General features: G+C 40.1%; 3 protein-coding genes and 1 pseudogene across 4 annotated transcripts; 2 read left to right on the top strand and 2 right to left on the bottom strand.

Moving 5' to 3' along the window:
* Positions 1-802: 802 nt before the first annotated feature.
* cckb (cholecystokinin b) lies at positions 803-4,531 on the top strand. The gene is made up of 4 exons (XM_034125121.1): positions 803-863; positions 1,462-1,582; positions 1,678-1,833; positions 4,088-4,531. Exons 2-4 carry the CDS (start codon positions 1,462-1,464, stop codon positions 4,222-4,224), a joined length of 414 nt encoding a protein of 137 aa, XP_033981012.1. The 5' UTR covers positions 803-863; the 3' UTR covers positions 4,225-4,531.
* A 7,355-nt stretch (positions 4,532-11,886) lies between these two features.
* LOC117478357 (trafficking kinesin-binding protein 1-like) lies at positions 11,887-30,898 on the bottom strand. 2 transcript variants are annotated; one of them, XM_034125364.1, is made up of 18 exons: positions 30,743-30,898; positions 29,872-30,066; positions 25,892-25,968; positions 25,463-25,579; positions 24,044-24,141; positions 23,853-23,946; positions 23,689-23,767; positions 23,289-23,419; positions 22,385-22,459; positions 22,155-22,292; positions 21,997-22,073; positions 20,144-20,389; positions 18,255-18,532; positions 15,580-15,698; positions 15,242-15,458; positions 14,363-14,468; positions 13,406-13,531; positions 11,887-12,977 (listed from the first exon to the last, which is right to left on the bottom strand). In XM_034125364.1, the coding sequence occupies exons 3-18, from the start codon at positions 25,940-25,942 to the stop codon at positions 12,383-12,385; spliced, it is 2,547 nt and encodes an 848-aa protein (XP_033981255.1). In that variant the 5' UTR covers positions 25,943-25,968; positions 29,872-30,066; positions 30,743-30,898; the 3' UTR covers positions 11,887-12,382. The 2 variants fall into 2 exon arrangements, with proteins under 2 accessions (XP_033981255.1, XP_033981254.1); XM_034125363.1 differs by having other exon boundaries at positions 11,888-12,977; positions 18,255-18,535.
* Positions 30,899-37,942: 7,044 nt separating this feature from the next.
* LOC117478015 lies at positions 37,943-45,635 on the top strand (annotated as a pseudogene).
* A 280-nt stretch (positions 45,636-45,915) lies between these two features.
* Positions 45,916-58,402, bottom strand: zgc:110239 (uncharacterized protein LOC550326 homolog). Its single transcript, XM_034124868.1, has 11 exons — positions 58,238-58,402; positions 56,834-56,893; positions 56,652-56,744; positions 54,920-55,092; positions 53,375-53,636; positions 50,304-50,499; positions 49,659-49,852; positions 49,484-49,575; positions 47,354-47,515; positions 46,544-46,733; positions 45,916-46,462 (listed from the first exon to the last, which is right to left on the bottom strand). Exons 1-11 carry the CDS (start codon positions 58,278-58,280, stop codon positions 46,275-46,277), a joined length of 1,653 nt encoding a protein of 550 aa, XP_033980759.1. The 5' UTR covers positions 58,281-58,402; the 3' UTR covers positions 45,916-46,274.
* Between the last annotated feature and the right edge of the window lie 6,980 nt (positions 58,403-65,382).

Below are 65,382 nucleotides of genomic sequence, written 5' to 3'. Positions count from 1 at the left end.
GGGCACACTAGTGGTGGGGTTCCTGGCGGGATTTGAACTCACACTATTTCCTTCCGATCTTCAGCCCACCTCACTATCCATTATTAGACCACCACTATCCACTTATTTTAGCTGTGAATACCCACTGACATCTACTGCATGTGTGTGTGTGTGTGTATGCCCGACCACACAGCCACCCACCCACCCACACACCCACACACACACACACACACACACACACACACACACACACACACACACACACACACACACACACACACACACACACACACACACACACACACACACACACACACACACACACACACACACACTTTTCAAGACAGCAGTTGAAGTGTGCATCATTCTGTCAGTAATCAGTAACTCATTTAACATAAGAAATACATGTATGTCAAATAAAATAAGAAACATTTAGGGTATGCTTTTGATTCTGATGATTCACTGTTATGTGCACAACAAACATGTATCACACACAGATACACACACACACACACACACACACACACACACACACACACACACACACACACACACACACACACACACACACACACACACACACGCACACTTTGTTAATGCACATCAACCAAGCAGCTTTGATTTGTATGATTAGCAAACAGACAATAAAACTGAAGCACGATGTTGTTATGTTGAGGTTATAGAAAATATGCTCGAATTAGGCTTGCAAACACACCGAGGAATACACAGGATGTACGCTGAGGCACACAGATACACACACACACACATATACACACACATACACACACACACAGCTCTGAGCGTGGCGTATAAAAGGGGCATCCTTCCCACTCAACAGAGAAGTGCTCTCCTCACTCTCTGACACGCTGAACCTCTTTCTCAAGGTAAGCTGCTTTTTATTTCTTATATCATACAACCGGTCAGAGATTTTGGCATTTATGCAATGTTTTTTTTTATTGTGAACGCATTATTTCTACTTTATAATAGTTAAAGCAATGTTTATAGCTAACATATAGATGAAAGGAAAAGAAGAGAACATTTATACATTTAGTACAAATGTTTTGCCTTGAACTGTTAAGACTTAAATCTATATTTTAACACTACAATATGTCTATTTTGTTCTTACATTTAATGTGTTTTAAAAGATAATTTCCATTTTTCCTTTTTTTTCATGAATGTATTTCTAGAGATGTTCCCCGAAAGAAAGGTGGGAATAAGAGCTTATTTCCCTGCTGAAAATTGGGTCAATTTGACTTGTTAGAATTGTGCTCAGGATATCACGGTCCAGTGTGTTGCATGCTGTGCCCCTGGAAGATGTGTGAATTTTATTTTCTGTAATTCACATTTCTTTTTGCCATGCAGTCGTTCACTTGTCTGGCAAACGGTCGTAGTTGTAGTTTCTAAGTGTGGAAAAAGAGTCAGGAGACGCCTGCTGTCTGTCACTGCTTCTGAGTAATGACACTTTCCCTCTGTGTGTTTCAGATGACTGCAGGGCTATGTGTGTGTGTCGTGCTGGCGGTCTTATGTACGAGCTGTTTAGGGCTCCCCTTCTCCTCCCAGCCTCTAGACGAGGGCCACCGCTCCATGTCCGCTGCATCTGAAGGTACACGTTTATCCCCACTGGCTCGGAAAAGAGTGACACTTTTTCATTAAACGTTCCCATAACTGACATCTGCTCTTGTGTGTTTGTGTGAGCAGCTCTCCTGGAGGCGGACACCCACACCTTGGGAGAGCCTCACCTCCAACACAGCCGCTCTGCCCCCCAGCTGAAAGCTCTGCCTCTGGCCGAAGAGGACGCAGACTCCCGAGCAAACCTCGGAGAGCTGCTGGCAAGACTCATCTCCTCCAGGAAAGGTGTGTGAATGTGCCCGTATTATTAGTTTGCATGTCATTGCTGCCGTCTTTTGGTGTACCAGGAGGATAGGGGGTCACTGAAAAAACTAAATAAATGTATTATGTCAACAGATTTCACATAACTGTATTAGGTTAGTTGAAAGCAAAAGTTCAAATAAAAAATAATAGGTTCAACTTAATATTATTACTTTCAACTGACCTAATACAGTTATGGGACATTTTTTGACTTGATATATTTTAATTAAAGTCAACATTTCAGTTTTGTTCAGTGTAGATGTTTGTGGTTATTTAAAGAAAAAACATCTGGCAAAAAAAAAACACCTTCATTTGCAGAGACAAGTGCTTTTCACTGCCCTTCTCCTCCCCTTCGACTTGCTAATTACTGGAATCAGCGCACACGCAGCTTTGTAAAATGAATTAGTGGCTCTGAAAAGCTTTTGTGGTTTGAAAGAGCGAGTATTAGAGTGTGCAGCCTTCCGGCCATTCTCATTGCACCATCTTATTTCACTTATTCGCCCCAAGTGACTCCAAGTTGATATTTTTTCCCCATCAATGGTAAAAAAAAACAAGCCCTTTCATAGTTCTTCATGTTTAGTGCTCGTATCTCAGTGTCGCAGGACTGAGGCTCTGACCGTAAACACACACATTTATACTCACTGTGGAGAATCGTCATTCAAAACCTGACTTCTTGCGTGTCTCCGTCTCTTTCTGGAACGATCCCTGCATCTACAGTCAGTGAAATGCATTAGCATGTGATTAGTTGAAAAGTTTTCTACGTTTTCAGCCATTTAAAGTTTCTATGTGCCGTTGCATAATCTTCGGCACAAAAATGCAAATCAGAAACTGTTCAATCAGACAGAGAAGTCTAGAAACATGTCAAAGGGCAAATTGAATGTAATATGTAATACCCTAAGGGAATGTGTTGACTTGTGGGTGTCTTTCATCGTGTGCTCGCTGCTCACTTGCCTGCTTCGGTGTAGGAGGTGTCGTTGTCGAGCCTTCTGCAGCCAATCGTCTCAGCACACCAGGGAACTGAAACACTGTGTGTCTATGGATGTGTGTGTGTGCATATGTGTGTGTGTGTGTGTGTGTGTGTGTGTGTGTGTGTGTGTGTGTGTGTGTGTGTGTGTGTGTGTGTGTGTGTGTGTGTGTGTGTGTGTGTGTGTGTGTGTGTGTGTGTGTGTGTGTGTGTGTGTGTTGCGTAGGAGGATGTGGGTGGAGTGTAAGCAGCATCTCTGTGAGCGCTCTATCGATTACCAAACAGATAGTACTCTTGCTTCACTTGCTTGGAATAAAAAGTTGAAATTCTGAGATGTTTTACAAGATTTGAGGTCACAGTGCAGCGAAGAAAAAGAAGAAGAAGAAATAGGAACAAGATGAAAATGTAAAGGGAAAGGACACACACATTGCACATTAAAGCACACACTGATTACGCATGGACACGCACACAAGAAAGAGAGGGTAATGGTATGTTGTCACCCCTAAAGTCCAGCTGTTGTTGGACATCCCCTCCTCTGTGTTAGTGCATGAGAGGAAGAAATAATGAGAAAAAGACATTTAAGATTTGTAAAAGCAAACCAGCTTTACAGCAAAAAACTAATCAGAAAACCAAATCAAAACAATATACAACCCAAATGGAAATAAAACACTATGAGTCTCATTTGTGGAGTTTTAAATACACCCTATAAGGCATCAACACCAAATGATGCAACGTTGTGAAAGTGTAATTTGGTTATGAACTCCACTAACTGCTAAATTGTTGTTTAAGGACATGTAAAAGTGATGCAAATGTTTATATTAAAAGCATCAATCATTGAAAATACATTTTAGTTCATTAGACTATTATTGGCTTGGTTTGTGAGAGCTTCACTTGTATCCAATCTCACCTACAAAAATGGCCACATTACAATAGATATAAATTAAATTAAATTAATTTTACACACAGGTTTTATTTTACACACAGGTTTTATTTTACACACAGGTTTTAGTTATTACAATTCTGTCTCACACAATATCAAAATCAGATTTCAGTCAGTCTGTCATTGCACCACATTTGCTTGCTTCTTCTAGCTGTCTCCACGCAGCAATAACCAAAAGTAGGACTACTATGAGTGAAGATATCTGATGCTCCACTTACTCAGAGGAATACTAATTTCCCTCCTGCTCTCTTTCCCCTCCTCCTCCCACTCTTTCTATCACCTCCATCCCTCCTCTTCCTCCATCCCTCCTCTTCCTCCCCACTTTCTCCCCCCAGGCTCTGTGCGTAGAAACTCCTCGGCAAACAGTAGAAGCAACGGCCTGAGTGCCAACCACCGGATAGCAGACAGGGACTACATGGGGTGGATGGATTTCGGCCGCCGCAGTGCAGAGGAGTATGAATACTCCTCGTAAAGTCACGGCTCAAACCCCTGCGTACGAGCTCACTGGAAAAAGAAGAAGAAGAAAAAACAACCCACGCAAGCTGGCTCCTCACTGTCTCACAACAAGAGTCTATTTATGATGTATTTGTTGTACATTTGTTTGTAAAACTGTAATAATGCAATATATACATATGCCAAATTTTGCAGAAAAGCTCTCACTGTCCGAGGTTTGTTTGTTTCTGGTTTTCTCTGATTTCTTTATCATTTTGGGTGGAAAGGATTGGGATGGTGTGAAGGTCTGACGGGACTAACTGGACTGATTAAAGAATGGAAATGTCTCTCTCTGTATATGAATTCCTTCAATGCATGCTGCTTGAATTAGTGCCATTAAGATGCATTGGTTGCATTGGGTGTCAAAGACAGGATTCACTGTGGCACCTCATTACCGCTGCATACAGATCGAAATGCATTTCTTCTTTTTCTAATATATATAAAGCCCTAATACATCACAAGAGAGATTAGAGCGGACAGCCTGCGCATGCATTCATATTTATAACACATGGATAAGAAACACATACTCAAAATTCATTTTGAAGATAGCTTATCTTCTATCTATCTACCAAAAGCCTTCTGAATAAAAGAAGATATTAAATTATCCATAACAGTTAATTTTATCCTTGATTTGGTTTTAAATTTGCTAAAAAATAATGCAATACAATTCTAAACTCATTAAGACTTTTCTGGATGAAATGAATGGCTGTTGTACGTGCAAACAACCGATGGACACTGCTTGAAATAAGGTTTAAGGTGTGCAGAAATCTCAGAAAATAAGAAATCTTTTTTCATGTGTTGCTTTATGTGAGGGATAGCATTACTTGTAGGGAGATTGCACTTCCAGCTAATATTGAGTTTGATTGTGTTGGTGTGGAAATCACACTATCTGAGGAAATGTCCCTCACCATGATTTGCCTGTATCGACAACCCACCGCTAAGGTGGATTTCTATGACCAGGTAAAACTCATGCTGAATTCCTGTGACTCCAACAAAGAGCTAATCATTTTAGGAGACTTAACATTAACTGGAATGACAAACAAAATAGAAAGAACTTAAAACGGATCACGGATAAACACAACTTAATACAACTAATGGATCAACCGACTAGAATAACCAAAACTTCCAAGACTATTATAGATTGATTATTTACTAACAAAGCTGACAGAATAGTTCAAACCTACAATTTACTGACTGGTCTTTCTGAGCATAATCTTTTCTTTTTTTTTACCAGGAAACTCACAAAAAAAAAGGTTCATGGCCACACCTAAAACCCCTGCCTTGGGTTCTCGCTTCATCCCCAAAGATCTGCAACAACATTTTATGGATGCAGTGAAAAGGATTAATTGGGGGAATTGAGAGGGTGCCTTAGGGACAGGAAGGAACATCATCTTCCCTGGCTGAATCTACAGTGCAGGAATTTAATGAAATCTAGAGACCAACTATTAAAGCAGAGCTTGAAATCTGGACGATCCACTGACAGACATACATTTACTCATGCTCGTAACAAGGTAACTCAAACAATAAGACAGGCCAAAGCAAACCTTTTCATCAATATAATTGAAGGTGCGAAAGGTAACGGTAAAAAAGTTTGGCAAATCTTAAATAAACTATTAGGTAAACATACCAAACAGGAAAATAATGCTCTTGAATTAAAAATCAATGATGCCCTGATAAAATACCCTGCAGTGTTGGCCAGCTCTCTAAATTAGTATTTTATAAATAGTGCTTTGGACATTACAAAGCTCTTCCCGCCATCTGAGGTCTCACCCAGCCAGACTGTGGATACACACCCCGTTTTTGACCTGGAGGAAATCACAGAGGTGGAGGTAAAAAATATAATCTCAGGGTTAAGAGGTTCTAAGGCTACGGATGCAGATGATTTAGACACCAACTTCATAAAGACACATATCGACGGTCTAATAAAACCAATTTCTATGCTAGTGAATCAATCTATCAGCACGAGGGAAGTTCCATCATCCTGGAAGGTGGCCACGGTGACACCGATTTTTAAATCTGGGGATAAGGCAATGATGTCCAATTACAGACCAATCAGCATCCTCCCCTGTGTCTCTAAACTGAGAAATGGGTGTCAAAACTAATCACCAAACATTTAGACAAAGGCTTCGCTCCACTCCACCCAATGCAGTTTGGTTTCTGTGCTCACCACTCCACTGAGACAGCTAACTGTGCCTTTGTGGAAAAGGTTAAATGTTGGATACGAGCCCATATGTAGGTGCTGTCTTCCTTGATCTCAGGAAGGCACTTGACACTTGCCAGGTTGTGTTCTTTTTATATGAAGTGTTACATGTAATAAAAGAAAACATTTTCAATAAAAAAATCACAAACAAAATTATCTCACCACTTCTCAAGTGTCAAAAGGGAGGTCAGTTGCAAAACAATGAAAGCAGAATGGTGTATTTTGGGTAATGATGGTGGTAGGATGAATGTAAAGAGAGAGATGTCTGATGCTGAGAAAAAGGGTCAACTAGCAGCAGCACAAAGGAGATGAAAGTCAGTGAACGCATCACTCGGGAAGCAGGCCGGGGAATGTTGGAGAACATCTTCAAAAGGCCGACGCCATCATTATGAGCTTTAACGTCTGCGCTAAATATTGAAGCGGTTTGAAGCGTTTGGAGAAACTGATATCGATTGAATTATTAACGAAGCTCAAAATAAATCCAGATAATTGCTTTAGGCTCCAATAACAGCTTGCTTTGGAGTTATGAAGACTTAGAAGAACACTAGAAACTTTTCAGGCAGAGGCAGCGGAAGAGGGTTTCGATGACATCGGTATTGACTTGACATTTTATTTCTTTTGGTTACGACTTTCTGACAAAAGCCGCAGCACTGAGGCTCTGTTTGGACCTGTAGAAGGTTCTCGTACGGGAGAGAGGTGGTGGTGAATTGTGATGAAGCGTCCCATTTCGCCTCTCCTTAAGTGAGAGACGTCTTTGCGTGAGGTGCAGACAGAGAGGGATCGATGGACAAAGTTGACTCTCTGAATTATTCAGACAGTGGTTATGGATGCCTTGGGGAATAGAGAGGACTTTGCCCTGTGTGTTTATGTTTGTTTGTGTGTGATGGGCATTGAAGATGGCCCTTTGCTGAAGGCGCACTTGAATCGGAAACTTGATATTCTTAGAGGGCCGTGGGAATTGACTCAAACTTTTAAAGATCTGACTTTGACTTGAGAGTTAAAGGCTCTGTAAAGGTTTAAAGGCTTCAGAGGGACTGCCAGTAAATGTCTCGGGCTCTCTCGGCTGTGTGTGTGTGTGTGTGTGTGTGTGTGTGTGTGTGTGTGTGTGTGTGTGTGTGTGTGTGTGTGCGTGTGTGTGTGTGTGTGTGTGTGTGTGTGTGTGTGTGTGTGTGTGTGTGTGTGTGTGTGTGTGTGTGTGTGCCAGCAGATGTGAGGATGTGGATAGGTGTGCCAGTGATGCAAAAAAAAGGTCCAAAGGCGAATGCATGTGCAGCCTAAAACGTGGAGTGATTTGAACACTCAAACATGTATACAAGTGCTCCGGTGATGTGTGCTAATGGAAAAAGCCACACACTCATGAAAGGAACATGAGCTCCAAGAGTGTGTCTGTAATGAAGATCCAGCAACGGTGACGAGCAGATGGTCCGAGCTCTTCCTGGATCGTCTATGAAACTGGCTCGATGTACTGTTCTCTTTCTGAATACTGTTTGTCTCCAACTTTCCATTCTTTAACTTCAGATACGCTTCAGTCAATTCAAAGGCAGTTCACTGGCATCTGAACAAGGATAACTTATGGTAAAAGCAGCACAGTTTCTGTGTTTGATGCTCTGGACTCTGCTCAAATAATATAGTTTCTTCTTGCATCCATCAACACATAACATAGCAGCAAAAGTTTCAAAGCTTATAATGTAGGAAACTGCACATTTAAGAGACAGTTTTCAACATTTTTAGTACACTTAGTCCATTCTGTGTGACAAATATGAAGCTGAAACCAGCAACCGGTTTACGTTTTTGGTTGCGTTTCCACTTGGCGTAGTACCGGCTAGCGGGTACTATTTCACAGTTTTTCTGGCCCCATAAAATCGAGGTTCTTAGCGGGCCAACAACCAGGCTGAGTCGGGCTGAGTATGCTAAACTAGAGAGAGAATCGCTGGCAAGGGGGCTACAACTACAATAAAATGAACATATTTTACCGTGATTTAATTGTAATACACGTTTCAAAATGATGCCGAAGTAACAACATACTGATAGCGGTTAGTAAAAACCATGAATTAATGCTTTGACAAGTCTGCAGACAGACGGCAGGCGAAAAACCTTTTAAAATGCGTGTTTTCTAAATGGAGATTGGCTAAGCTAACGCAGTATATGCTCCGACCGTCCACACTCACAACAACGACCTACAGACATAAATAAACCAGCGACTGTATTCGCCATGACACAGACAGTCTGTGGTTTGTACTTGTTTAACTTTTGTCTAGTTTCTGAACAGATATGAGGAGCTGTGAGCTCTGAGTGCTAACAGCTAACGGCTGATGTTGTTTTTCTGGGGTTCGCATTGAAGATGACGTCACGGCTCCGCCTACACTGCGTTACTATAGTTACTGCCCCAGCTACTAAACTGTGAGCCAGTCCTAACAAGGCCTAACAAGGCCTAACTATACTGTACTAATTAGCGAGGCCCTGCAATGGAAATGCGCCATTAGACACAAAGACTGAAAACAGGGGGAAAACAGCTATCCAAATCAGCACCTGTATACCCTGTTAGAAGGAGAACAAGACCCTTAATTTATTCAGTTGAAATTCAGTTGTTATTAAACCGGCGACCCTTCGGTTCCCAAGCCAATTCCTTACAGATTGAGCTACTGCCACCCCTAATTTACAATGAACTTATTACTTATTACTTGTTAAATGGTGGCTAAAAAGGAATTTTGCAAATAGTGCGCTGGACTATGTCTTGGTAGTTTATGTTTTGGATGCCTGGCAAACTCACAGTGACAACAAGACTCTAAGTTGCTGAAACAGTCAAGAAAAAGCTTTGCCCAAAAGGAAAATGAACCCCTAGATAGAATGACAAATGGATGTCGTGCCATTTGTTAATCAAGGGGCCTCATGGTCTTAAAAGTGCTTCCTGTTCTCGGCTTCCTATACTGTCAAGATGGAGACAAACAAACATGTTGCATCTGGTCTTACTTTAGTAAATGATTAAATATCTGGTATGCAATTAATCTCCAAATGTTCCGGTTCAACATGAGATCAATATTTGACACAGGACTAAATGTGGCCTGTAACAGACTATGCAAGGTGTATTTTTATCCTGGCCGAATGCCTGGAATTTGGACATTAAAGGTAGTATTCGTGAGGGTAATTAATATCAGACAGGGCTCTGAGGGTACATCACACAGCGCCTTACAGTCTGACCATCTGTGCCCAGAAGAGGATTTGATTTGCACCTGAGGGTGGATGTTGATTTGATCTTGTGATAAATAAGATTAGCTAAATGTTAAGCTAAGAGGACAAATATCCACGGTACAAGACGTCTGTGGCATTCACAAACAAAGCTAATTTCTTCTAATTGGACTCCCCAGCGGCCTCAAGTGGAATTTTTTTTCATTATTGCTCACCTCTCGTTCACCTTGTAACAAATAGAGGTTTAATAAGCAGCCGTCATCCTATCCCTCATAGCACAAGAGATACAGATGGTGAAAGAGTAATGGATTATGACTGCGCCAATGTGGAGAGATGGAAAAACTCAACATATATTTCACAAAATGTTTGCCTTTCTGTTTTCTGAGTTATTCATGAGCACCATCTGCTGGATGAGGCTAAATAAGGACTTCCTGTCTGGGACTGTCGTGTCTTGAATGAGTCACAATAACATGTGGAGGGTAAAAAACACACAGAATCATGCTATTAAGTTAAATTTGATAACTATATTTGTATTTGGAAAAAAAATTCTCATTCCATGTACACCGCCTTAGTGATGTGTGGTTCATGTTTATGCACTGCACATATCTTTATGAGTGTGTCAGTACCGACAGTTTAGTGACAATGAACAGTATTTACAGTGAGCACACGAGAGAAAACACTTTTAAAAATGAAAATAGGTTATATTCATAGGATATTTTTAAATAAATAAACAATGGCTGTGACAGCGCTTTCACACCCTCATGAGGAACATACATGATCAAAAACAGATGGTCGAGGCACTATATTGCTTCATTTGTCCGATAGCTTTTCACCCAGACTTCTGATTGGCCACTTCCCTCGTCCCTCTCTTTCTGTCCTCTTTGAGATCTGCGGCTTCACGTATCGACCCGTCCCCTTCAGTGGAAGCACCATCAACTTCCCTTGTCTAATGGCCAATTAGGAAACTAAAGCAAAGTATCTTCATACTGACATATAATCTATTTAATGATTGGTTGAAAGTGACTTGTCAGACTCACGCTTAATCACTTCAGAAGGGATTTAGGAGGGGAGGGAATAGAGCCAGTGGTGGCAAAAAGTATCCAGATCCTTCACTCAAGTAAGGGTACCAATACTACACTTAAAAATGGTACTTAAGTATTTAAAGGGCTCCTATTCTGCTGATTTTCAGGTTCATATTTGTATTTTGTGTCTCTACTATGACATGTTTCCATGCTTAAATGTTCAAAAAGGTCTTTATTTTTCTCATTCTCACACCTCTTTTCACCCTCTGTCTGAAACCAGAGCCCAGTCTGCTCTGATTGGTTAGCTGGTTGGCTCTGTTGTGATTGGTCAACCGCTTAGAGATGTCCCAAGCCCCTAACCTATCACATACAATGTGTTGGAGCGCTAGCCAATAGAAGTGCAAGTGTTACATAGTGATGTCACTATCTCCCAGAAGTAAATTGAGGAGTCCCATGGAGGTGTTTCAGGCGGGGGGTGGGGTTCCTCTGGAGGGAACGCAGGGATTTGAGCCTTTGCAGACCATTTACATGCACACAAACCTATATAACACACTACAGGAAAGGGAAATCCCCAAAAAGCATAATAGGACCTCTTTAAATAAAAGCAGGAAAATGTACTTAAAGTGTTGAGAGTAAAAGTGCTAATTGCAGAAGATCTCCATATCAAAAATAAATTAAAATAATTAAAAGGAAAAGCAGCAACTCTTCAAATTTGCAAAGCCAGAACCATTAAATGTATTTAAGCATAAAATGATTGATCTGAATCAGCCAGTTGTTTTTTTGGTCAACCCACTAATTGTTTCAGGCAATACGATATGTTGTTCAATATTTTGTTCTCCATATGTTCCGTACGTAAAATTCTTAGCTTAAAAATAAAGTGAAGAGTCATAAGATATCAAGTAAAGTCAAGAGGTACCTCAAATTAGTACTTAATTACAGTACTTGAGTAAATGTTCTTAGATACAGTCCACCACTGGAAAGAATAAGGGTGACATTTTCATGTGTTTTGGTGTAAAGTTTTGAATCATTTATAAATTATTGATCTCAATCCAACAGTAGAGAACAGGAAAGAGATGGTTTAGTGCTACAGAGATGACAACGAGCCAACTAGTGTGATGGCAGATTTAACAGAGTGCACCTCAGTGTGTGTGTGTGTGTGTGTGTGTGTGTGTGTGTGTGTGTGTGTGTGTGTGTGTGTGTGTGTGTGTGTGTGTGTGTGTGTGTGTGTGTGTGTGTGTGTGTGTGTGTGTGTGTGTGTGTGTGTGTGGATATGTTTCAGAAAAAAGGCGAGAGTGGGAGTACTACATCTAGCCAGCAGAGTCAGTATCCAAAGCAGGGATGTGAGCTGAAAGCAGTGGGAGATATCTCAATAGAAATCAGATTTTGAAGGGTCATTTCACCCAATTACATAACATTTAGTTTCATACAATTAATTCATATGCCCACATTTGTATATATCTGTGTCCAAATGTACAAATATCTGTACAAATATCTGTAGTTTCTGGGATGATAACCGAAAACTTTTTTCTTTGCAATAATATTGTTTGGGGAATTTTGGTTTTTTGGTTTTAATTAATGCATGAGTCACCACCTTAAAGCATTTTAAGAGTGGAAAGTGTCAGTGTGGAACCAGAAGTGATTAAAAACAGTTTTTGTTGTCGAACAGTATGAACAGTGTCAGTCATTTTCAGTCAGTTTCCGGCCACCCTAAAGCCCAGCAGCAGTCCAGACTACTCCTGAGGTCCCGGGCCTTTCATAGCCATGCCGGCCCCCACCATGGCTGGATAACTGCGGTTCCTCCTCATCCCATCGGGTCCAAAGGGGGAGCCGGACCGCCGCAGCCCGCCCAGAGGCCCCAGGATGGGCCCGGGACTCATGGTTCTCCCCCCTGGAGCTCCGGCCACACCCAACCTCTTCACTTTGTCCAGCAGGTTGAGGTTGTGTACGGTCACGCTAACGTCCGTCTGGCTCTCGCAGTCCCTCCCTCTCTGCCGGCCCCTCATCCTCCCCGTCACCTCCTTCAGGATGGAGCGGGCCGGTCTGGAGGTGAGGAAGTTGTCGTAGGAAGGGCTTTTGAAGTCGAAGCCAGCGGACGTCGACACGGCTGAAGCTCCCGGTCCCGTGGGGGAGTTTGGAAGCGTGGAGGGGCGCAGGGGGTCGGGGTTGGGGGCTCTGTTAGGGGTGATGGAGGTGCTGAATAGGACCCCCCCGTTGCCCTGGCCATACTCCAGGCCCTGGCTCTGGTGATACATGGCTGCTGAGATCCCTCGCTCCTGCAGGAGGCGCACCAGCCCCAGGGAGGTGCTGGTGGTGCGTGTCGCATCTCTGCACAGACAAATGAGAGTTAATAATACTGACTGTTAGGTGCTGAATTATTGAGAAAAAAGTGAAATAAAAAAAAGGTATGTTGAATGCATAAAAATAATACATTTTATTTACTAAAGTTTGTACTTTTAAAAAGGTACTCAGAGACTTCATCATATACAGGGTAAAACTAATTAAACGGTTCAGAGAAAATACATTTTGTTTAGTTATTTATACATATGCAGTTTTTTTTACAAAAACAAGTCTTGTTTTAAGGAAACTAAGACCAAGCGAATTGTGATATGCAGTAAAGTGATTTTAAAAATGTACTTTAAGTTTCTTGAATTTACAATTCATCATAAACAAAGCAAATACAGTTTCGCTTTTTACAGTAGCAGCAAGAAAACATATACAAAATGAAGTTATTTTCTGTTGTTTTTAAACCGTACCTGAGGTTGGTGGAGGATTCGGACGGCATGAGGCTGAGCCTGCGGGGGGTGCAGGGCGTCACAGCAGGGGTCCCCAACAGAGAGCTGGTCATCACACAGGAGGACGACGAGGGGACGGGGTTCAGACTGGAAGTAAAGCAAGCAAAGAGATTTAGAAACATTAAGAAAGGATACTTCTTGCTGATTTGAGCAATAGAAGTTCCACCTTTATTATATCTCATCATTGTACCTCCACAATTGGGATGTTGTTTCTTCGAACCACAAGCACCTGCATGTATTATTTAGCACTTTACTGTATTGAGGAAGCGAATAGTGTTACTTTTTTACGATCCTATCTAAGTGACTGTGGTTCAGATATTTATTTGTCCTGTTGGATAAAGTCCAATTCAGACTGAGTGCACACTTAGCGCTCTGCAGGAACATTTACACATAAGATGCATTATATAATTAAACTGTTTATCACTATATATGAAATGTAATATAAAACACATTTTGGTTGCTTTTTAAAAGCTCAAAACAGAGGAGAGTTTGCATTCATTACATTACATGTCACTTGTTAGACGCTAATATCCAAAGCGACTTACATACTCAATACTGTGGGCAATCCCCACAGGAGCAATTTGGGGTGAAGTGTCTTGCCCAGGGACACAACGACATGCTGACTGCAGTGGGGTTCGAACCTGTGACCTCCTGATCCGAACACCAACCCTCAACCCACTGCACCACACGCATTCTTAAGAGGCAAATACTTGACAGCTCTTATAAAAACACATTATTTTATTTGAGGACTTCTGCAATAATGCTTATGTTTGTAAATAGTTGCTTTTAGCGGTATAGCTTACTTTCCCAGTAAAGAAGGAAAACTGGCAAATCTAAGAGAAACTTTAAGAAGGGGAAGTGCTACAAAAGGTTAGCTTTTGTCATGCATTTTAAAGCAGCATTACTTCTGTTTCTTACCTGGGTGTGACCCGGGTCAGCTCATCCGTCGGGTGGAGGATCCGACAGGTAGTGAAGGTGTAGGTGGAGCTGGTGTGGGCCATGCATTTACCTGGGTAGTATGCAGCTGCAAATCACACAGACACAGACAGTAGTATTTTAAATTCACTGTACAGTATTTCATTTTACATTCTGTTCTTGTTTATCTTATTCTATTTACATGTAGACTCCTGCATTTACTTGGTTGGTCTCTTCTAAAAGTGATTTTCAACCACTGTGTGCCGTGGGAAACTGTCCAAATTAACTTAATTGGTCAACAAATACAATGATTTAGTTGCTGCAAATAAAACCCAACAGTGTCACAGTGCCAAGCTAGCTTAAACGTCATCTCCAAACGAAACACCCGTCACTTCAAAACAAGAACACAGACCATTTGGTTCGCCTGCGTTAACAGGTTACTGTTAGGAGACAAAACACAAAGACAGAGCTTTAAAATCTAGCTACTGTACTTAGGAGCTGAACTCGTAGCCAAATTGAGAGACTTGTCATTAAATAATCAATATATAAATTCTGCATTATGCTACGATGGGTCATTTAGTAACTCATTTGGTTTTTGCAGTGCCGTGGGATTTTTTTCATGTGGAAAATGTACTGCTGCTCAAAAAAGGTTGAAAAACACTGTCGTACAAAATTCTACTCTACTCTGTTTCTTCTTGCACAATTGATATTGTTTTTAAAATGTGTCTTATATATATTTATATTGAATTGCTGGTAGTCTGGGATTTAGGATTTTCATCACCATTAACAACAGTGTAGGTCCTTTGCATTAACAACAAAGACTTTGAAAATAAAATAAAAAGACCCATCTTAAATCGTGATAAATATCCAGTATGTCCTCACCCAAGGCATCTAAGTTGCTGAGGTGTGGAGACGGTGATGGGGGTGAAGGTGGAGTGAGGATGGGGGTGGGAGGCTGCCCGATGCTGGTGACCGCGGTGATGAAGGTGGAGGTAGAGGTGGGGGGCACGGCGAGCGAGGCAGAGGAGGTGGAGGTGGGAAGATTCTGGAAGTACTGCTCTCCTGGCTCTTCCTCCTCAAAGCCCCCCCACGGATAAACCTGGAGATACACAGCACGGCACAGAGAGGAAATCAATACAGAGGCATGCATGCAAGATATTAAGTCATGAATACTGTATATGACTCAGAAATGTAGTACACACACACACACACACACAGACCTGCTCCAGGTCCAGCTCCAGGGGTCTGTATCCCTTCGGCACGACCCCCGGCCGGGCGTCCAGGATCACCCCGAGGTGAGGCTGCGCTAACTGCTGCCAGTGGTGCAGCGTGGCCGAGCCTGGAGGAGAGACACAAACACAGCTGTGTGTTTGCAATGTCTTTATACACACACACACACACACACACACACACACACACACACACACACACACACACACACACACACACACACACACACACACACACACACACACACACACACACACACACACACACACACACACACAACTTATCAAAAACTTCACAAAGTAGAAATAGGAAACTGAATATTAGCATAATAGGGCCCCTTTAATACTTGATGTGCAATTATTTTACCGTCAGGCATATAATACTATTGATATAATGAAAAGTCACAATAGCTTACTGCGGCCTATAGGATTAAGTATATATAATGAGTGTGTGAAAAATATATATATGTATATCCTTTATTTAACCAGGTAAAAGTCTCATTGAGATTAAACTCTCTTTTTCAAGAGCAACCTGGCCAAGAGGACAGCATGAACAAAGTTACAACAAATGAACACAAAACAACACAGGCAGACGAATACAGCTGTCGTAAAACACAAATGAAATGGCACATTAACCAGTCAATATGCAAATAAAATGTGTTTTGTGATATTGGTGCAAGGACAAATTGATAATTATTCTGCAGTTTAAAGTAGATATCTAAAACATATCACAATAAGCACTAGGATAAGGGCTTTTTGAGAGAGACTGCGTATTATATGCATGACACATATCTAATAACGGTATACATTTTATGCTAATAACAACTTTACCTTTTTCTAATAAGCGTATCAATGGAGAAAAATGTCATAGATCAGAATGACAAACAAAGATGGTAAGAAAACTCAAATATGATGAAAAGGAGAGGAATAAAATGTAAATGAAATGGAGGAGAAATGAGATGAGAGAAGGTTTTTATTAGTCAGCCATGTGAATTTGAAACAGAGAGAGGAAGCAGTGACAGAATGAGCAAAGGAAGTTGTAAATAAATATTAAATGGAAAAGAAACACAAAGAAAGAGAAATACATAAAGAATAAATGGGATGATGTGAACACAAATAACAAATGGATGTAAACAGAAGCAAACGACAAAGTTGAAATACATGTATGATGGATTGTTTGCTAGGTTAACAGCAGAGAGTATGCTTATAAAATGAAGTTTGAATTATCACCAGCAGAGGGCAGCAAAGGCAAACAGACTGAATCACACGGGGATAATAAAACGCTGCTGAGACTCTGGATTTAAACTTGAGCGTTACACTTGGGGCTTTTCAATGATGTTACATATGGCACTCTCCAAAATAAAGAAAAAGTTGTACCTTAATACTAAAGTCCATTTAAAACCCTTAAATGGTTATAGTATCCTGGGGGGATACAGTCATTTCATAGGCTACGTGTGCAATGTAATACTGGTGTTACATGGGTGCAATATGGGTCTAATAACAATGTCATTTAGGTCTAATAAAAGTGTAACATGGGTGTAATAACAGTGTAATAACAGTGTAACTATAGTGTAACATGGGTGTAATATGGGTGTAATAACAGTGTAACATGGGTAAAAGAAGGGTGAAATATGGGTGCAATGTGGATAATATTTACATGTGATCGAACCTAAGGGTAAACACATATTGACTTATACCCAATTGCGCCTAGGCACGTGCAGAGGATGTTTGAGGGGCAGGGGCCCAAATTCATAGAAGCGAAGTACCTGTCATATTATTTTAATGTTGTAGTTGGTCGATGTGGAGCCAATTAAAACATGTTTTTTTTAATAATGGGTAGATTAGTACAGTAGTTTAAAAACTAAACTATTTTAACCGAGGGCCACATCCAGAAAAATATACGAATATGCTTTAAGAAAAGGCTTACATCACAGCTCTCAAAAGGGGTTTCATTTATTTTGTTAGCAGCTCATTCCTTAAAGCAGGAGCCTCAGATTGCTTATCATAAGAGGAAATAGAAAGGGTTTATTTCAAGCGTGTTGTGAAAATAAGTTATCAGGCTTTTTTATTATTAACTTAGATTTGATAGAAAATGTTTTCAACTTTAATTGACTGAATTTGTTTGAAGAGGGCTTCTTAACACATGAATACTGTGTCATATCTGTTTTCATCTATATTTAAGAAGTACAAGACAAGCACAAGTTTCATTTTTGGGCCATACTCCATTGTACTTTTTTTTATTTGCTGAGGGCCGATTCAAAATGGCCCGCGGGCCGCATTTGGCCCCAGGGCCGTAGTTTGGACACCCCTGGTCTACAACCATCCCCTGGGCTGCGTGTCTTTGTAGTAACTGTGTGGAGACGCGAAGCTGCCGGACTTGTGACGGTGCATCAGAGACCAGAAAGAGTTGAAGAGCATGAGCGGCAGAGGCCTCTCCTTCGCTGCCTTCCCCTTCCTGCTGCCGGCTCGGTCTTTGGCCCACCTCCTCCCTCTCTCCCTCTCTATCCCAGCTCTGGTCTTCCTGACCCACCCCCATCCTCTCTCCCTCTCCCCCTCCGTCCCCAAACTTCTCTTGCTGCCTTTCTTTGGCCCGATCACTTTCTGTTTGTCTCCTTCCCGCTTCCTCCCCGCCTTGCAGCTCGGCTGATTCTCCCTCTCTCCCTCACCTTCGAGCGGTTTGACGATCTGGAGTTTGTCGGGGAGGTAGGGCCCCCGAGAGGCCCAAAGGTGGAGGTTCCCGAGGGACATGATGCTTTCCGAGGGGGTCATCCCACTCTCCTGGCCCATGGCGTCATGTAGACCTTCGTTTCCTCCTCGTTTCCGAACCCTCTCCTCTTCAAAGAAGCGCCTCTCGCTCAGGTTGTTTTGTCGACGCAGAGAAAGGCGGCGCAGGGCGAGACGAAGGTCCTCCGCTCCGGCTGCCTTCTTCTCTCGACCCTCTGAGCTGCTGCCAGAGAGAAACAGAAACCAATGTTACTCAATTACATCATTAGAGACTCTTCCCACCCCAACCATGCATTGTTCAGGGTTCATACACTTTTTCACCAATGATTTTCAATGACTTCTCCATGACCTTTACCTAAGTTTCCATGACCAAAAAAATTACTCTTTCTCAGCGGTACCACTGAAAATGTTAACATGGAACAGGAAAATAAGGTCTGCATATGAAACATGTTGTGCCTATCTAAAACAAATCAATAGGCTTACTAGCTTCTACACACTAAAGCAACTAAAATCTCTCACCAGCAAAATACCTCGTCAGTTAAATACTATTTTATGTTTCATTACTATACCATACAGTATTTATTATCATTATAGCATTACTATTTCGGCGATTAGATCAAATATAAATTATATTTGATGCAACTTTAGTTACATTTCCATGACTTTTCCAAAACTTTGGGAAAAATATTATTTTCCATAACCTTTCCAGGGCCTGGAATCTGCATTTAGAATTTCCATGACTTTTCCAGGTTTTTAATGACCGTAAGAACCCTGATTGTTTATCCCCCTACTGTACGTGGCACTCGCTCTGGGACACGCTACCGCAGCCTCCCGGGTAGAACCAACAGGACCACGCACAGCTTCTTCCCTTCAGCAGTCAGACTGCTGTCAATGAACTCCACGCTGTCCCACACTGCCTAGTGTTGTTGTGTGCTGTGCTGAAGCGCATTGATCCTTGCACATATACTGTATTTACGCTCAGTGTACTTATTCTTATTTATACATTTTACATCTATTTACCTTTATTTGTATCATTTATTTTGTTCAGACTGCTGATTGATGTGTATATAACTGACTGTTTGCACTCTGGTTAGACCCTCCTAATTACATTACACTCTGCTTGCATTATGTAAGATTAGATTAGACACTCTGCTTGCATTAGATTAGACACTCTGCTTGCATTATGTAAGATTAGATTAGATTAAAGTAATCAATTAATGAGGATACATTTCATGTGTCATTCTGTTGAGGCACATCTAGTTTTCCACAAATAGAGCAGAGCCTGCGAGCTAGTTCATGCAATCAACTCGGGCTCAAATGATGCATACACACGTGGATATAACTCTCATACAACCAACCAAACACATCCTGCTATACGTGGGATGCGTATAGGCTATACAGTATGTGAGTTGTCTGAGTGAACCAACATTTGAATAATCCTCAATCCTCATTTTAAGGATCCCTGAGAGGAAAGTCAGGGAAACAGGTGAATATCTTTGGTTAGTGCCGACCATTTAAAAAAGCGTTGTTATTGTTGTAATACTAATTTGCACTACTAACCCATGTTCTGAATTGGACAAAATGCATTCATCTTGTCTTTTAAATTCAAATGCACTCAGACTCTTTCATGGCTTGAAATGAGTATTACAAAGAAAGACAAAGAAAACATCTCCAAAAACAACAAAAAGAAACCAAGAAAAATGTGATTGCAAGTCTCGTTTTTTAACCTGGCAAAAAAAGAAAAGTTAATTTGTTGCCCAGATACTGTAAATGTCCTCAAAATCATCTTCCTCTCTAATGTATTAACTGCATGAGCCCTGCTCCCCCTCACCTGTCCTGATTGGCTGCCTTCTCCATCAGGATGCTCTGCGTTCGGTTGTCGAGGGCGACGCTGTCTCCGCTGACGTCTCCTCCGTACATGCTACTGTACGGCGTGGAGAGGCCGCTGGACTGTGGAGACGTGCGGGCCGACAGAGACTGGTTGGACCCCGGGATGTTGCTGGTCGGAGTCAGAGAGCGCTGACGGACCGTCTGGTTCACGTTCTTCACCGTCTCAAACACACGCCTCCGGTGGACTCTGAGCACAACCCAACACACGAGAATTAGCCAATACTGGGTGCATTTAGTGAAGTGTTGGTGTTTGTATGTGTGCAAGCTTTTACTCTTATGCTGCATTCATGTGATATGAGAGTAATCCAGAAAATGTACTTCTCCAATGGGAAAATGTACATTAAAGGTCTCCTATCATGCTATTTTTAGGCATATATTATGGGTCTCAGATATATTACAAATATATAAAAAACATGTCTATGATGTGTGGAGAATAAGCCAATACTGGGGGCACTAAGATAAGATAAGATAAGATAGGACTTTATTGATCCCGAAGGAAATTGTTGTGCCAGAGTTACAAAAATACAATAAACACAGCAGCATAGTAATAAAACTGTACCTTAAAGGTGGGGTAGGTAAGTTTGAGAAACCAGCTCGAGTGCGCTAGAATTTGAAAATACACAGCTGGAAAAAATCTGCCACTTCCTTACAGAGCCCCTCCTCCAACACACACGAACGCGCACATGACCAATGAGGGCACGAGATAAGTTTGTGCACAGATGGAAGGCTGACAGGCAAGTAGGCCATCCAGTTATTTTAGCCGGGCCGGCTCAAATGATTGGTCGTACTTTTTACAGCACTACGGCTTCCACAGATGACATTTTTTTTATGGATTTTTTGTCAAAGCACTTAAGATATTCATTGCTATCGGGATGTTAAGAGCATTCCATGGAATATAACAAAAAGTGTATCTCGAGCCGGTTTCTCAAACTTACCTACCCCACCTTTAACTCATGTAAAGCATATACAGTTTGTGCTCATATGTTTGTATGTTTCTGTCCATGTACTGTAGAGAGACTTTTATTAGTTAGAAATTCATTTTATTAGCATTAACCACGAAAACAAGCCAGGTTAGGCAATATTTGAGTGGTTTTAGAGAATATTCTGATGCAGCAACAGGAGCGAGACACAATCACTAATATAAACAATATGAACAGCTACCAACATGTTGTTTAAACACTCTGTGCAATATAATACAACACATCTTCTTTGAGGCGTCCATGTTGTTTCCATATTACAGCTTAAAGCTCACATGACTTCCTAATTATTTTTATGTAACGCTTGTTTTAAATTAATAAATGTGCTTGCTCCGCTGTCTAAAATACATCCAGATGTTACAGAGCTGCAGCAGATTACCCACAGACTGTTTAAATTGCAATTTTAATACTCCAAAACATATTTTTGAAAGGTTTCAAATCCTGGAAAAGGCTACCTGATCACTTGAAATCTTCACCACTTTTAAGAGAGCTACCAAACCCTGGTTGATTCAGCAAGGAACCTGTACTCAGATCTGGCTTTTAAATGTAATGTTCAAAATGTGTTTGTGATTGGATCGCAATCTAGTCTGTAAAACGTCACTATTTAAATCTTCTTGCTTCATAAAACTCCTTTTAGTTAGTGACAGCGGTTGCAAACTAGCATTAGCTATACACACAATGATAGCAGATCAAATTGCCTATGTTTATGTATGTACGTTGCAGTTGTCCATACCAAGTTCACGATGAATACAATTAAATTAAATAACAAATGGGACCATCTGAGGAGCTCATGAATGCAGCATTAGTCCATACGTACTTCTGTTCCTCGCACTCGGGGTCATCCATACTCAACTCCTTCCTCATCGTTCCCTCGATCTCTGCTGCCAGAGAATCCTGAAACACAAACGGTCCACGTGAACAATTGGATAACAATCATGGACACACCTGCACACACACCCTCACACACTCGCTCACCATCGGGTAGAGTCCCAGAGGATGGCAGCGGCGAGGCGTTCCTGCAGGGAAGTTCCTGTTCCTCAGGTTCTTCAGCTCCTCCTGAGCTTCATGCAGCATCTCGATACACTCCAGGTACTTCTCATCCAACTCCTGGAGCTGTTAGCAACAGACGTTCAAATGATCTTATTGATGTGAATTTGTGTTGTTTGACCTTGGCAAGCGAGAAATTGTATTTTTGTGGAAGTTACCTCCAGTGTGAGCTGCCTTTGGGCATCTTTAGCTGCCACCAGGTGCTGAGAAAGCTCCTCATTCTCCACCGCAAACTAGAAACACACAGGTAGGTTTAAATAAGCTAAATAGCCATCATATTAGATTAGATTAGATTAGATTAGATTAGATTAGATTAGATTAGATTAGATTAGATTCCTTTATTGTCACTACACAGAGTACAACAAAATTCCAAGCATTCCCGATGGTGCAATCACACATACCAGACAGTATAAGTATGATTTTGACAATACAAGCTAAAACTTTTAATATATAAAGTGACTATAAATTGGACCTATGATACATTCAACAGTATGCTTAAAAAACAATACAACATTACCATACACATACAAGAACAATACGGTCAAGGCACATGATGTACAGTACAAAATGTAAACAAGTCAATAAGTAAGTTATTGCACATGTATTTATCAGTGCAGTTGATAATTACAAAACTAGAAATTACATTACATGTTACTTGTTAGACGCTTTTATCCAAAGCGACTTACATACTCAATACTGTGGACAATCCCCACAGGAGCCATTTGGGGTGAAGTGTCTTTCCCAGGGACACAACGACATGCTGACTGCAGTGGGGTTTGAACCCTGATCCGAACACCAACGCACTACTCCACTACGCCTCCCGGTATGAGGTAGAATAAGGTGCATAAAAACATCATACAGTATAATCATCGTAAAAATGATATGCGACTACCACGATGATCAGATACATTAATGATGAGCATTTCTTTCTTAGCCTTTGCATATACAGTATGTTTTGAGTAATGGCTTCCATATTTGTGGACGGATTTAGCTACTTTCTTAAAGTGTTGTGTTGTGTATCCCCCTCCATGGTTTTATGTGAAATCTTGATAGAGTACTCACAGTTTTGGTTTTCTTTTGCAGGTCTACTAGCTGAGAGAGCAGGTGTGTGATATCTTCCTGTTGGCGGGAAGCATCTTCAGTCTTACGAGCCAACTCCTCCGCTATGGTGTTGATTTGGAGACTGGACATCCCTGTAGGGCATAACACGAGAGAATTTAGGAATCCAGTGAAGTTTTTTGAAGTTTCGACACTAGAGATAGGACGGTAAATGAGGATGTAAGCGTTGATTGTCATAAAAACCCATTTTCATAATCTGTAAAATGATCAATAACTTCATATAAGTGACTGTAAAATGTGTCGAGCTCCATTATATCGTATAACAATGTAAGATAGAGCCCGATTTGGAAAAGAACGAACAGGAATAATCCAGATGAAAAGAGAGAAGTCAGTCAACACTCACGGAGCTCTTTCACACAGTCGTTGACAAGCTGCTGCTCCTTTTCTTCATATGTTTCTGTCTCCGATTTCAGATGGTTTGCCTGTGTGCAAAAACATATTAGGTAAATATAAATATACTCTCTAAAATCCCATACTTCTTAAAACTGTGTTGATGTGTGGAGATACCTCTGAGCGCAGAGAGAGGTTCTCCTCTTCCAGCTCTTTGAGTTTCCTCTGCAGCGTGCCCCCCGGAGCGATTTCCACTTGACTTCTTTTACCCCTTCGGACAGAAGAGTAAATATTAGACTTACACTTTCCCATCGCTAGTATTGACAGATGGGAGGAATAAAAGAAAGCAAAAAAGAAAGGGTGCTCACGTTGGGGAGCTGCTGGACTCGTCCTCGCTCTCGATGGCGTTGGTGTAAAACTGCAGCAGCTCGTCCTTCAGGTTCAGCTCATGGTGCAGCTGAGCCACCTGGAGAGGAGTCATAATGTTCAACACTCGAGTATATCTCCAGAGATGGCAAAAGTACACACATCCTTTACTCAAGTGGAAGTACAGATACTCGTGTTTAAAAATACTCTGGTAAAAGTAGAAGTACTGACTAAACTTCTTTACTCAAGTAAAAGTAAAGAAGTAAGGGCAAGTAAAAAGTACCCATAACTAGCAGCTGTTTTAAAGAGTACCTGACCTCCCTTTATATTAATAGAACAATAATGTCATTGTTAGCTAATGAATGTTTCCATGCTGAACAACGGCAACATGACAACGTTTTCATTGGTCCCTCTTCTTTAGAGAAGACCAGGAAATGATGGATACACGGATCGTGTTCAAATCAATAGGCACCCAATGACTCTAAATAATAATGATCACGCCACCAAACACACATTCAAACTAAAGGAACCAGCCTGTTTTGAAAATGTAAGAAGTAGAAAGTACAGGTATTTGTGTTCAAAATGTAAGAAGTCAAAGTAAAAAGTCGTGGAGTAAAGTACTGATACCAGGAAAATGTACTTAAGTATGAAGTATTTGTACTCCACTACTTCCCACCTCCCAACTGTATCGTACTTTAATGTTCTGTATTCATGCATGCATGTGCTGTGGGTTCATCTTACTGTATTTCATATGTAATCTCACATTCAAATCATTGTTCTTCTTAAAGAGATACAGTAGTTCAGATGTGAAATAGAAGTCAGAAATCAAAAAACACATTTTAGCAAATAAAAAAGAGGGGCTAAAATTAAAAAAATTAAATATCAGTTTAAGTGTGCCCTATATTTCCAGCCCCTTTAGACAAGTAACTGAAGCTGTGAAATGAATATGTTCTTTTCAAAGCCGACAGATATTTTTGATAAAAAAAGTGATTTTGGCTTGCAGAACAAGGTATCTACTGATCTACGCTGCCTCCATGGTTTCAATAGTTTGTATAATAGTGAACATTTGGTTGATACAAACCACTCTTTAAAAAAACAGAATAACACAAACCAACACAGACCAGCAACAGATCAGAAATCAGGTCAAAAAGGGCTGAATGAATGCAGTGTGAAACATTTTCAAAATATAGCGTACACTTGAATTATTTATTTTTTGGGGGAGTGGGTAAAAAAAAGTGCCTTATTTCAGTGATTGCTTTTTGAAACTTGGGCCTTAGCACCCACCATACACTCATAAATACAGGTGAGTAGCTTTCAGTGTATGTGGGTGTGGGTGTGCGTGTGCGTGTGCGTGTGTGCGTGTGCGTGTGCGTGTGCGTGTGCGTGTGTGCGTGTGCGTGTGCGTGTGCGTGTGAGCAGACCTCTTCTGTGATTTGTCCCACTCGCTCCTCCAGATAGTCATTCTGCTCGGTCAGAGTTCTGTTTTTCTTAAGAAGCGATTGACCGATTCTTGCAGCCAGCTCCATGTCTCTCTCTTTCTGTTGGTTGAAGATAAATCATTATTATAGCATCAATACCCCAAATTCCTACAATACAACATTATGAAACTACATGTGTTCTTGTTAGTGTCCTGTGGGGGTGGAGAGTCAGCCACTGTTGGTACTTTTAGAGCAGAATTAACTCACTGCTTTCTGTATTTTACATATTATTCGATCACAGTTATCTACAACTGTTTATATACAATTTGGGTAAACTACGGTGCAAAACCTCTCCGTTGTTTAGGCTTATTATAAATCCCCGGCGCAGCTTTGAATTACACTTATAAATTGTGCAATAACAGGCCGTCTCACCTCCTCCAACAGACGTGTGACAGCATCGATGTCATTGTAGGTCTTCGTCATCTGGCCCACTCTGTCTGCACATAGTACTGTGGAAAGACAACAAGTTGAAGAGATAAACGGTCAGAATAACACTCAAAACTTCAGGAATATAAGTGAGGAATTCTTCCAAAAATCTCTTATATAATTTACTTATACTTATAATATACTATACTTAATCCTCCCAAGTTCTGAAGACTGACAGAAAAGTAGAAATTGCCCTCATTATAGTTGAACAAATATAATTTAAATGGGGAGTGTTGATACTATATACAGTATGCGTCACTTCCTGCACCAAAAAATAGACAACCAGAAGGAAATATAGACAGATATTTTTAAATACAGTTACCATATTTTATCACAAAATGTCAAATGTTGTATTATCCCTACTAACCTCTCTTTGTATCGATATAATGCCTGCATTTGTTCACGTTTGTCTTAGTAACATCGAAATATTTTATTTATTGAATTTACTTCTTTCATTATATATTGAATTATATAAACTTACATTTTATTATAAACTGCCTTTGTTAAATGTAATCATTGCCCCTTTTTAAAATCGTCACTGATTGTAAAATGTATTGCTAATAAAGCCTTTTTAATTACATTTAATTACACCAGTGATAATATGCAGAGCTACATTCAGTCTGAGAGAAAACGCTGAGTCATGCTTTGTTTCTGGGTAAAAGAAGTGGGACGTTTGTGTTGATATCACCTTTCATGTTATCTCTTCTGGTGTGGGGGGCATGGACAATAGCATGCAAACACATTACATACAAAATAAATAAATAGTCATCCTTTCGGGGAGGGGGTCATGGTCAGGATGTAACACCTCCATCACCATTGACGTTATGTATGAGAGAGCAGGGCAGAGGATTTGCCTCTGAGCTCTTATCGACTTCAGAGCTCAAATCAATGACATGCGTTGACAAAGTTATTGAATATACTGTGACGCTTCTGAGTCCTCCAGTTAGTATTACAACCAGAGCAAAAAAATGTAATTGTCGTTTTATTAAAGTACAAATGAGTTTATTGTATGTTCAAAAACTATCTACTCTGTCTCAGTCAGGCACATTAGTGGACTGTAGGGATATGTGAGTGCGCTCGAGGCCTGATATGTCAAAACAGAGCAAATTCAAAGTCAGTGGCTTCAGGAAGATTCCTCTTAATGAGAAGAAGAGAAAAGAAGAGACAAGCTGCAGTGTAAAGTTAAGCGGGAATACACAAAATTGTTACTAAATGGTTTTATTTGTTGCTAGAGATCCGGAAAATCCTGAAATATTCTAATGTTTTAATGCAATTTGTTTCTGTCTTCAAACTAACTTTAACGGACATCTTGCACTCCAGTCTACTGTGCATTCAAATGAAATCAAAGTACTAGAAATAACATCAAATGCCACCATTCACCAGAAGTACTCAGATTTTAGTTGAATTTAAGTCAAAGCATTACTACACTGTAAATATACTCATTAAAAGTACTGCATTCAAAGTTGTACTTAAGTCAAAGTAAAAAAGTATTAGCATTAAAAAATACTTAAAGTACCAAAAGTAAAAGTACTCTTTTTGCAAAAATAGCGATTATTAATTATTATTATAATAATGAATCATTATTATCAATTTTGCACTTGGTAAAGGTGAGGTTTATTTGAACGACTTTATACTGTACACTACTGGGTATCATAACTTATAATATAATGAGTGCAGATTTTGTATTAATAACCTAAACACCCCAAATCTGCAATTTAACTAATAACTAAATATATAAAATAAATGTAGTGAAGTAAAAAGTACAACATTTGCCTGCAAAATGTAATGAAGTAAAAGAATAAAGTAGCTTATATTATGTGAAAATACTCAAGTAAAGTACAAATAACTACATTTATCACTCAAGTCCAGTACTTGAGTAAATGTACTTACATTACACCACTGCCATTCACCAATCTACTTAACCCTGTCGCTAATTTCTCATATTTTCGACATGTACTTCACCTTTCTGCTCCTCCTTATAGTACCAGTCACAGCATTTATCCCTGGGCAATCTCTCCATCCTGCTCTTGTTGTCCATCTCTTCCCTGACCTCCACGATGAAAGAGGAACAACAAGCGGTGATGCATTCACTGTCCTCTCCTACTCTCTCTGCTGCTCAGCTGCTCACCCTCCACCCACATGGAGGCATTGGAGGCGGAGATATGAGAAAGTGTGGTTGTGTGTGTGAGTGTGTGTGTGTGTGAGTGTGAGTGTGTGAGTGTGAGTGTGAGTGTGAGTGTGAGTGTGAGTGTGAGTGTGAGTGTGAGTGTGAGTGTGAGTGTGAGTGTGTGTGTGTGTGTGTGTGTGTGTGTGTGTGAGAGTGTGCTCTCCAGCCACTGAGTTGGAGGTGAAACGGAAGTAGAAGGGTATAATTAGAGAGGATGAAGGACGGGAGAAACAGCCAATCAGAGATGGCGATGTTGCCGTGCAGACAGAAACTCCCACAATTATTTTCCTACTTCCCTTCATCCCCTCGCTTCCTCTCTCTTCTGCTCTGGTACATCTATCTGCCTCCAGTGACTGTTACTATGGTGACCCTCATGCAATAACAAACCCCTGACACGCACGCACGCACGCACGCACGCACGCACGCACGCACGCACGCACGCACGCACGCACGCACGCACGCACGCACGCACGCACGCACGCACGCACGCACGCACGCACGCACGCACGCACGCACGCACACACACACACACCACACACACACACACACACACACACACACACACACACACACACACACACACACACACACACACACACACCACACACACACACACACACCACACACACACACACACACACACACACACACACACACACACACACACACACACACACACACACACACACACACACACACACACACACACACACACACACACACACACACACACACACACACAATGGTCTGTAAAGGATCAAATATCCCTGTGATTTTCCTCTGAAAATGAGCGTAATAGGGCCCCTTTAAAATAATCACAGAGCACATACTGTACTCAACATTGTTTTTCCTATGAAGCATGGCACCACCTTGTGGCGGGAGGGTATATTATCAGGTGTATTAAAATAAACCTGCACTATGTATTTGTATTACTATTTTGCTTACATTTGATTTTCCTGCGAATCTCTTGGAAAATCAGCCAAGTATACTGTCACTATTGAGACACATTTAAAATCCCCTTTTTGAAATATAAAAACCCTCTAACTTCATCCTTAAGTGCTGTAGAAGCATTCAGAACACATAAACAATAATAAACAAACAACAAGTATCAATATTAATGGCAAACCTTTTAAAACGGTTTGTTTGAGAAAGCCTCTGAGTGATCTGCTCTCTGAGACAAAGGACCAGAGGATGTATTGATCGTCCTGAGCCAATAAGCAGAATCATTATCTGTTTTACAAGAATGAAAATTAAACCAAAAATAGAAAGGAGGTATGGCATTAACAAGCCTGTGAGATTACTTCCAAGCAACTCATTTCCTTGGAGAAGTAGAGGGTGGAAACTTTAAAACAAGCTGTAATGACAAGAAAGATGATGAAAATGTAGTAATATTACTGTAAACCTATACCATAATAACCCTACCATATAGCCCTTATTTAACTTAATGTTAAACGTATAATAGCATATGCCCTTACATTCTTGGTCATTCAAATTAAAAGTCAACTAACCCTAAAGTAGATCATTTTTTCCAAGAAGCGATTGAAGGATTAAATACCCAGGTGGTTTAATCCTTCACTTTAAAGCCATATATTCCACCATTAACCCCAGAGATGAAAATCCACCAGGTTTAATCTCCAGGTTCTGTCATTTATTACTTTTCTGCATTTCCAACGCCTGGATTTTACTACTAAAAGCTTCACTTCATCGGGAGCACGGGCAGCACAGCAAATAGATATTTTAAGATGATGTCAAGACTCACAGAAGTATTTGAGGGTCTCTTCGATCTGCTCGGTGGTCAGGTCGATCCTGGTGTCCGGGGCGACCAGCGGCGTGTGCAGCCAGTCATCGTGGTCGTAGCCATAGACGGTGTCGGCCCTCAGCCGGTACACCGGCAGCTGCTCCTCCAGCAGGCTGATGATCTCGAACTCTGGCAGGTCGGTGCTGTTACACACATCTGCACAGAGAGGACAGGGGGGACAGACCTCAATATACTGCTGCCTGCAGGCCTTTTTAATGTCCTATCTATTAATATTATGTATTAAAGAACCATATAACTACTTTCAAAATGCACAGACTTATTGTAAAACATTTTTTACAGACAATTGTCATAGTCCTAGCCTATTTCCATCTCCTAATGTTTTGTATGTCTCCTATTGTTTGTATTTCTCAATTTTTTTTGTACGTCTCCAATTTTTTACAACAAACATAGTTTTCACAATAGTCTTTATAATATTTCTATGTGAAAAAAAAGGTTATGCTCAAATAATAACCAATACAACTGCAGACAATGTGTTGATGGATAGAGGTAATACAAATGTTGCTTCAAGCTGCATTATTTAGTATGCCTTTAACAAAGTACAAAACATTGTCAAATATGTTCATTTAAAATCATGGTTTGCATGTCATTAAAAACATCAAACTTTAGCGGGAAAACAAACTCAGAAAGAGACGTCATAGTATAGCATAAATAGTATAAAATGTCTTTCCAGATACTCCATACTCCATAATATAAGCAAAAATCAAGTCTCTGTTTCCTAAACCATAGCACACACTCTCTCATTCGAACACACACACACACACACACACACACACACACACACACACACACACACACACACACACACACACACCTGTGATGGTCTCGGCATCCCTGCAGGCGGGGGGCTCCGGCTGCGTGGGGAGCAGGCTGGCCTCGGCCTCGCTCACATACTGCTCCTCGTGTGGGTGCAGCCCGTCAGGATCGGGGTCTGGGTCGGGGTCCAGGTCGGGGGCCGGGGGCAGGGAGGGGGCCGGGGAGGCCAGCTTGGCTCACCTCTCACTGGAGGAGAGAAACAGGGGCCATGGGCCTCAGGAGCAGCAGCTCTAGCAGGTCCACCTGACTGACAGGTACATCAAACCTGGAGGAAGGAGGGATGGAGAGAGGTTTTGAACAGAGACATACATATTGGTGTCGCTGAAACACAAAGTCTGCACTAATCAATGCGCCTCTCTCTTTGCTAGAGTCTTTAACTTCAAGTGCTGAGTCTGCACCTCGCTGAGGAACCACAGCCAATGCACTGCAGACAGAGAGCACTCTTCATCTGTCGGGAAAGAAGGCACATGGGGTTTAAGAGCAACTCCTGATGAGAGCATGATAAAATGAGTGTACTACTTAACTGATCCATGAACGTTTAGGACTAATGGGAGTTCAGCGACAAGTAAAAGCACAGAACAGTGGCTTTTTTGCTGCGAGGGGTTTCTGTGTAAGCAGCCAGAATGCAGGCTAACATGGGTATAAATAAGTCCTGATACTGTACATTGTTGAAATTAAGGTACAATTCTCAATTTGTTTGGTAAAATAGCTTGACAAGTTTGTTTGAAAGACGTGACCTGATAATGTATACCAGCTCACAACGACCGTTAAATATTATACATGTCTATTAACTTAATATCGATGTATTTACGTCCTTTATTTTAGGATAATTACTATTATTTTGAGCATTTTGTATTTGGTTTACTAAAGAATGTTTCTGTTGGCTTTGTTATTGCCATTATTAGCAATAACACTCCCCCCCTGCCTGAAACAACTTCATTGGATTCCTTTGTTTCCTTCCATAACAGTGACATCACTATGTAACACTTGCGCTCCAACACATTGTACGTGATAGGCTGAGGGTTCGGACATCTCTAAGCGGTTGACCAATCACAACAGAGCGGGCCAGCTAACCAATCAGAGCAGACTGGGTGCTGCAGCACAGGCAGTATGAGAAAAATAGAGACTTTTTTGAACATTAAAGCATGGACACATGTCAGCACACAATACATATAAGCCTTAAATGAGCATTATAGAGCCCCCCCTAAATATAACTCTGGAACCAGTAGCTATCCCTGCTGCGCAATCTCCTGAGTCTCTCAGTCTCAAAGGGAGGCCCTCCTCATAACACAGACTACAGTTTTACTTCTTAAGTGCCCTATCTGAAGTAGATGCAGAAGTGTTCGTGCATAGCGACCTTACAGTTTTGATTGTGCAGGGCTCACTGTTCAGCAGACTTCAGTCAGTAAACACACCACACATCGGATCATGAAATTCACCTGCCTGTCACATCAAACAGCGAGCGATGCGGAGCGGAATAAAAATAGAGACGAAAGAGAAAAGGTGTGTGTGAGTGTTTGTGTGTGTTTGTGTGTCCTCTGTAGCCAGATGCATGAATAGGTTCCTTTCTCTGTACTAGCACAGGATGAAAGACAGGTGGAGATGGATGAGTGCACCTGACATCAAATGCTTCAAGCACATGCGTGACACACCATCATAAAATAATGACCAGAGGCTTTTGCACATGCTTCTGTTCTCTGTTCAGCAGCATCACAACCTTGGGACGTCTTTCTCATTGCGGCAGCTGTTTTTTTACTCTCTGTTGTACTCTCTGAACCTTCTTAGTGGGCACTTCCTGTCTTACATAATATGTGGATATGAGAGGATTGTCAGTTTTAAAACTGCCAACACGCACATGCGGATTTGGGATTATACATTATGCATTTTGAACACTCCTAAATCACTGCCCTTATTCAACTAAATTATAATATGTCAATTTGGAAAAACTCCACCTTTCTCAGGTCCTAAAAAAGGACAAAAAGATGAACTCTTGGCATCTAAACGCTATTGAATGTATCTTCAGTAAAAAAAACATTGATTAGACACAACAGACATTAGGATTGATGAAATATCTCATGTTTTTTCATTGTTAGGGAAACAATTACTTAACCATAATTGGAAATCTAACAGTGAAGAGAGATAAACGTACATTGAAAGGTTTTTTTTCTGTTAAATAATGCAAAATGAAAGCAATTTATTGAGATATATCTTCGAAAGCACATGTCTGAGGCTTATTTGGTGTCCTCTAGTAGTAAACAAATATGCTACTGTCCTGCAGTGAATGCTGCAAGCTGCTAATGCTGCTGATGGTGCTGCTGGATGAATCCCTGTAAATAGGCCAGGGTTCATTCATGCATGTGGCTTAAACATATTATTTGAATGCTGTCTGAGGGCGTGGCTTCATCTCCATCAGGATCTGTCAGCACGGATGTGGTCTGTATGGTTTTGTTTTAAATTGTGTCCTTACAGTAACACAATAAGTGTGTAAGAACATGATCAGCTGACCTTATGATGCATGACATCGCCATTACAAATCTGAAGAAACATACTCACACTCAGCAGGGACTGATCCAAAGCGTTTTCTTTATCAGAAATCCAAAAAGGGATGAGTTCGGTAATCCTTCAGGGAGGAATTAGCGGATACTGATGATTGGAGATGTGTCCTGTCAGCAGTGTGTGCGGATCGCTGTTATTTGTATTTGTTTCTCTGGACTCTGAACACTGCTCTGCAGGATCAAGGTCACCTTAGGCTGTTTTCCAAAGTCGTTCTTGACCCGGTCCACTGTCCCTTCCCTTCAGCCATCTCCCTCTGTCTCTGGCTCTGGTGTCTCACTCTCTCCGGAGCCTCCCTCACCTTGAAGCTACACAGGAGGAGAGCTGTAACACTTCTGGTCTCCGCCTTCAAAATAAAATCCTAATCAGAGGATAGATTTTTTAAAACACACAAAAAATAAACAAAGAGGACATTTTTTTAATTGTGGGATTCTCAATATTGCATTAAAAAATACGTAATATGCAAAAAAACAATTTGTAATATAATTGTGTGATTAAAAAGTAACATTGTTTTGTGTCATAATACTCATAGTGTAGTGTGGCACAAAAACTCATAACTAGTTGAGTTTTCAAAGACACATGTAAAAGTCATACATACATTGTTTAAGAAAAAGTCGGATTATAGTATGGCAGAAAAATCATTAAAAAAAATCAAAGTATTTACACACTTACTAACCTACTGTAATTCTAACAATAGTTTTCATTAAAAAAAAAAAACTTCAAATGAAACCAGTTTTGATTCAGATTGAATTATATGTTATACGTATCAGCTTTATTTTACCTTAATTTCCTTATTCTAGGACACTGTATATAACTATACAAGTCAAAGAAGGCCTATACAAATTCAAATCAATGAATCTCCTGAGTATTTGTGTATTGTAGGCCTATGTGTTAATGTAATGTTTCGTTATGAACACCTCAATTTATCATCATAATTCTTTCAATTTTATATCATTTTTACTGGACATTTAAATGCCATTTTTGTGCTTTTATTTTCCTAAGAAACACATTGTTTTTAATCACTTCCGGTTGAAATATATCTGACTTTACAGTTTCTCTCCCTGCTGCCACCCAGACACCGAAACCAGCATCAGTGACGTCAGGAGCACCCACAACAGGAAGGGGCTATAAAATGCACAAAACATTTGTAAAATGTAAAACATAAACACCTAATACCTAATTCTGAGTCATCCAATAATACATTTTATGAGATTGAGTATTTCAATCTTTCAATTGTTTTACTCGTTTAGCTTAATATCATTTTTGTTGGACTATATTTTACAACATAGAGACATTATACCCCAGCAAGGTTAGGTTATCTTTCAACTGACATACTGTATGTACATTTCTTTTTTTCTTTTTTTAATGAACATTGACTTGAATCTGCAGTGATTGCCTCCCACTTGCCAAACTGGACTGTAGAGAGGAGCCATTGTTTTCCAGATAACATGCTGAGTCGGCCATTCCTCCATCAGACTGCTGTGGACCTGACCATGTTATCACTGGCTGCATCATTATTTATAAAAACTACAAGCCCAAGAAAAGACATGCCTAATTGTAATATATTATAATACATTACGTTTTGCATAGTGAATTTACAGTAACCTTGTACATTTGGTCCTTCTTCTTTCATTATTCTTTTGTCTTGGTATTGAGTTCTAGACATAACACAGACAATCTGTTAAACACATCATAAAACTATATTGCAACATGTCCAAATCAAAGGCATTCAAAACACAAATAAGAAAAGATAAGAGCAGAAATTATAAAAAGCCAAAATCAGTAAAATAGAATACTTAAGATTTGAAGCAAATGAATCAATTAAAACCAGAGCAACTGGAAATGAAATAGGATGAAATAGCAATTTAAAATTGCCCTAAAAGGATACAAATAAGGTAAGAGAGTAGAGTAGATAATTATCAAAATTGGGAAAACAATAAACTATGTCAATCATTATTTTAAGTTACTGATCAGTGCATGCAGGTTTTTAGATCAAATGTTCTTGAATTAGCTTAGGGGGATTGTATTTGTCAGCTCATTACGATGCACATTGACTTATTCTACATTAACATTGCATTTTATGAGTTTCTGTTGTGCATATCAAGCTTTCTAAAAGGTTTTTAATGTTTTGGTTGACTTTTTAGTGCAAGCTATTTTGCAGAATATCTTGTGATGCTTTGAAATACTCACGGGGACAAACTCAGCCTTTTCAAAAAGTGGTGGTGACATGTCCACAGTATAAATGACACCAGTTGATCTAATTAATTCACAGTGTTGTTCATTTATCAGGTCCGCTCTGTGTGAAAGGTACTGCCTTCATCCTGCTGCTTTTTAACCATATTATGTTGGCACTGTGAAGTAAAAAAAGATACCTTTATAATTTAGGACCACATAAATTACATGTACATCTTTCATTATAAGTGAATGACAGACTGGCTGAGGTTGAGGATATCCCCACACATTGTTTCTTACAGATTTCTGGTGAAGATGTGTTGTGTTTACCCCAAATGAACAATCGGTATTTTATTTCAAAATTGTGAATGGCAAGTGCAACTGATGCTTCAATCGTTTGCATGAAGAAAAGGCATTATAATAGCCAGTGCTTCAGTGGTGTTATGTTACATTGGAGCGTGTTTTAGGAGATTTTGTAACCAGGCTATAGCCCTGCCCTCCCGTTACATACGCGCTCCTGATTGCTCCTTACAAAACCTGTTTCCATTTCTCCAGGTTTTGCACGGTGTTAAGTGCATGGGCGGCGCCAGGATTTTTTTGCTGCAGTAGCTTAGCAGTTGCTATATGACAGCACGGCGTTGCTAGTTAATTTTCAAAATAAATAAACAAACAATACCAGTGGGCCAAGCACGAGCCTGTTCATATTGTAGCGTTCACCGCTATTCAAGATCACAGATCACGAGCCTTCAATGTCGAAAACGTTCTCTTTATTTTATGGTATTGACGGCCACGCCTTACAGAACCAATCAATAGTATAACCATAGACTGTAACACTCATTATGACTTTTCAATCCCCACACTCGAACACAACTCCTTCCGTCTCGTACTCCCTACACACACACCAGAAAACGCACACACACACCTGGAAGGGGCGGTCTATGGAGCTAATTTCCTGCCATAACTCCACAAACAAACTAAACAGGTTTTTACAAATGCCTCATGATTCACTAACAAACACAATGTGGTTTGCAAATACAAAACACCATATACAAACTAATGCATTTAGTTTTGCAAAGAAAAAACGTATCTATCAAATAAACACATACCATTTTTCTAATAAATCATGTTTCAGAGACAAATTCAGCATAGGTTTTACAAGTACACACATTTTTTTTACAACTACAAAACTTGTTTTTACAACTACAACACTTTTTTCTACAAGTACAAAACTTTTTCTTCTCACGGCGGAATATTACTGCCAAAAGTCACGTGACTCACTCACGTGACTTTTGGCAGTAATATTCCGCAATAAACTATGTCAATCATTATTTTAAGTTACTGATCAGTGCATGCAGGTTTTTAGATAAAATGTTCTTGAATTAGCTTAGGGGGATTGTATTTGTCAGCTAATTACGATGCACATTGACTTATTCTACATTAACATTGCATTTATGAGTTTCTGTTGTGCATATCAAGCTTTCTAAAAGGGTTTTAATGTTTTAGTTGACTTTATAGTGCAAGCTATTTTGCAGAATATCTTGTTATGCTTTGAAATACTAACGGGGACAAACTCAGCCTTTTCAAAAAGTGGTGGTGACATGTCCACAGTATAAATGACACCAGTTTATCTCATTAATTCACAGTGGTAGTAGTTGTTCATTTATGCAAACTCAGGTCCGCTCCTCTCTATGTGAAAGGTACTGCCTTCATCCTGCTGCTTTTTAACCATATTATTTTGGCACTGTGAAGCAAAAAAAGATACCTTTATAATTTATGACCACATAAATTACATGTGCATACATCTTTCAGTATAAGTGAATGACAGACTGGTTGAGGGGTCTCACTGTAATGCAATCTTCCAGCAGAAGATGGCAGCAGAGGGCCAAGGAAGATATCCCCACACATTGTTTCTTACAGATGTCTGGTGAAGATGTGTTGTGTTTACCCCAAATGAACAATCGGTATTTTATTTCAAAATTGTGAATGGCAAGTGCAACTGATGCTTCAATCGTTTGCATGAAGAAAAGGCATTATAATAGCCAGTGCTTCAGTGGTGTTATGTTACATTGGAGCGTGTTTTAGGAGATTTTGTAACCAACTTTATAGCCCTGCCCTCCGCGCTCCTCATTGCTCCTTACAAAACCTGTTTCCACTTCTCCAGGTTTTGCACCGTGTTAATTGTCTTATTTTCCCATCTTCCCACTTAATAGACCTACGGTATGTGCAGTGCACCCTCGATTGGAGAAACTATTTGTCAGCTTTGGGGCAGGAAGTTTCTGCATTTCAGGTCATTTCAGGACTGCTCAAGATGGGTCATGTTGGAAGAGCTGGACTAGCAGCACATGGGAATTGATGTCCTTGTTGTTTACATCCTGAGGAACCAGCCACAGCTCATCCACTCTGATACGGGTCTGCTTGGTGTCAACACTCAGATTTCCACTCCCTTCTCCAAATTGTCCTACATTTCCCCAAAATGAATTTCGACCAGATCCTCTCTGCAGTCGGAGGCTTCGGGAGGTATCAGAAAACTCTGTACGTATGGATTTGTTTACCCCAGATCCTCCTTGCTTTCCACATGATGGTGAGCATCTTCACCGGATCCACGCCGCCCCACCACTGCCGAGAGAGCTCCAGCTCAGTACCCGGGAATCAGTCCTCATTCCCGGGTACACTCAGTGGGAACTTCAGCCTCTCGGATTCCTCCTGTTTCTCTTCAGATGTCAACCTGACTGAGCGTGTGCCATGTGGACAGGGCTGGGTGTACAGCAAGGAGACTTTCCAGAGTACCACAGTCACCGAGGTATATAATATAACATGCTGATGTTGTTGCTTTTTTAGTCATTTGCACAAGGAAATCAAACTACATGACTTAGAGTTGAAACATGATACTATTATACTGAAAATGTAAGTTATCACAAGAAAAATAAAAGCAAGGTGAGCACAAAAAAGCAAGGTAAGACAATAACATAGCAATGACTGGTATATATTTATGGTTTAAGGCTTTACTTTTCATTTTGACACAAGAAACAACACTGCCTTTCTTTTTCTTTTGACCAGCTGCAATGCAACAACACTTGATAGCACAATTTGATTGGAACTGACACACAAGTGATTCAGCTTTAACACTTGCCCCAGTCTATTAATGGAAAAATAAAAAATAAATGTTTTGTCCTGCAATCTCTTCTGTGTTTTCTTCCCTTCTGACAGTGGGACCTGGTGTGTGACAGAGCGGGACTGAACAGTCTCGGGTCGTCTGTCTACATGTTCGGCCTGCTGGTGGGCTCTGTGCTGTTTGGAGCCATGGCTGACAGGTAGGCTTTGTTTCTCCTTCTTAATCTTGAAGCCCTGAAGCCGAAACAAACAGCCACACTGTCAGCTTCAGAGACAGGCTGATACTTGCACTACTAAGCATTTTGCACAAGTGGCCCATATGTCAAAGGTCATGCTAATGAGTTGTATCGCAGTGGGGTTTAACTGATAATGTTTATTTAATATATCATAAAAGATTTCGTTTTTCTGTCAAGATGGAAAAATATAGGAAATAGATTTTATTTAATTAATTAATGTATCCTTTATTTGAACTCATAAACACATCAAGGTAGAGACCTCATTTTCAATATGGCTGACAAGTAATACAAATAAGAAATATATACAGTATAGCAGAAATTATAAAAAGCCAAATTAGAATAATAATAAAACTATAAATCTATATTTGCTTTGACTTTTTAGCATTTTTCTGTATTACTTTTGGTACCTGAAACACATCCTGTCGCTAACAATTGTTGAGGTCTTTGTGAAAACACAATTTCGATTGTTTTGCATATTATTCCAGCAGGTGCACAATGAGAAAAACCCGCACCAGTACCTGCAACTTAATCCAATATATGATATGAGCATGTTCGATAGGGGCCCATATTAAAAGACAACAACGCAGTAAAGAAAGTGACTCGTAAATAAATAAAACCCAGTGTCTATAATGCCTATCAGATATAGAGAGAGAGGACCAACCAAACTTAGCTTGATGTTCACAATGCTGAGCATCCTAAATATCTCCAGTATATCAATATCTCCATCATTTTAGTTAAAGAGACAGCATTCAAATCTCTAGGGGCACTAACACTCACATCTTGTTGACATTCCTGCAGGTTTTGCATTTTCTCACAGTATCACTTGTCTGTATAGGTCACCCTGTCACAGTCAAGTTTGATCATTTATTTTATGCAAACTAATTTCCGCTCCTCTCTCTGTGTAAGGTACGGCCGACGCTTCGTCCTGCTGCTGTCCATCGCTCTTCAGACCTTGTTTGGAGTCGCCGTGGCCTTTGCACCAAACTTCCCCATCTATGTGACTCTCCGCTTTCTAGTTGGCACCACGATATCGGGAGTCATCATCAACGCCTTTGTACTTGGTATTTACAAAGCACTCAACAGACTTCTCATGTGTGAATTGTGAATTATTCATTTTCAATGACAATTAAAGGGGCCCTTGTATGCTCTTTGGGATTTTCCATTTCCTGCAGTGTCTTACATAGGTTTTTGTGCATGTAAATGGTCTGCAAAGGCTAAAACTGTGGATAATCCGTAACACAATGACATCACTACGTAATACTCGCACTTCTATTGGCCAGTGCTCCAACACATTGTATGTGATAGGCTAAGGGGCAGGATATCTACAAGCAGTTGACCAATCACAACAGAGCCGGCCAGCTAACCAATCAGAGCAGACTGAGCTCTGGTTTCAGACAGAGGGTGAAAAGAGGTGCTGCAGCACAGGCAGTATGAGAAAGAGCTTTTTAAAACATGTCAACATGTCACAGTAGAGGTGCAAAATACAAATATGAAACCTGAAAATGACCATTATATGTCCTGTGTAATGTTACTAGCAGGCATAATTCTTAACTGTCAGTGGCTAGTCATCTCATTTGTCAAACCTTCACATATCGTACTTAAAGTGTTAATTGCTCATGCTTTCTTTGTCCAATTCCACAACACAAACCCTTGCCACTCTTTCCAAAACCTTAAAGCTCCACACCACAACCCTAGCTTAACCCTCTCCTCATGAATCCTCCTCTCCTCTCCTCTCCTCTGCTCTCGTTCCAAACCCTGCACTGTTTTTCTAAAGGCACAGAGTGGACGTGCACCAAAAGACGCATGCTGGCTGGTATAATCACCGACTACGCCTTTGGTCTGGGCTACATGCTGCTAGCGGGCGTAGCATACTTGATACGAGACTGGAGAAAGTTGCAACTGGCCATATCGGCCCCCGGTTTCCTGCTCATCTTCTATATATGGTGGGAAATTCAACAAGCACCTGAACATTAAACCCACTGTTTATTCATACAGTTCTTCACAAGAGTAAATGAATGCCCTCTTTGTAATTATCATTTCCTGTCCTACTCCTCGTTGTGGCATTTTCTCCTCTCCCTTCTCCCCCTGTCGCCTCTCTCTCTCTCTTTATCTCTGTCAGGGTGGTTCCTCAGTCGGCCCGATGGTTGTTGGCCAATGACAGAAGGGAGGAAGCCATCGCACTCCTCCGCAAAGCAGCACTTGTGAACGGCCGTGTCTTACCTCCTGCTGTACAAGTGTGTCTCTCTGCATTTCATAACTGCCTTCTATCTGAACTATTTCAATGTGTCTTTTGCCTGCAGCAAGACCTGTTACAGACTCATTTCATTTAAAACCTTTATTTATCCAGGTGTATCCCATTGAGATCATTGATCTCTTTTTCAAGGGAGACCTGCTCAAGTAGGTTCCACATGAAACATTAAAACATAAACAGAACAACAAAAAGGACATCATACAGCATCATTACAGGGATTACAATTTACATAACTATCCACATGCACAGGTACCAACAGCTTCCGATTCAGTAGCATCCAACCGAGCTTTAAAAACATTTAGTGGCACCAGATTGCTCAGTTTCCATTTCAATTGCAGACTATTCCAAGACAGTGGAGCTGCGCATCTAAATGCTATCTTCCCTAAGACAGTCCTAGCAGTTGGCACATTTAATAAAACCACAGCATGCGATCTCAGGCCGTAGCCACTTACAATTTGCCGTGAGATCAGGGAGCAGATGTAGGATGGAAGTTTCCCTAACATGGCTTTGTATATAAAAATGTACCAGTGACTGAGCCTCCGTACAGTTAGCGAAGGCAAACCAGCCCTTGCATACAGGGTACAGTGATGGGTTAATGCTTTACAGTTTGTCACAAATCTCAGTGCACTGTGATACGCAGTTTCTTTTTTAGAATGGAAAAGAAACAACAAACCCATCACTTTGTTTGTCCATTTCCTGATACTTTTCCCTACACTGCATAATTCCTTTATCTCACAGCGGATTTAAAATCCTGCCAAGATGAGATGTTACACAATGTCTACATTGTGTCAAGATTGCTCACTAATTTCCTTAAACAAATGTGAACTGTAGTTTTGTTTAATATGTCCCCTTTAAAACAAGAGTAGAAGTGAATTTGCTGGGGAAATCTTTTCCAGCTGTGGGTGATACACAATGCACTTTTGGCATTCTAGTGAGTATTAATAGCAGGATAGGTATGTAAGTGGGATTTTCTCAAAATAACCCACAGTACCCAAGGTCATAGCAACAAAGGAACACTCACTGCAACAGTTGGGCAAATGTATGTGTTTTTAATTGTTTAAATAGCTATGCGGCTATATAACACAGAGCTCATGCTTTGGCTACTGGGTTAATACTTGGATATATTTGAAATAATAAAAAAGTAGAATATCACCAGCGTTGTCTTTTAAATGCTTTTGTTTTCCTGTCCAGATTGAGAAGTTAGGTGGAGGGAAGCAAAATTATTCAGCAGTGGATCTCCTAAGAACTCCTCAAATGAGAAAGAGGGCTTTCATCTTGTTCTACATCTGGTACGTTTCAGGCATCTGTGTATGTGTTTATGCTCAAATGCTCTATAGTTCATATTTAGTGAATACCAAATCATTCCATGTTTCTTTGTCTGTTTTATTTCTCTCTCCCTCCGTTACTCCCCAGGTTTGTGAATGTGCTGGTGTATTACGGCCTCTCTCTGGGTGTGTCCAGGCTGGGGACTGACCTCTACCTGACTCAGTTTGTGTTCGGGTTGGTTGAGATCCCGGCCCGTTCTGTGGTCCTGCTCGTCCTGCCCTACAGTCGTAGACTTTCCCTGAGTGGATTTCTGGCTGTGGGAGGACTCGCCTGTCTGCTCACGCTCGCTGTTCCTGAAGGTGCATTTAATGTTTTCTGTAATCGAGCTCCAAATAGGGATGTGTCGCGAACGAACGAGCCAGCTCCAAGAGCATGCAGTGTCAGCGACATGTAATATCCAAGGATTAGAGACTGTTGGATGCTGCTGTTTTGAGCATTGCAATATATTTATTTTCATTATGTTATTTATTTATGATTATTTTTAGGCTCGGCAAAGATTTGTTGTCAGTTTGTATAGGTGTTGCTATCCGCTTTTTTTTTGCGTGGTTCTACAATCAGAGAGTTACAAGGGTCTGTAAATGCAATGCAAACAATTGGCCACAGCAAATCATTTATATTAAAAATGTAATTTTTACTTTTGAATACTTCAGTACAAAGGATGTATTGAATAATTTAAGTGATATATGTGTACACATATAAATCATTAGTCAAAACAGGGCTAAATTTGATTGAATTATAAAAGGTATATAATATTATATATAATTCCCATCACTATCTCCAAACCTTTATCTCATCCTCAAATAACTCATACTCACGTGTCTCAACTCTCTCTCTGTAGATTATCCCAATGTCCAGACTGGTCTTGCCATGGTGGGAAAGTTCGGCATAACAGCGTCCTTTGCTGTAATCTATGTGTACACTGCTGAGATTTTTCCCACTGTGCTTCGGTAAGACATGTTCATTAGTACAGTTTCAATTAATTTTCTCATCCAAAATGATCTCAAAGTGATTTTTAACAAGACATGATGTGAAGGTTCTTGTAGAAAGCATTAGTGACTAGGTAACAAGTTCCTTATAAGTGCTTAGAAATAAGCACTTAGCTTGTGTCATGACTGAACTTAGCTTTTTTTGTGTTTATGGAGCTTTATTAAGATTAATACACGCTTTACAAACTTGTATTATCGGCTTTGATTGGTTAGCTGGCCGACCCTGTTGGGTTAAACGCTTAGAGATCTCCCGCTGCTTATCACGTACAATGATACAATGAGAAGCTGATGGAATTTGCCTTTGCAGACCAATTACATGCACAAAAACCTATATAACACACTAGAGGAAAGAAAAAGCATAATGGGCGACTTGAATACTTGAATACCTATTATAAAACCCTTTTTCCAATGATGTTGTGTCTTCCTTGTGTACAGGCAAACAGGACTAGGTGTGTCCTGCATGTTTGCGAGGATGGGCGGTGTGTTAGCTCCCATGATAAACATACTTCACAGCCACAGCCCCACTACACCTCTGCTCATCTTTGGTACCTTCCCGCTGCTCGGGGCTCTCCTGGCCCTGGCGCTGCCCGAAACGGCCGACAGACCTCTGCCAGACACGGTGGAGGATGCAGAGAACTGGGACATGAGGTACCACAATGTGACCTTGGTTTAGCTAATGTGTCCTTGAAGCTCCTTAGCACTCCTTTTTCCCATGTGAATCCTGAAACATCTGCAGAGAGCTCAGTGTGTTCCCTGTGTTTTGTCTCCTGCAGGTCGCCTTCCGACAAGGAGAAGGCTGAGATGTCTGAGGAGACGAGCCAATCAGTAAGCACGCAGCACAGAAAAGCAGGAGATACAACGTCTAGCTAACTGTGTGTGAAGTGTGCACAAATTCAATTATTCACATAAACATAACAACCTCAACTTTGTTACCAGGTACTGTACCTAAGATGAGACACTACAGACTTCCTCACATGCACTGGTTGAAATTTAGATTTGGGGCCGTTGTGCTTCTATTACACGTCTTTTTGAAAGAGTTTCAAATAAAAACATCCTAAATGCTCATTTAGGGGATTATTTTACTAAACTTTGTATATATGCGTCCGTAGATTTCTCCTTAATCTGCCAAAAGTTAGCATTAGTTAATGAACCATTTGCATATTTAAACATAACAATTCCTGGTTATACAAAGAACATTTTCAATCAACTATGGACGTTTTAGAGGGTTACTTAAAGTTAGTTAGGGCAGTTTTCTCCAAAGTTTTTTCCCAGACAGAAATCCTCACTTCAGCGGCACTTAGGTAGATCTATTCTGAAGTCTGATTCAAATGATATGTTATTCTTATTTTATATTTTTTAATGGCTGTTTTCTGATACATGGAGTGATAACAAGAAAGACCCAAATGTCCCTCTGTATAAACCTTTTACTTTCAAACCTGTCAACGAAATGAAACAATCATTTAAAACCTGGCTTTTTCCTATGTTTGGATTTCTGCTACGAAAATGTATGCCAATTCCTGATTTGCTTATTTAAACAAAGATTGCAGAAAACATGGGTTAATGATTTCCTTAAGGGGAAATGTGCTGGTTAGTTCATAGATAAAATGCTCTACCCTATTCACCTGTAGTGTATCCTGTTCACACAACACCCTCTATGAAATACATGATCTGCATTAAGAGCTCCATGCAAACACACCAAACTGAAATGCACATACGCACAAACCAGGCTTTTATATTTGCTGCCAAGGATAATTTAACAGCCTACAGTTTTTGAAAATGAAGGTTAAAAGTATTTCTTTACAATCTGCTCAACTGTTTACACCTTTAGTAAACATGTTGAGATGTGGTTTGATATATTTTACATACGTGATGGGACAGAGTTTGCAGACACACAGATTGCATGTTTGTATTGACTTTTTTTTAAATAACTTTAATATTTTTATATAAAAGTGTACCATGTCTGTGGACTGTTGCTGGAATACCTTTGTGGTACTTTAATGCTGTATTAAAAAAGCAAACATTTTCTATATTCTCAAGCCAAGAGAAATAAAGCTAGTTGAGTGAGATTGCATAGTTAACTTTATAAATGTAGCATTTTGTCAAACTTACATAGCTCATTTGCAGTTTTTTATGGATGCTATTGGATGTTTCTGTGATTAGAATGTGAAAATATATTTGATATCAGCATTGTTTGTAAAAGTTTGCTGTCTTTTTTATTGTATTGAATTATACTTGGATGTAAAATGGATTACTAATGAAACTGAAATATCTGGTACTGTTGACTTTTACATAAAGTTTTTAAGGGCTGTCATTTTTATAAATATGAATGTGTAATACAGATAAAGGCATGCATCAGGAGCACTGGTTATGTATTATGCAATGTCCCTCAGGCAAAAGGAATTTGGTTCTCCAAAATCTATTATTCCCCACGACAAGAACTCAGTGAATCCTTATTCTAATGCATGACTCTGCTAAAGCATGCATTGCTGCTGCCCAACAGTGTTTGCTTACCAAGAAAAGGGCCACAGACGCCATAAAACCTTATTTCTTTTTTATTGCATTGATTCCAGACCATTGCATTTGAATGCAACAAAGTTAAAAGCACAAGAACAAATTAAAATGTGAAAAAATGTACTTTGTACAACTGAATTGAAGGCACTGCAGATTTGTGGCACCAGCAATAAACTTGTTTAAAACTGTGTTTGGAAACTTCAGCTTATTCTGTGCAGCCTCTTATTTCACCCTGTAATTCAACAGCAACACATAATGATCACTAAGCAGCTCCTTATGAAGTGATCACAGCGCCTCAACACGTCTGATATCAGGCAGCTTTCATCCTCAGGCACTCGCATAGTGGCTTCAACACATCATTAAACATAGTGGAAATGTGCAAATCTATGCCAGTGTGACATATGTAGCATCAGTGGTGACCCCGCAGTTGTTATCCTTCATAGACATGAGGATGTAGCCGTCATTGCCCCAGTAAGTGGACCATGAGTTCTTTACCAACCAGTAGGGCTCCTCGTTCAGGGTGCCGTAACCCACTGCGAGCACAGCATGATCCAAATCTGCAGTGGTATTACCTGAAAAACACAAGAAACAAGTTGAAGAACAAGATCGGTGTTGCAGCAAAAAGTGTGACCGCCAGCGAGATGTGAACTCACCACACGCCGGTTCATAGTAGACGCCGTGGCTGTAGAACACAAACGATCGGTGCCCGGCATCGATGCTGACAGCCACCGGCCCGTTTTTAAAGAGCGCCAGCTTCAGGGCCTCTGCATCTCCTGATGTGACGTTGGTGTAGCTCTTGATTTGTGCAGTCAGCTGGGACGCGTTCACATGGCAAAATCCATTCTGTTCAGAAAGGAAGGGACAACGTTTACGGCTGAATTCATGTAGCAGAAAAACATGATTGTTTCCCCTTGTGGCTAGGGATGGGAATTGATAACATTTAATAGATCCAAATGCCTTGCCATGCTTTTATTCAAAGGGACTTACAAGATGTAAAATAAACCATGAAGATAAAACTCAGAGCAGCAAGAAACCTGCGAGTACATTCACTTTAAGCCATACCACTGTAAGTGCTTGTGCATTAGTTTCATTCAGCTATAACAGCTAGAACTTCTCTGCTTATCGGTCAGATTGTATATCTATTTGTCATCGCAGCTACTTTAATATCTCAGAGAACACACCACTAAATGTTTGCCTAATAATGTTTGATCATGTTAGAATAAAGGGAGCAGGGGGACAAAACTTTCCCTACTTGTAAGAAAGAGGTAATAGTAACGGATCTGTCAATACTCACAAGTAGGAGTACTTCTTAAAGGTAGGTTTAGTTGTGTCAACAGAAGTGAAACACCTTCACAGTTGGCTGCAATCCTTAAAAATAAAACTCTTAATTGGGCTTGGGTGCAGTCTTTTAAATGTTGACTTGCTACAACAGCTACAGGCTGCATATTTTGTATTCATCTCACCATCCCCATGTAGGCTCCGTAGGTTTCTGTTGTTGCGATGCCTCCATGTTTCATGATCCACTCGTATCCTCTCCACTCCTCCCCTCCATCGCAGCCGTTATTGCCGAAACCCCAGGAACAGTCCACCAGCATCTGCTGGGACAGAACCTGCAGAGAGCCCATCTGAAACAACAAGACAGAACAACATGATCCCACTCAGATGAGCAACCTCAGCATGAATCACTTTTTCTGACCTAAAAAAGTTAATTGTTTGGGAAAATAAAGTTCAGTCAAGACCAGAGGTTGCACTAGAGTTTTTCGCTGCCCGACAGGATCGTAACATTTCCATCACAATCCATTATTACCCGTCGGTCTGTACACAACTCTGACGGGGGGGGGGCACGCTCGTGAACTGTCAACGGGGGGGAGCTTGTGAACTGTTAGCGCCGATGTTATGTATGTCCACTGCACCTCGCGGGAGTGCCCCACAGCGTAAAGCACTCACAGACATTTCAATGATTTGTACGGCAAAGTTAGGTTTGGAAACGATATCATCTCCTTTTTGGCGGGCTTGCATAACACCGGAACCTCGCTGTGGGGAAGCTTTGGCGCTGTTCTGAGTTTGTTCTAATCTGTCAAAATGACGGACTGCTTTCAGATTTTTACGTCATTGTTAAAAAAAATCGGTCATAGACGGAAAATATTCGGTTAACGCGACCTCTGGTCAAGACATGTTTTTTACACCAGCTGTTGTGTATGCAGATGCTGTGAAGTTACCAAGATGGGGAGCAGCTCTGTTTACGAGCCTGCAGGTCACTTCTTGCTGCTGCGCTGCTGGCAAAGGTATAAAGATAATCTGCTGAGGCTGCACAACAGAACTTACTCTTAACCTCATCTAACTGTGTCTGAAAAGAACTATACATGCTTTAATAGAGAACTGCATGTATCTTCTCTCTCTGTGCTACCATTTCAAGTGAGAAATCTTAAGTAATTTTCGTAAAACGGCTGGACATTTTAAAGTAAATATAAAAAAGATAGGATTTTTGTCAATTTGTTTTCATAAAAATAAAAGAAAACTATTTGAATGATGCTTTCATCAGAACAAAACTGAGTATTTTATAATAAACAACCTTCTTCCATCTTTTCCCTGCAGTCAACACTACTCAATCCCTTACAGCTACTGGCCAAGGCAAGGGGCGAAATCAGGAGTGTTTTGGTAAAAGAGTTAAAGAATTCGGTCATTTCAATGGGGTGCCTTCACATCCTATAAAACAGCGTCCAATGATTGGATCTAGTTGCATGGCAACAACAGAAAAGGAATGCCTTTGAGCTTTGCCGTGCATGGGCTGGAGGCAGGCCGGAGCCAGTACATTGTCATGTCTGTCTAACGTCAGTGTGGAACAATGACTCTTCTTACCCCCCCACCACCTCCTCTGAAGGGAGCGACTTGTTTACACTCGCAGAGGGGCTTAAAGGACACAACAGGGGGGCCACAACTCAAATTAGGGCATCAAAGGCCGAATCATTACACTTTGGTGACTGAAAATAGACTCAAATGGTCAGTCCAAGTTCACACAACATTATATTTGACTATATGTTTTATACTGGCCATTTTAGGAGTTTAAAATGGAATAGCATAATTAGGTCTTGTATAATTTACAATAGGCTTACTTACTCTATTTCGCCTTATACCTGCACTGTACATTTGCTGTAAATGTACATTTCCCTGCTCTGCACAAATAAGGGATTTCTCTGATTCTGATTATTTCCTTTCGTGTGCTGTTGTAGTGTTATCTTTGGAAAATTGTCATAAAAATGTACCTTACTTCAACCCAAAATCAGCCATAACTTTTCAACTGATAGCCATATTTTATTCTTTGTTTCTATGACATGTGCTGTATGTATCCTGCCTAAATAACCAAATTCCCTTCATACAGCTACAAGCACTATTAAAGTGACATTTTTGCACATTTTAAATATTTAGAAAAATGCCAAAGATATATTAACACCAAACATAACTGCGATGAAAATCAACCAAAACATGAGCAGATGAAGCGCCATGCTGATCATCTGTGGCTTCAAACAGCATAAGGGAGTGTGGAAACACCGGAGAGTGGCCAGTGCGAGAGCTGCTGGTTTCTAATCCTTTACCTTCAGGAAGAGAGCGCCCTCTACTGTTCCAGTGGTGGCAAAGCTCCAGCAGGATCCGCAGATGGCCTGGTCCTTCACCGGGGTCACAGCACCTGCACAGAGTGGAGGTTAACACTAGGAACTCCAGGAAGAAAGAACCGTCTTTGGTAAAACAATGATATATATATGTACGTACCGTAAAGCCTCCAGTCAAGTGACTCAGGTAAGTTCACCCCTTTGTAAAGCTTTGAGGGGAAGGGGAGCCCTCTGTTCGGGGTCTTTCCTCGTTTCCTCCCCCTCATGGTGGCCAGCTCCGACATGGTGCGATCCGACAGAGAGTTCAGAGCCAGAGAGAAGGGAAGCCCTGCGCGGTTTGTTGAGTGGACATACCTACAGAAACAAGAAGACAGTCATCAGAAACCCTCCAGTTTGTTCATATTGTTTTAAAAAGCTCTACTTAACCCTTTCCCCCCCCCCCCCCCGACCTTACTGTTATTCGTACCTTGCGTGGTACAATCGGCTTCTTATTTTCATTTATTACTGTTGTGATATCGTATTTTTTTCCAATTAATTAATTTAATCTCAATTTCTGCGCTCTGTGTGCTACACTTTTATCATTGTTTATAGGATTGTAGTGTCTTGTATGTTCTATAATACAATTAAAATAGTTTCTTACACAACAAAATGCCCTGCAGTGAGAAAACATATTCATTTTTGACTAGTCTACAATGTTTGTTAGATTCCAACCAACATAGTTTTGTCGTTGTTGTCATGACATTTCAAATAAAAAGAGACTTTTGCAACAACGTAAAAGAAAAAAAGTATTGAATGTCATTCTCACCTGAGGTTATGAACAAAAGCGTGCTGTCTTTTCTCATGCTCTCTCTCATCGCTGTACTGACGCTGAAACTTGTCCTTGAAATGGTTGAACATGCGCTCTGAGTGGCCGGAAGCTGAGGTGTGGATGAGATCTTTCATTGGATTGGCCAACATGTGGTGCTCCACGCCTGGACCAGGAAATCCCCCACAGCTCATCCCTGTAGGGGGGGAAATAAAGTGTGTTTTAACCCTTTTAAACTTTAAAGGTCCCCGATTATACATCAATATATTATAGGTCTCAGATATATACAAACATGTCTCTGAAGTGTTTGCCTCCAAACACCAAACAGATCATTGCAGCATCCCATAATCCCCTCTGTTTCAGCCCTGTTTCCAAAGTGCTGATTCTCTGTCTGTTACTTTAGATGAAAATAAGGAGCCCCTCCCCACGCCCCTCTGAGAGATATTTGGTTAAAAAGAACACATTAGCCGCGTTCACACCAAGTACTTTCCTGTACTTAGTTCCGGCACTAAGAGCCCTGGCGCTTTTAACCCCAGGGTACTTAGTACAGATCGCGTTCACACCGGAGTACTTTTCCCTGAGGGAAGATTACAAGTACAGTAGGTGGCGGTAAGCACCTTAAAGTTGTTTGCAACCCGCTACAAAACAAGAGAAGAAGAAAAACTGATACAGGATCTGTTTAATCGCCATGTCGGTTTTCTTTATTGCACTCTCAAGACATAACATTAAATAGAAATATTTTAAATGTAACTAAAGTGTCAGTTGTACATGTCAGTAAACATTGTCAATATAAAATAAAGTGTCAGTTGTACTATATAATAACAGTAATAACAATATAAAATAAACTCCCAGGTGTAGGGAGTCTCAGCAGCAAACCCACCTTTATTATATATCTTCCTGAGACCCACTGCATCCGTCTGCCATAAACACTATGCAAACATACATGTTAGTTTTGGCCCATAGTGGACTCCATGTTGTGTTGTGTGAAATGGGGGGGAATTAAAAGTTTAGGTCAAATAATATTTAAAATGATATAAATTATCATATTTGTGTATGTGCCCCTGCCATTCCCCCACAAGGTTGCAACATTGATGATAAATAAATGACAAATAAAGCTTTGCCAGTTTATAACCGATGAAACATGATGGTATCAGAATAATCACTTACATGTGATGTATAGGATGCTACACAGGTCACAAAAGATAAAGTGTCAGGAGAAATAAGCTTAATCGCCATGTCGGTTTTCTTTATTGCACTCTCAAGACATAACATTAAATAGAACAATTTTAAATGTAAATAAAGTGTCAGTTGTACATGTCAGTAAACATTATATATAAAATAAAGTCATAACAGTAATAACAATATAAAATAAACTGTCCCAGGTGTAGGGATATTCTCAGCAGCATGCACACCTTAGTGCAACGTTGTGTGTCGTGTGTCAGTATTTACAAAAACTATACCAAATAAACTGTTATTAAATGCAGTTTGTCGCTCATCCTGCCGCTGCGCCGACGCTTCCTCATGGCGCAGCGCCCACACTTCATCCTGGTGCTGCTGGCGCTCCATCTGCTGCTTGAACACTTCTGCCTGGCGCTCCATCGAGGTGAGCATCTTGTCCTCCGTTTCCTGGGCCTTGGTGAACAGCACCATCTGATCTCCACGCAGCGACTCATTCACCACGGCACGCCGGTCCTCCAACGCCTGGGCTGTGTCAAAGAAATTCGCATCCCGTGTCCGCTTTCCTAAGAGGGGAAAATAAGCAATATACAATATACAAGTTTAGTCGCCATGTAGTTTTACAACATACTAGGAATGTGTTTTTTGTATTTTCACAAATAGAATTAAGGTTTCACAAATCTGAAACTGTGTTATAAAGAATGTTTAGACCCTCTGGGATAATCCAGTCCAAATAAATCGGCTATGCAGCGATTTAAGAGGTTCAAACACGGAGGATTGTTCCTTTTTGAAGAGTGCTTCATGTATGCTTGAACTTTGTTTAATGTTGTTGAGGCAAGTTAAACATAAAATATGATGAATATTATGAAATAAACATGATTGTGAACATCATTTCGATGCGTAACGTTCTTTCAAGACAAAGTTACAGTGTGTGTGTACTGTGTGCTCGGGGCCGGTGTTAGCCTATTATGGCTAGCATGGCTAGCTTGATCTACTGAGCAAATAAAAGTACATCTGAGACCATTATTGTGCAGATTAAAACCCCAGTGCATGTAGTTGATTTTACCTTCGTCGTGGTCGTCATCGTTGGCCACTGAATCCGCCGTTTGTAGTCCTGCCCGAGTTTCTTTATTTTTAGCCGGTGTGCCGTGGGGCTGTGCACATTCCCAGGTCGAGTGAAAGCTACTGAACTGGCTTCAGTGCATTCCCTGGGTCGCGTCCTCTGCGTAGATCTCCAGAAGCGCCGACACCTCATCATTTCTTGATGCTTGCCATAACTGCTTTCAAAAACAAACACAACGCACGGAGCGTTGTGTTTTTGTAGCGAGGAAAAACAATGGCGGCTCTACACAACATTTTCAGAGTTGTACGGGCGTGGTTTGCAATTCGCCCAGCCAATCAGCACTGGGGCACTTTTGGAGAACTTTTCACCCACAGAAAAGTACGCTCTCTGAGTTGGCTCTAAAAATGGGGGTAAAAGTACCCGAGATTAAGTACGATTTTTGGTGTGAACGCGACTCACGGAACTAAAACGCGAAAAGTACGGTGAAAGTACTCCGGTGTGAACGCGGCTATTGGTGCTCTAGGAGGAGATTCAGGTGATAAGGTGGGGTGGGGGGTTACCTTGGTTGGTGATTGGCTAATGGTTACACAAGCCAAAAAATCGTTATGACATCATAAAGTGGCCAAAATCTGATCAGCTCATTTTCAGACAGGATTTTATATAAAGGGATCAGGACAAAAAGTGAGCGAATCTTTTTTCCTGAAACTTCCAGAATCTCTTTACACAGAGGGGACACATGTTGATGTATAAAAGACGTGAAAAAGTGGATTTTGCATAATAGGTCCTTTTTAAAAACAATTCTGGATGTTTGGACCTACAGCAGAGCACACACCTTCAGGCAGGGAGAAGGCTTTGGGGTCCACATGAGGGCTGAACTCTTTGTAGTCCACCAGGTATTTGTCGTAATGTGAGCCCAAGAGCGTGTTGTATCCCATCATCTCGTAATGCAGCGGGGTGACTGGGTCCTCCTTGCTGTTTGCCCCCCGCTCTGAGTGTGTCACCCACAGTGTGTAGGTGTTCTTCTTGTGACCCACAGTGGTCACATTCTGCCACAGTTCACACAGGGACCCTCCAAAGTACTCCATCCTCAGGAACTATGGGGGAGGAGGGGGCATCAATATCAGAGTGGCAAACTCAGTGGACCTTTTTAAACGACATCTGAAGACATATTTTTCTAGATTAGGTTTTTATTAGGAACATCCACCTTTTAATTGGTCTTTAAATCATTATAATTTTGTATATTCATTTATTTGATAGTTTTCATATTTTAATATATTTATTCATGTTATCTTATGTCTTCCTTTGTTGTACTGAGAGGATTGTGAACATTTGGATCATTATGTATTTTATTGTACTCTTCATTGAATTTTTAAATTATGTTTACTTTGCTGCCTGTGTGTAAAAAGGTTAAACGTTTGACCTGAATTGAATTTCTTGTTATCTGATTTAAATGTGTGCAGTGTTGTTACAGCACTTGGAGATGCAGATACTGTATGAAAAGTGCTATAAAAATAAAGCTTTATTATTATTATTAATATTATTATTATCAACATTGTGAATGGTAAACACACATAATTGAATATGTCTGCATCTGGAAGAAATCAGGGTTGAATTAAATGTAAAGCTACAGTTAAAATGAAATCAATACATGCATTTGTATCCTGTTGCAAAGAGGATGATGTTAACTATGATGTTTTGATGTATGGAGCCCAGTTTTACCCGAGCCCCTAACCTAAATCTCACAAGATATTCATGAGTGCCATTTATTTGCACACACTGTCCTCTCTTGTTGAAACACAACCAGTTGGAGGTCTGCAAATAAATCCTTTAAGTGTAAATAAGTGCAGAGTTGCCAACACCCGCTTTAAAATCTGTCTGCTCAGGTTCAGTCTGAAGTTACATTTGAATAGGTCACAGAATACACCGGGAGGGGGGAAGCAAATAGTACTTTTTGTAGAAGTTCTTATTTTAGGGATTATTTTTCCATGCTGTAAAATAATCTAGGAAATGCTTTGGTTCATTATCATAGCAACGAATTACAGTCTTCAAGTTTGTTTAGGTTAATAAAACTGATATCAACATTTGTTTTTAAATCTCAGCTAAAAACGCACCTCTTTGCACTTGCTTTTAACACTAGTTGAACATAACATTTTTACATTTGTATGTGTTTTTATATGTTTCTAGTTACTGTGCTTTTTATCATATTATTGTACTCCCATTGTGTTATTTGATATTGTATTTATTCCGTGTACAGCACTTTGGTCAACTGAGGTTGTTTTTAAAATGTGCTATATACATAAATAAAGATTGAGATTGAGATTACACAACTTTGTTTTGGTGCTGAAATACTGCACCGAGCGCCTTTACACTCACAGACCTGGAAGCCCTGCACATCAGGCAGAGACGCCTGCGTGGTGACGGCTTCATCGGCCGTTCCGTTGGTCTGGAAACACTTCATCACGTTGTGCTCCGTCTCTGTGGTCTCTGGAGAGATTGTATAAGCAACGCCCCACTGCGGCTCTGCACCCAGCTGGTAGGTCGACACCTGGCCTGTTGACAAACAATGTGAGACACCTTTTGTTTACTTCAGTAACATAATGACATCACTATATTACACTAGTGCTTCTATTGATATGCTTTATGATAGGGTGGGACATCTCTCAGCGGTTGACCAATCAAAACAGAGCCAGCCAGCTAACCAATCAAATCAGACTGGGCTCTGGTTTCAGACAGAGGGTGAAAAGAGCTGCTGCAGCACAGGCAGTATGAGAAAAATAAAGAGCTTTTTGAACATTAAAGCATGCAGACATGTCACAGTAGAGAAACTAAATACTCATATTAGTGATGGGAATTATGGCTCTTTGAAGGGAGCCGGATCTTATGGCTCCGTTCCTTTCAAAGAGCCGTTCAAAAGAGCCGTTCAAAAGAGCCGTTCAAAAGAGCCCCCCTTTTTTTTAAAGGGGGCGGGGTTACTAGGTTTATCTGCGAAATAATCACCAGGATAATGATTGACTGTATTGCCAGACCTAATGTCAATAATCGGCATTGTAAACATGACACAAGGTGGCGCCATATCCATGTCATTCATGTCAGTGAATGTACTTTGAATTTACCCTCTGTATGTGTTAAGTAAATAAAGTTGCCTTGCCTTGAATGAAATTCATGCAACTCTTAATATTAGATACTGTGTTTTTAAGTGGTGATGGAGATTATTTGTTGATCCTGCTTTAAAGGATATTTTGCCTTTTACAAATGGTGCGCTTTATCACTGCCTGGGTTTTGGTTGAAGTGCATCCAAATGCTGCTACGTTTTCACGTTTGGCTAATTTTCCATCCGAAAAACACGTCGTCTACCTGTCCTGTACCACTTGTTATGACTTCTCTCTCGCGCGTATTCCGTTAAGACCAACCCCATCTCACTCCTCATGCTCAAACCTACCAATCAGAGTAGGGGCGGGTCTTCACAGAATACGTTTGGGGAACAAAATCAAGCTTTTTAAAAGGCGAGTGGATGTTGGCAGGCAGTGAGTGCAGACCAACGATTGAACGATAACAAGAACGGCTCTCACTAAGTAGGACTCGGTTCCCCTCGTTCGTACCAAAGAGCCGTTCAAAAGAATCGGCTCGTTCGCGACCGACACATCACTAAATCATATGAGCCTGATAATTAGGCTTTTCCATTTCTTTTAATGACCAAAACTCTCATATAACTCATTTTCTTTTCACCCTATGAACAGATTGTGCAACCCCATGACACAAATGTATGATTTGGGATACTTAAATACAAATTGGTAACTGCCACTTACTAACCGTAACGGAGAAAAGTTCAATCCGACATTTTACTTCCTGAAGATGGTAAGGATACAAAAGAAGAATCCTATAACATAATCTTAAACAAGACAGAAAGTAACAGGCTCAAAGTCATATGAGCTGTAACACGAGGTAACAGTGAAACTTCTCCAGAAGTGCTTATTCTTTCTTTTTCACTTCTTTGTTTATGTTCTGCTCTGCTCACAAAGGTCTGACACAAGAGGTCTTCAGTTTCACATCAATAATCCAGCCAAGCAAAAAAAAACAGCTTTAAGAGGAACAGTCATGTGGTTTCTTACCATGGTAGTAGTCTATCCGGCTGGACTTTGCCGCTAGATCAAACCAGGCCTCAAAAGGCTCCTTGATCTCAGCATAGGGCAGAGAGATCACCCCTGCAATGGAAAGGTCAAACATGTTATCGTGTAATAAGACAACATTATAAGGAAAAGGCCCGAATGTGTAATGTGCAGGTACTGCTTACCTTTGACATGATAGCTGCTCCCAAAATTTGGAAGAGAAGGGACTGCTTTTCCCTCTGAAGCTGAAAACAAGCATAACAAGTGTTATTTATGTAATACTCATAACAGAATGCATGTGATATGTAATAACATGTGTCACGAGTCCTTATCAATTACAAAGGGTCACAGTAAATATCGACAACAGATGTGGTAATTCAGTCAAATCTCTATTTTTTTCCAATGTTACGCCCATAGCAAACAATGAACGGATGCCTTTTGTCAGTCATTTGTAGGGAAATTAAACAATTAACATAAGAGAATGCGTTATTAGTCCCAGAATGTGGGGAAATGTGCAGTGTTTCATCAACAAAAATACAGAGTTAGTGCATAAGTGCCCAGATAAAAACTAAACTAAATATTGTAGACAGTCTGAATATAGAATTAAAACTATTGCACGCATGCTATGTACTTATCAAAAAGCATATCATAGTGATATTGATATTACAGATGAATAAACAAAAGAATTGGGTGTCTTTGTATGTGCAGTTTACTCGTATATATAATATCTACATTATGGGTAAACTGGGAGCAGTGCTGATTAAATTATTGTACATTATTAAGCCATTCTTCAAGTAAAACATATTTGTAAAAATCTAATAGCTCCCAGACTTTAATTGCCCACAATCCCTCATATTGCATTTAGCAAAGGGAAGGAATAACAATAACACAATAACACAATTACTAAGTTCAGTCATTAAAATGTAGCATTGCGTGTTACATATAAACCGAATCAAAGAATAGGTTATATAGTATCATAAGCTATATTGTAGGATGCATCAGGCTGCCTTTATAAGCAAGTTAAGTCTACATTTACATATTTCTGCCTGAAGTTTGGCATTAATTGAATCAGAATGCCTTAATTCGTCCCACAGAGATCATTACATTGTGACAGCAGTATAGATAGAGACGAACTTAAAAAAATAACAAACTGTTAGATAAAAATCCATGCACATAGTATTTAAAATAAATAGTACACATTCAGGGAAACATTGTAGAATACTGTGTGGTAGCGGGTAGATTGCAGTGGTATATAAAATAAATATAATTTGTTGTCAGTTAAAGGACATGTAATGTAATGTAATGCTGAGAAGTAGCAGGCAGTAGTAATACTAATATTAGCTAACATATTGCACAACACTGGTGTCATAGTTATAGTGCATAATAGTATAGTACAACCTCTATCATTTAAATGTATGAACTGCGAGTATGTACCACTGCTGTGAAAGACTCACTGTGTATTCCTTAAAGTATTCCTTATCTGAACAAAAACCTTCATGAAAACACGCTGTAATAACACTGTTATGCTATGCTAGCGGCTATAATAGCATGCAGCTAACTGAAAACACAATGTAAATATTGTCTCTTACCTATTACAGCCCACAAAAGAACAGCTGCGATGTACAAACGCATTGTTTCCACTGTGAGATCAGAAATACAGGAGTCAGACTAAACTAAAACAAAAACCCATGACTCGCAACCTTCGTTTGTTAATAAATAACTAACTGCAAGGACCCAACGTAACTGACGTCCTCTTTCAACCAATCACAGTGTTGCTTTGAAAAGTGTCCACAAATCAGACACGAGAGGTGGGGTTTATTTGCGATGTGATTTGTGTCATATGACTTAATCTGTAGTTATACCAAAGATGTAGTTATAATCAAAAATGCTTTGTAGAAACTTTATAAACAGTCTCTGCAATGACTGTAGTTTTTAATATGCAAGATTTTGTATCTGTGATTTCCAGTGTTGGTTAGTAACCACGTACATTTACTTAAGCACAGTACTTTAGCTGAGTATTCTCAGTTTATGCTACTTTATACACTATTCCACTACATTTTAGAAGCTAATATTGTACTTTTTACTCCGTTACATTTATTTGACAGCTTTTAGTGACTAGTTCCTTTTCAGATTTAGATTATTAGCTAAAACAAAATACAAATTGATTATTGAAAGGACTATGATATATAATTAAAGGTTAGGATATACAATATTTTGTATTAGTTCTACAGTACCTTTACCAGCTGTGATAAACACACTACCATCAATAATCATAAGTCATTTAATATATATATTTCTGAAATGGGCCAGTACGCATAAGGAGTACTTTCACTCTTGGTACTTTAAGTATATTTTGATACAGTTACTTTTGTACTTTTACTTCAGTAATGCAGAATGCAGGACAGTATTTTTTATAAATATGACTACTTCTTCAACCACTGTATACATACTGTATCTGTGGAACGCTTGAGTTGAAATATAGAGTGTTGTAAAGGTTAGCTCCGAATTAATGTTATTTATTGCGGTCCATGATGTGATGAAGATGTGAAGGAAGCCTTATCAGAGTGAGAAAGGGATGTCATTTAGGAGGTTGCCCATATATGGTCATTTAGAATGTTGGCCATGGTCCTTTAGAATGTGCTTTGGAGTTTTGGCATTCTGGAATGCTGGAATGTTGGGACAGACTATAAGTTCCAGGCTGATCAGTCTCCCTTCATTTGGACAGGAGAGGCCAAGGAGGGTAGGAGTGTGATCACTTTGAGAGGTTTTTTAAGTAAGATGAGGATTTTTCATGATGAAGGAAACTAACAGGTTTGGTATGACACAGCAGTGGACTATTTACAAGATAGTGCTACATTTGGGAGGGATTTAAATTACATGGGGAGGCTGATGATTTTCTTCCTTTTTGTTAACACTGTGAAATAGGCTTCTTCAGTTACGAGAAGACGATAGATTGTGAACATTTAGCCTGCAAATTTGCATGCACAAAGTATGTATTAGAGAATAGGGTTTGTTTTCTTCTGTTTCTTTACCTATTCTCTACCAGGTAAGACATTAAGAAAACGGGAAAGTCCTATGCGGATGTGACTTTGGGTCACATGCCGATGTGTCCTTGAGCAAGACACTTTAGCACAAATTGCTCCCGTAGGCATGTCTACGGTATTGAAGTGTTTGTAATGTAATATATATATTTGAGTTTTCTTCTGTTTCTCTACCTATTCTCTGGCAGATAGTTCATTCAGAAAACAGAAATCATTGGCGGATGTTGCATTCTTGAGACGTGACCATCTCTACTCACAAAATGTGAGACAGGGAATTTATAATGTGCCAACGTTTGCACATAGTAAGTTTTGGAGAATAGGGTTTGTTTTCTTCTGTTTCTTTACCTATTCTCTACCAGGTAAGACATTAAGAAAACGGGAAAGTCCTATGCGGATGTGACTTTCGGTCACATGCCGATGTGTCCTTGAGCAAGACACTTTAGCACAAATTGCTCCCGTAGGCATGTCTACGGTATTGAAGTGTTTGTAATGTAATATATATATTTGAGTTTTCTTCTGTTTCTCTACCTATTCTCTGGCAGATAGTTCATTCAGAAAACAGAAATCATTGGCGGATGTTGCATTCTTGAGACGTGACCATCTCTACTCACAAAATGTGAGACAGGGAATTTATAATGTGCCAACGTTTGCACATAGTAAGTTTTGGAGAATAGGGTTTGTTTTCTTCTGTTTCTTTACCTATTCTCTACCAGGTAAGACATTAAGAAAACGGGAAAGTCCTATGCGGATGTGACTTTCGGTCACATGCCGATGTGTCCTTGAGCAAGACACTTTAGCACAAATTGCTCCCGTAGGCATGTCTACGGTATTGAAGTGTTTGTAATGTAATATATATATTTGAGTTTTCTTCTGTTTCTCTACCTATTCTCTGGCAGATAGTTCATTCAGAAAACAGAAATCATTGGCGGATGTTGCATTCTTGAGACGTGACCATCTCTACTCACAAAATGTGAGACAGGGAATTTATAATGTGCCAACGTTTGCACATAGTAAGTTTTGGAGAATAGGGTTTGTTTTCTTCTGTTTCTTTACCTATTCTCTACCAGGTAAGACATTAAGAAAACGGGAAAGTCCTATGCGGATGTGACTTTGGGTCACATGCCGATGTGTCCTTGAGCAAGACACTTTAGCACAAATTGCTCCCGTAGGCATGTCTACGGTATTGAAGTGTTTGTAATGTAATATATATATTTGAGTTTTCTTCTGTTTCTCTACCTATTCTCTGGCAGATAGTTCATTCAGAAAACAGAAATCATTGGCGGATGTTGCATTCTTGAGACGTGACCATCTCTACTCACAAAATGTGAGACAGGGAATTTATAATGTGCCAACGTTTGCACATAGTAAGTTTTGGAGAATAGGGTTTGTTTTCTTCTGTTTCTTTACCTATTCTCTACCAGGTAAGACATTAAGAAAACGGGAAAGTCCTATGCGGATGTGACTTTGGGTCACATGCCGATGTGTCCTTGAGCAAGACACTTTAGCACAAATTGCTACCGTAGACATGCCTACGGTATTGAAGTGTTTGTAATGTAATATATATATTTGAGTTTTCTTCTGTTTCTCTACCTATTCTCTGGCAGATAGTTCATTCAGAAAACAGAAATCATTGGCGGATGTTGCATTCTTGAGACGTGACCATCTCTACTCACAAAATGTGAGACAGGGAATTTATAATGTGCCAACGTTTGCACATAGTAAGTTTTGGAGAATAGGGTTTGTTTTCTTCTGTTTCTTTACCTATTCTCTACCAGGTAAGACATTAAGAAAACGGGAAAGTCCTATGCGGATGTGACTTTGGGTCACATGCCGATGTGTCCTTGAGCAAGACACTTTAGCACAAATTGCTCCCGTAGGCATGTCTACGGTATTGAAGTGTTTGTAATGTAATATATATATTTGAGTTTTCTTCTGTTTCTCTACCTATTCTCTGGCAGATAGTTCATTCAGAAAACAGAAATCATTGGCGGATGTTGCATTCTTGAGACGTGACCATCTCTACTCACAAAATGTGAGACAGGGAATTTATAATGTGCCAACGTTTGCACATAGTAAGTTTTGGAGAATAGGGTTTGTTTTCTTCTGTTTCTTTACCTATTCTCTACCAGGTAAGACATTAAGAAAACGGGAAAGTCCTATGCGGATGTGACTTTGGGTCACATGCCGATGTGTCCTTGAGCAAGACACTTTAGCACAAATTGCTCCCGTAGGCATGTCTACGGTATTGAAGTGTTTGTAATGTAATATATATATTTGAGTTTTCTTCTGTTTCTCTACCTATTCTCTGGCAGATAGTTCATTCAGAAAACAGAAATCATTGGCGGATGTTGCATTCTTGAGACGTGACCATCTCTACTCACAAAATGTGAGACAGGGAATTTATAATGTGCCAACGTTTGCACATAGTAAGTTTTGGAGAATAGGGTTTGTTTTCTTCTGTTTCTTTACCTATTCTCTACCAGGTAAGACATTAAGAAAACGGGAAAGTCCTATGCGGATGTGACTTTGGGTCACATGCCGATGTGTCCTTGAGCAAGACACTTTAGCACAAATTGCTCCCGTAGGCATGTCTACGGTATTGAAGTGTTTGTAATGTAATATATATATTTGAGTTTTCTTCTGTTTCTCTACCTATTCTCTGGCAGATAGTTCATTCAGAAAACAGAAATCATTGGCGGATGTTGCATTCTTGAGACGTGACCATCTCTACTCACAAAATGTGAGACAGGGAATTTATAATGTGCCAACGTTTGCACATAGTAAGTTTTGGAGAATAGGGTTTGTTTTCTTCTGTTTCTTTACCTATTCTCTACCAGGTAAGACATTAAGAAAACGGGAAAGTCCTATGCGGATGTGACTTTCGGTCACATGCCGATGTGTCCTTGAGCAAGACACTTTAGCACAAATTGCTCCCGTAGGCATGTCTACGGTATTGAAGTGTTTGTAATGTAATATATATATTTGAGTTTTCTTCTGTTTCTCTACCTATTCTCTGGCAGATAGTTCATTCAGAAAACAGAAATCATTGGCGGATGTTGCATTCTTGAGACGTGACCATCTCTACTCACAAAATGTGAGACAGGGAATTTATAATGTGCCAACGTTTGCACATAGTAAGTTTTGGAGAATAGGGTTTGTTTTCTTCTGTTTCTTTACCTATTCTCTACCAGGTAAGACATTAAGAAAACGGGAAAGTCCTATGCGGATGTGACTTTGGGTCACATGCCGATGTGTCCTTGAGCAAGACACTTTAGCACAAATTGCTCCCGTAGGCATGTCTACGGTATTGAAGTGTTTGTAATGTAATATATATATTTGAGTTTTCTTCTGTTTCTCTACCTATTCTCTGGCAGATAGTTCATTCAGAAAACAGAAATCATTGGCGGATGTTGCATTCTTGAGACGTGACCATCTCTACTCACAAAATGTGAGACAGGGAATTTATAATGTGCCAACGTTTGCACATAGTAAGTTTTGGAGAATAGGGTTTGTTTTCTTCTGTTTCTTTACCTATTCTCTACCAGGTAAGACATTAAGAAAACGGGAAAGTCCTATGCGGATGTGACTTTGGGTCACATGCCGATGTGTCCTTGAGCAAGACACTTTAGCACAAATTGCTCCCGTAGGCATGTCTACGGTATTGAAGTGTTTGTAATGTAATATATATATTTGAGTTTTCTTCTGTTTCTCTACCTATTCTCTGGCAGATAGTTCATTCAGAAAACAGAAATCATTGGCGGATGTTGCATTCTTGAGACGTGACCATCTCTACTCACAAAATGTGAGACAGGGAATTTATAATGTGCCAACGTTTGCACATAGTAAGTTTTGGAGAATAGGGTTTGTTTTCTTCTGTTTCTTTACCTATTCTCTACCAGGTAAGACATTAAGAAAACGGGAAAGTCCTATGCGGATGTGACTTTGGGTCACATGCCGATGTGTCCTTGAGCAAGACACTTTAGCACAAATTGCTCCCGTAGGCATGTCTACGGTATTGAAGTGTTTGTAATGTAATATATATATTTGAGTTTTCTTCTGTTTCTCTACCTATTCTCTGGCAGATAGTTCATTCAGAAAACAGAAATCATTGGCGGATGTTGCATTCTTGAGACGTGACCATCTCTACTCACAAAATGTGAGACAGGGAATTTATAATGTGCCAACGTTTGCACATAGTAAGTTTTGGAGAATAGGGTTTGTTTTCTTCTGTTTCTTTACCTATTCTCTACCAGGTAAGACATTAAGAAAACGGGAAAGTCCTATGCGGATGTGACTTTGGGTCACATGCCGATGTGTCCTTGAGCAAGACACTTTAGCACAAATTGCTCCCGTAGGCATGTCTACGGTATTGAAGTGTTTGTAATGTAATATATATATTTGAGTTTTCTTCTGTTTCTCTACCTATTCTCTGGCAGATAGTTCATTCAGAAAACAGAAATCATTGGCGGATGTTGCATTCTTGAGACGTGACCATCTCTACTCACAAAATGTGAGACAGGGAATTTATAATGTGCCAACGTTTGCACATAGTAAGTTTTGGAGAATAGGGTTTGTTTTCTTCTGTTTCTTTACCTATTCTCTACCAGGTAAGACATTAAGAAAACGGGAAAGTCCTATGCGGATGTGACTTTGGGTCACATGCCGATGTGTCCTTGAGCAAGACACTTTAGCACAAATTGCTCCCGTAGGCATGTCTACGGTATTGAAGTGTTTGTAATGTAATATATATATTTGAGTTTTCTTCTGTTTCTCTACCTATTCTCTGGCAGATAGTTCATTCAGAAAACAGAAATCATTGGCGGATGTTGCATTCTTGAGACGTGACCATCTCTACTCACAAAATGTGAGACAGGGAATTTATAATGTGCCAACGTTTGCACATAGTAAGTTTTGGAGAATAGGGTTTGTTTTCTTCTGTTTCTTTACCTATTCTCTACCAGGTAAGACATTAAGAAAACGGGAAAGTCCTATGCGGATGTGACTTTGGGTCACATGCCGATGTGTCCTTGAGCAAGACACTTTAGCACAAATTGCTCCCGTAGGCATGTCTACGGTATTGAAGTGTTTGTAATGTAATATATATATTTGAGTTTTCTTCTGTTTCTCTACCTATTCTCTGGCAGATAGTTCATTCAGAAAACAGAAATCATTGGCGGATGTTGCATTCTTGAGACGTGACCATCTCTACTCACAAAATGTGAGACAGGGAATTTATAATGTGCCAACGTTTGCACATAGTAAGTTTTGGAGAATAGGGTTTGTTTTCTTCTGTTTCTTTACCTATTCTCTACCAGGTAAGACATTAAGAAAACGGGAAAGTCCTATGCGGATGTGACTTTGGGTCACATGCCGATGTGTCCTTGAGCAAGACACTTTAGCACAAATTGCTCCCGTAGGCATGTCTACGGTATTGAAGTGTTTGTAATGTAATATATATATTTGAGTTTTCTTCTGTTTCTCTACCTATTCTCTGGCAGATAGTTCATTCAGAAAACAGAAATCATTGGCGGATGTTGCATTCTTGAGACGTGACCATCTCTACTCACAAAATGTGAGACAGGGAATTTATAATGTGCCAACGTTTGCACATAGTAAGTTTTGGAGAATAGGGTTTGTTTTCTTCTGTTTCTTTACCTATTCTCTACCAGGTAAGACATTAAGAAAACGGGAAA

The sequence above is a fragment of the Trematomus bernacchii genome, unplaced genomic scaffold, assembly GCF_902827165.1.
Source record: "Trematomus bernacchii unplaced genomic scaffold, fTreBer1.1, whole genome shotgun sequence".
In the NCBI taxonomy this organism is placed as follows: Eukaryota; Metazoa; Chordata; class Actinopteri; order Perciformes; family Nototheniidae; genus Trematomus; species Trematomus bernacchii.
The sequence above is the reverse complement of the archived record's forward strand: the minus strand, read 5'-3'. Positions and strand labels throughout refer to the sequence as shown.

Excerpts from the sequence above, each read along its gene's own strand:
- cckb (XM_034125121.1), top strand. The coding sequence starts at position 1,462 with ATGACTGCAGGGCTATGTGTGTGTGTCGTGCTGGCGGTCTTATGTACG. Across the intron at positions 1,583-1,677 it reads CATGTCCGCTGCATCTGAAG|CTCTCCTGGAGGCGGACACC; the intron begins GTACACGTTTAT and ends TTGTGTGAGCAG. Across the intron at positions 1,834-4,087 it reads ACTCATCTCCTCCAGGAAAG|GCTCTGTGCGTAGAAACTCC; the intron begins GTGTGTGAATGT and ends TTCTCCCCCCAG.
- LOC117478357 (XM_034125363.1), bottom strand. The coding sequence starts at position 25,942 with ATGACGAAGACCTACAATGACATCGATGCTGTCACACGTCTGTTGGAG. Across the intron at positions 20,390-21,996 it reads CCCGAGTGCGAGGAACAGAA|AGTCCACCGGAGGCGTGTGT; the intron begins GTACGTATGGAC and ends GGTTGTGCTCAG. Across the intron at positions 15,699-18,254 it reads GATCGTCAAACCGCTCGAAG|GCTCGGCCACGCTGCACCAC; the intron begins GTGAGGGAGAGA and ends TCTCTCCTCCAG.
- zgc:110239 (XM_034124868.1), bottom strand. The coding sequence starts at position 58,280 with ATGCGTTTGTACATCGCAGCTGTTCTTTTGTGGGCTGTAATAG. Across the intron at positions 49,853-50,303 it reads GCTTTTGTTCATAACCTCAG|GTATGTCCACTCAACAAACC; the intron begins GTGAGAATGACA and ends TTGTTTCTGTAG. Across the intron at positions 47,516-49,483 it reads AGGGCGCTCTCTTCCTGAAG|ATGGGCTCTCTGCAGGTTCT; the intron begins GTAAAGGATTAG and ends TTGTTGTTTCAG.